Source organism: Raphanus sativus, chromosome 5 (genome assembly GCF_000801105.2).
Source record: "Raphanus sativus cultivar WK10039 chromosome 5, ASM80110v3, whole genome shotgun sequence".
Classification (NCBI taxonomy): domain Eukaryota; kingdom Viridiplantae; phylum Streptophyta; class Magnoliopsida; order Brassicales; family Brassicaceae; genus Raphanus; species Raphanus sativus.
In genome coordinates, this window is record NC_079515.1 from 7,219,137 (window position 1) to 7,286,251 (window position 67,115).

General features: G+C 37.3%; 12 protein-coding genes across 12 annotated transcripts in view; 7 read left to right on the top strand and 5 right to left on the bottom strand.

Moving 5' to 3' along the window:
* Positions 1-2,780: 2,780 nt before the first annotated feature.
* LOC108859876 (uncharacterized) lies at positions 2,781-7,613 on the bottom strand. The gene is made up of 9 exons (XM_018633779.2): positions 7,108-7,613; positions 6,271-7,033; positions 5,460-6,078; positions 4,840-5,369; positions 4,651-4,761; positions 3,894-4,251; positions 3,509-3,734; positions 3,190-3,411; positions 2,781-3,089 (listed from the first exon to the last, which is right to left on the bottom strand). The coding sequence occupies exons 1-9, from the start codon at positions 7,572-7,574 to the stop codon at positions 2,945-2,947; spliced, it is 3,441 nt and encodes a 1,146-aa protein (XP_018489281.2). The 5' UTR covers positions 7,575-7,613; the 3' UTR covers positions 2,781-2,944.
* Positions 7,614-9,977: 2,364 nt separating this feature from the next.
* LOC108859877 (uncharacterized) lies at positions 9,978-14,461 on the top strand. Its single transcript, XM_018633780.2, has 8 exons — positions 9,978-10,134; positions 10,336-11,309; positions 11,446-12,610; positions 12,764-13,043; positions 13,213-13,320; positions 13,418-13,696; positions 13,781-13,924; positions 14,046-14,461. The coding sequence occupies exons 2-8, from the start codon at positions 10,352-10,354 to the stop codon at positions 14,232-14,234; spliced, it is 3,123 nt and encodes a 1,040-aa protein (XP_018489282.2). The 5' UTR covers positions 9,978-10,134; positions 10,336-10,351; the 3' UTR covers positions 14,235-14,461.
* Positions 14,462-14,537: 76 nt separating this feature from the next.
* Positions 14,538-17,230, bottom strand: LOC108862789 (glutamate decarboxylase 5). The gene is made up of 7 exons (XM_057011194.1): positions 17,026-17,230; positions 16,730-16,832; positions 16,370-16,574; positions 16,049-16,249; positions 15,506-15,974; positions 15,184-15,236; positions 14,538-15,089 (listed from the first exon to the last, which is right to left on the bottom strand). Exons 2-7 carry the CDS (start codon positions 16,810-16,812, stop codon positions 14,628-14,630), a joined length of 1,473 nt encoding a protein of 490 aa, XP_056867174.1. The 5' UTR covers positions 16,813-16,832; positions 17,026-17,230; the 3' UTR covers positions 14,538-14,627.
* Positions 17,231-17,376: 146 nt separating this feature from the next.
* LOC108862787 (putative 3,4-dihydroxy-2-butanone kinase) lies at positions 17,377-21,753 on the bottom strand. Its single transcript, XM_018637026.2, has 19 exons — positions 21,528-21,753; positions 21,022-21,159; positions 20,825-20,937; positions 20,704-20,751; positions 20,516-20,587; positions 20,351-20,440; positions 19,941-20,114; positions 19,778-19,861; positions 19,565-19,620; positions 19,278-19,408; positions 19,108-19,200; positions 18,956-19,020; positions 18,706-18,849; positions 18,585-18,628; positions 18,399-18,482; positions 18,218-18,291; positions 18,020-18,132; positions 17,852-17,947; positions 17,377-17,767 (listed from the first exon to the last, which is right to left on the bottom strand). The coding sequence occupies exons 1-19, from the start codon at positions 21,565-21,567 to the stop codon at positions 17,639-17,641; spliced, it is 1,788 nt and encodes a 595-aa protein (XP_018492528.1). The 5' UTR covers positions 21,568-21,753; the 3' UTR covers positions 17,377-17,638.
* A 2,020-nt stretch (positions 21,754-23,773) lies between these two features.
* LOC108859884 (uncharacterized) lies at positions 23,774-30,644 on the top strand. Its single transcript, XM_018633787.2, has 4 exons — positions 23,774-24,038; positions 24,152-24,234; positions 30,258-30,313; positions 30,387-30,644. Exons 1-4 carry the CDS (start codon positions 23,867-23,869, stop codon positions 30,463-30,465), a joined length of 390 nt encoding a protein of 129 aa, XP_018489289.1. The 5' UTR covers positions 23,774-23,866; the 3' UTR covers positions 30,466-30,644.
* Positions 30,645-31,392: 748 nt separating this feature from the next.
* On the top strand, positions 31,393-32,941 carry LOC108863578 (purple acid phosphatase 17). Its single transcript, XM_018638044.2, has 3 exons — positions 31,393-31,915; positions 32,030-32,186; positions 32,274-32,941. Exons 1-3 carry the CDS (start codon positions 31,724-31,726, stop codon positions 32,927-32,929), a joined length of 1,005 nt encoding a protein of 334 aa, XP_018493546.1. The 5' UTR covers positions 31,393-31,723; the 3' UTR covers positions 32,930-32,941.
* Positions 32,942-33,035: 94 nt separating this feature from the next.
* On the bottom strand, positions 33,036-34,751 carry LOC108863577 (UV-B-induced protein At3g17800, chloroplastic). The gene is made up of 3 exons (XM_018638043.2): positions 34,451-34,751; positions 34,055-34,353; positions 33,036-33,931 (listed from the first exon to the last, which is right to left on the bottom strand). The coding sequence occupies exons 1-3, from the start codon at positions 34,592-34,594 to the stop codon at positions 33,115-33,117; spliced, it is 1,260 nt and encodes a 419-aa protein (XP_018493545.1). The 5' UTR covers positions 34,595-34,751; the 3' UTR covers positions 33,036-33,114.
* Positions 34,752-36,459: 1,708 nt separating this feature from the next.
* LOC108835351 (dihydropyrimidine dehydrogenase (NADP(+)), chloroplastic) lies at positions 36,460-38,631 on the top strand. Its single transcript, XM_057010174.1, has 7 exons — positions 36,460-36,866; positions 36,993-37,256; positions 37,345-37,515; positions 37,613-37,725; positions 37,821-38,007; positions 38,094-38,203; positions 38,287-38,631. The coding sequence occupies exons 1-7, from the start codon at positions 36,585-36,587 to the stop codon at positions 38,441-38,443; spliced, it is 1,284 nt and encodes a 427-aa protein (XP_056866154.1). The 5' UTR covers positions 36,460-36,584; the 3' UTR covers positions 38,444-38,631.
* Positions 38,632-49,067: 10,436 nt separating this feature from the next.
* LOC108805220 (glutamine synthetase cytosolic isozyme 1-3) lies at positions 49,068-51,165 on the top strand. The gene is made up of 8 exons (XM_018577203.2): positions 49,068-49,225; positions 49,431-49,470; positions 49,560-49,663; positions 49,767-49,815; positions 49,907-50,013; positions 50,085-50,376; positions 50,458-50,511; positions 50,587-51,165. Exons 1-8 carry the CDS (start codon positions 49,152-49,154, stop codon positions 50,929-50,931), a joined length of 1,065 nt encoding a protein of 354 aa, XP_018432705.1. The 5' UTR covers positions 49,068-49,151; the 3' UTR covers positions 50,932-51,165.
* Positions 51,166-54,104: 2,939 nt separating this feature from the next.
* On the top strand, positions 54,105-56,961 carry LOC108861491 (uncharacterized). The gene is made up of 11 exons (XM_018635366.2): positions 54,105-54,423; positions 54,502-54,570; positions 54,674-54,769; positions 54,844-54,977; positions 55,238-55,433; positions 55,516-55,691; positions 55,771-55,900; positions 55,977-56,137; positions 56,226-56,287; positions 56,361-56,442; positions 56,544-56,961. Exons 1-11 carry the CDS (start codon positions 54,184-54,186, stop codon positions 56,722-56,724), a joined length of 1,527 nt encoding a protein of 508 aa, XP_018490868.2. The 5' UTR covers positions 54,105-54,183; the 3' UTR covers positions 56,725-56,961.
* A 1,140-nt stretch (positions 56,962-58,101) lies between these two features.
* Positions 58,102-60,617, top strand: LOC108861493 (probable inactive receptor kinase RLK902). Its single transcript, XM_018635368.2, has 2 exons — positions 58,102-59,650; positions 59,749-60,617. Exons 1-2 carry the CDS (start codon positions 58,339-58,341, stop codon positions 60,336-60,338), a joined length of 1,902 nt encoding a protein of 633 aa, XP_018490870.2. The 5' UTR covers positions 58,102-58,338; the 3' UTR covers positions 60,339-60,617.
* A 171-nt stretch (positions 60,618-60,788) lies between these two features.
* Positions 60,789-67,115, bottom strand: part of LOC108861492 (probable serine/threonine protein kinase IREH1) — a 6,535-nt gene continuing 208 nt past the window's right edge. Inside the window, exons 1-17 of the mRNA XM_018635367.2 lie at positions 66,311-67,115; positions 66,044-66,087; positions 65,765-65,947; positions 64,331-65,683; positions 64,075-64,247; positions 63,686-63,929; positions 63,464-63,556; positions 63,248-63,388; positions 63,078-63,170; positions 62,703-62,898; positions 62,409-62,494; positions 62,112-62,200; positions 61,784-61,835; positions 61,641-61,697; positions 61,377-61,553; positions 61,207-61,284; positions 60,789-61,034 (exon numbers count right to left, since the gene is read on the bottom strand). The exon at positions 66,311-67,115 is cut by the window's right edge and continues 208 nt beyond it. Coding sequence (XP_018490869.1) covers positions 60,948-61,034; positions 61,207-61,284; positions 61,377-61,553; positions 61,641-61,697; positions 61,784-61,835; positions 62,112-62,200; positions 62,409-62,494; positions 62,703-62,898; positions 63,078-63,170; positions 63,248-63,388; positions 63,464-63,556; positions 63,686-63,929; positions 64,075-64,247; positions 64,331-65,683; positions 65,765-65,947; positions 66,044-66,087; positions 66,311-67,070 — 3,906 coding nt within the window. The 5' untranslated portion in view covers positions 67,071-67,115 and the 3' untranslated portion in view covers positions 60,789-60,947. The remainder of the gene's footprint in view (positions 61,035-61,206; positions 61,285-61,376; positions 61,554-61,640; positions 61,698-61,783; positions 61,836-62,111; positions 62,201-62,408; positions 62,495-62,702; positions 62,899-63,077; positions 63,171-63,247; positions 63,389-63,463; positions 63,557-63,685; positions 63,930-64,074; positions 64,248-64,330; positions 65,684-65,764; positions 65,948-66,043; positions 66,088-66,310) is intronic.

Here is a 67,115-nt window from a genome sequence, read left to right on the forward strand (position 1 = left end):
TGGTAATTCACCCAAGAAAAATTCATGATAAAATATTAAACTAGGAAACATTCCTATATAAATCAAAATTGTGATAGTTAAAAGATAATCGGTGAATTAAAAGAATGTTTACATTTTTATATTTTTCAAAAAAAAAGGTTTACGATGAGGGTGAGAGAAATTTAGTGTTTTGGGTATACCCAAGGATTTACAGTTTAGTGTTTAGGATTTATCCAAGGGTTTAGGGTATATCCAAGAATTTAGGGTTTAGTGTTTGGATTTTTACCCAAGGGTTTAAGCTTTGTCCAAGGGTTTAGGGTATAGTGCTTAGTGTTTACGATTTACTATTGAGATTCAAATTATGCAACCAGTGTAATTTATTATAAAAAACTAATTAATTGAAAATATTTAAAAGATGGACTATATGGACTAATAATAGTGATCTTACAACATTAAGATACCTATTAATTTAAATAAATTGGTCTGTAGTAAATATAATATCAACATGCCCAAGTAATCAGTGTTCAATATAAGGTAAGTTATTAAACCAAATTAACTAAAGACAAATTATTTTAACAAAGTAATAAATATGATACCAAGTTGCGTAAGTAATCCGCAATGAAAATAAGGTAAGTTATAAATAAAAAAATTAACAAATTACAAACATGGTAAATTACATTTAAAGTCGTGAAGTAAATACTCTTGGGATTCAAATTATGCAACCAGTGTAATTTATTATAAAAAATTAACTAATTGAAAATATTTAAAAGATTGGCTATATGGGCTAATAATAGTGATCTTACAACATTAATATACCTATTATATTGTCATAAATTGTTCTGAAGTAATTATGATATCAACTTGCCCAAGTAATCCATATTCAATATAAGGTAAGTTATTAAAACTGAATTAACTAAATGTAAATTATTTAAACACAACAATAATACTAGATTTTGACCCGCGCTTCGAAAGCGCGGGTATTATTTTTCAGTTTTATGAAATATATTATTTGTTTGTAGTTATTGAATGTATTTATCATAGTGAAATTTTCTTTATAATAAATTCGACACATAGAGTGTCTCTGGTAAACTATATGTTTCTCTGGCTTTGTTTTATTCTCTCTCCAATCAACATATTTATTTGACTTGTTGTTAAAAATAAATGATTTTAAGACGAAACTATACAATACTTTTACATTGATATTTTGTTTAAACAATGTGACATATTTTATATTAATTAAATATTTACATTGTAATTTAAACTAAATTTTGACCCGCACGCCCGTGCGGGTGTATAATTCAAACCGATTTATATGTTAAGTTTAGGTATTCTGACATATGTTATTCAGATTTATATACAATATATTATTTTATTTATAGATTTTAAGAAATTCAAAATATATAATGAATTTTAAAAAATAATTTAAATGAGTTATCCGTACCCGAAGTAAACCCCCAAAGATCCGAATATAATTCGAAATAAAATTTAGAAATATCTGAATGGAGCTGAAATCTTTGACCTCCGAAACCCAAACCCAAGCAGATCTGATACCTATGAGATTTTTATCACATTTTTTAATACATCACTATTTCCTGTATATTTTTCTTACATTTGTTTTTTTTATTAGTTAACTTATATTCAAAACATACTAATGATGTTGATTTTTTTTACTTTAGTTAACATTCATTTGTTTTATTCTTATATACTTTTTGTGACTTTTTTAGTTTTTGTTTCAGTTTTATATTGAATTTAGTTCACATAGTTTATGTGTACATAATTTAAGTTTTTAAAACATAATTTTTCTTTTAGAAAATTAAGCGACATAGAGCCTAATTAAACTGATCCAAAAAAACAAACCGAACCGAATATAAACTAAAATGGACATAAACCACCGAACCAGACTAAATATGGTTTACTTCATTTTAAAAAAATATTAAAATCGAACTAAACAAACCAACCGAACCGAAAAAATAAAGAATTCCACCCCTACTGCATCTTGGAGATTTGCGCAAATCATGTCTCAGCATTGAAACTCTCACTTGATCCACCTTCTCCTACATTTGAACTCAATCGATATTATACAATATTTTTATATCCGCACAGGGTGCGGGTCGGTCACCTAGTTTAATTTATATGCAAGCAATTTTGGATTTAAAGGGTTTGGAAGATAAGGTTAAATTTTGTAATTCATTGTCAAATGTCAACTTTTACTCCTTCTACTTATGAATAAGTGTCATTTTGACATTTTTACAAAGATTAAGAAAATAATGAAAATATATAAATTGTTATTAATTACATATTTCTAGCTAATAATATTTGAGATAAATAAAATTATTTATAAAATCAATGTAGTTTGCAATTAATTTTCAGTTAAAGTAAATATAATTTACATTAAGTGACATTTTTGTGTAATAAAAAAAAAAGTTAGAAAGACACTTAATACGAAACCGAAGAGAGGGAGTATAATCCATGAACCGTATTTATATGTGATAGGGAAACTAATCAATCAATCTGTCGGTGGCACATTAATTAATCAAAAACTCAAAACGAAGCTAACGTACTTGTTATTAGTTCACCAAGTTATCCGTGCCGCACATCTTCCCATCCCCAGTTCCCGCTCACAAGTATAAACGTGATTCCAGTTTATTAAACATTTTGTCACTTTGTATTTATATGATCCAATTTATTTTACTAGATTCATAGAAACTTGGTGAAAAGAGACACAAAGCCCCCATAATAGGCCTGTCAAAGAGTTTGAACTCGTTTGACAAATGGATGGTAGCAGAATTAACATCGGCAAGTTAATGGCATGTAAGGAGAGTCGATAGGATTAAAGATTTAAAGGGGCTGTTGAACGAGGATACAAATATTTCTTCTCTTATCTCTGTTTCATTAGATCAAAAGAGAGAACCCACATAGAAACATCCCACGTAGAACTAGGAAAATTTTATTTGTATCTCAGGTCTCAACCCTGCAACAGAAGAATCTCGTAGATATCTGTCCTAATGTTGAGTTCCTTGTCCCGCATCACTTCTTGTAGATCCGACATCTCTTTCGCCGTCAGGACTGAGCTCAGCTTCCCAAACCCATCCAGCCATAGTTTTTTCGACCTGCCACACCCTTATGTTAGGAATGTGCTTTTGAGTTTTGATAATAATAATAATAATAATAATAATATGAAAAGTCTGAATTAGATGCACTAAGTCTTACCATGGGCAAGCATTTATAGCTCGGAAGTAAATCCTTCTAGCTGCTGATGGATTGTGTGCGATGTCGATTTCATACGCAATGTAGCAACGCCATAGAATCACCGAGCTGTTTAGTGTATCTTGTGCCAATGCCCTTTCAAACAGTCCACGGATTCTGTGTAGAGAGCCTCCTCTGCTCAACTCATAAGAAAGCGCAAATAGCCAAACAACTACGGATGGGTTTCTGCATAAATAACATATTATACATATTCATATATATATTCATTAGAAAGTTCCCGTGAGATGGAGAGTTCATAAAAAAAGTTTGTCAAGAAGCTTACTTGCGGGAGTAGTCATCAAACATCATTCTCAATTTATGGGATGTCATACGGTGATTACAGATGTCTATCAAAGCTCGATAAAGCTCGGGACTGAGAGGATACAGTTGCATTCCCTCTGATATGGGCTTCCACAGTTTTGACAAAGTCAGATCGTCCTGATGTCTCTGAAGCATTCTCACGTAATAATTGAACAGGATTTCAAGTTGATGACTTTGACTTCTTCTTCCTGAAAAGTTGACAATAGCCCAACAAAGTCTTACGTTAGGATATATACAAATCCAGTGCATGCATGATCCTTGTCTATAAGAGAAATTGTTTGTATAACGATAACATTTAGCATGGAAAATCAGTAAGAGAATCCAAGAATGAAGATCATGGAAATAACCTGGAAGAACGGAACTGAACATGTGCTCCAGGATCTCAACCGCACCAGAAAGGTCATTTGTTAACTCCTCAAATAGCGCTGCAGAACAAACAAGCGCTGCTGATTGATCATCTGTGACACCATGAGACCATATTGACTGTATCTTCTTAAGCTTCTCTCTGAATCCCTGGCGTGCTCTAAGGATTTGCATGCTTGAAGGCTGGGAATTATAAGGAACATAAGCTAAACCACTTCCCAGATAGCACAGAATGTGCATAGCACGAGACGACGATTCTGTTTCCAGACCGCTGCCACTACTGTTGGCTACTTCTGATTCGGCATACCATAAATATAACAGCGGAGCGTTATCCTGTAATTCCTGTAATCAAAGGGGAAATCAACTACTTATCATGGGTATTTTTAGTGTCACATAAAATCAAACCCAACTGCAGAAATTGGGATTGTGATCTCCTTACAAGTGCACCGAAAATCAAATCAAGCAAGGAAGAAAACATAATCTGGCTATATCCATTAGATCATATCAATACTTCCATGTACATTACCCAGAACAAAATACTTTTTAACAAATATATACTAATCAGTCCAAGAGAAATATATCATGTTCAAGCTTAAGTGACAAGGCACCAGTTTTTCAGACCGGGAAAGCATAAATTTGAATCGGCAACAAACACACAGCTAGGGTTTCTTTGAGGTTAAGAACGTAGGTGGTAACATGTTAACCTAGTGTCATATGCTAACAACATAACGGAAATCTAACCTTAGGGAGGCCACAGATAGAAGTCAGTGCCATGTCAAAGATTCGTCTTGCATGTTTCATATTTCCAGAAGCAGCTTCTCGCTGAGCATAAACTCCACAAAGTAGTAGATCCTGTTAATGGAGAAGGAATCGGTTTAGTTAAACTGAACAGAAGAGCAGACCACGCCTAAATATTGGAACGGAGCTCACCTGCCGGTCGCTTTTCAGAAGACGTTTGGCCAAAGCTTGGCATGGGGTAGTTGCGACTTCACATGTTTTCATGTTTGTTACAAATAGCTCTTCTGCAACAAGCACAGCTTCTTCCAAAATGTAGTTTCGCGGAAAGACATTCAGACAAAGCAAGATGGCATTGCGGAGAAACTTCATCATCTCGGTCCGCATGGATATGTCACTGCTTCCACCTAAAAGAGATCCCAAGCTGAAACCGTTGGCACTATCTGATTTCGACAGAGACTCATGAACATTTCTCAAATTTTCTAGCATGGAGTCTGACAATGTTTCAAGACTATTTAATCTCTCACTCCACCACAAACTGTTGCTTGAAGTCCATGGGGAGATATGTGCACCGAAGAAATCAATGAACTGGTACACCAGAGATAAGCGGGCCTCGTTTGAACGTAATGAAAATAGATATCCATTTATATCTTCATATAGGACAAGACTTGAGAGTTGCTCTTCATCTTCTCTCTCGCCCATTTCATCGACACTTGAGAATTCACCTGTAAAAGGATGATGCAAAATGGTCATGCATGTTGCGAAATTTTTAGATAAGCTTGAAAGTTAATATCGGTAAAGGTAGAGATAGCTACCGGCTTTCCGAGTGGGCATCCATTGATTTTGATCTCGAGAAACCTCTTCTTCAAACCATTTGACCCATGTTGACGTATCTTTAACCTCATCACTGGCTGCAGCGTTGACATCAATGCCTAATAGCTTTAACATAGCTTCAGTGTCATCTTCAGGCCTGCTATCCTCGTCTTCCATTTCTTCGTCCAGTCCCTCACCATTAACATCACCTTCTCCAGTGTTAGCTGAAGCAATACTACTGTCTTCTTTCCTATCTGACAATTGCTCGGTCCAACCTGTCCAACCGCCTACGTCATTGTCATCAGAAGATTCCTCTTTCAACATTTTCTGTCTGTGTTCCTCCTCTTTCTCCAACCACAACGACCATCCAAAAGCTCCTTCTTCTCCAACTCTAGCACCATTACTGCTCCAAAAGTGCTCAAACAGTCTTAATTTACTCTGTTCACTAAGCAACAAAGATGGAGAAAAGATGCTATATTCCATTTCAGCTTGAAATAACGCGGTGGCCAGCTCCCGATAACCAGCCTGCCATTCAAACCTGCAGAGGCTAACTAGCATATCGACTAGAACGAGTTCCTGCTGGATGAGAGCAGAATCCAGTGGTTCAGATGTTGCATCCATCTGCATAATCCAACAAAAAAAAATCAGACCTTACAAAGTCGAACTGCTAGGAAGAAAATCTCAATGATGTCAGCGACTGAAGCTAACGGGAAACACTAGAAAAAACTAAGTTCGAAGAATTAACAGATAGACTCCATGACTTGCGACAGTGTACAAACAAGTTAAGGGATTCATCAACCATAAAATAAGAACCTGCCTATGTCGCTTGCTGCAAGCAGAAAAGAGAGCCTGGATTGCATAAGAATACATCTTCCTCACTTCTGATACTTTAAATCTGGAGAACTCCCCTTGAACAACACGTAGAAACTCCCTCCAAATCTTGTAGCTCGCGGAATTCTGCATAAGTGCCTTTTCCCACCTACTGATAAGCACATCTGCGCTATCTCTGCTTCTGTACGCCTTGAGAAGCGCAAGCAACAGTTCTTCGCTATCTGGGTTCAGTTCAAAAGCCTTCTCGAGTATACTAATCTTCTTCTCCAGAGTCTGCAAGCGAACACCTTTCTGAGACTGCACACTCGAAACCTTGTCTTGAAAATCAGCAAACGCCAGCCACGCCTTCTCATCATGGGGACGCTCCCTCGTCTGTCTGTTGAACTCCCGGGTTTTATTCAGCACCTCATCCTCCCATGACGTTCCTACCACCGACTCTTCCTCTTCCTCTTCACTTTCTTGAACAGCTTCACCTTCTTCCTCCAGAGGAATGAAGGACGAATCAACAACAGCCTCTCTAGAAGTAGCAGACAAACGAATACGCCTGAAATTCTTGTTCCGTTCCATGGCTGCTTGCTTTGCATACCAGTACCGGTGATCAGACTTTGCTTTCCCGTCCAAAGAACTAACATCAATCTCTCCATCAAGAATAGAACCACCACGCCTATTCCTTAAATAAAGCTTCATAGAACCTGACTCAGAACCTCTCTGAGAATAGTCAAGTTTATAACGAGGAACATTCATCCTGCAAATACAAACACACACACTTAAAAAATAGAATCACACTTAGTATAACATGTAGAGAGCGTAAAAGTACACCTGTAGATGGAACCATAAGCAAGATTATCAGGATCAGGACGAGTATCCAAGTAATAATCCTTGGCAGGCTTCGTATAGTATTCATCAGAATCCCTCTTCCTCTTCTTCTTCTTCTTTTTATCCCTCTTTCTCTTCCCCTTGTCGTCGTCCTCTTCAGACTCCGATCCTTCTTCTTCCTCTTCTTCTTCAATCAAATCGTAAACCCTAGGCTGATTAGATTCACTATTGTTTCTACGAGCATCGCCTTCTTCATCTTCTTCGCTAGCCTCGACATCGGATAGGGAAGGAGCCATAGAAGCTGCTGCGGCGTCGATGACGGAGAGATCCGTCGTGAAGCTGGCGTTGCGAAGCCATTGGGGAGCATTTGAAATAGCTGAGACGGAGTTCGAAGGAGTAGGGAAGAGGGGGAACAAGCCTGTGGTAATCGATTTTTCTCCGCACTCGCCGTTCTCTGGTGTTTTCGACATTTTTGTCTACCGGCAAAAAAAAACGATCGTCGTCTTGTGATTTTTCTAGCCGCTGTGTAATTAATTTCTATCAAGGGCTCGTTAACGAGCCTCTGTTTATTGGGCCCATAAAATAGTCGTTAGTAGGCTCTTGAATCGGTTTATTTATTATTATTCGCGTCATATTTGTTTTTTTTCCTTAGTTTCTTTCGTTACTATTTTACTCTGTCAGAAGGGTCCGGCAAAAAAATCTGAGAAAAAAATGAAATGCACGTGGAGACTGGTTTTTCTTTCTCTTCCATTATTAATTACTACAGTTATGTGTATGTAAAATTTCTTATGTAAAATACAATGGTTTTTTTTTCTGGCATCAAATACAATGGTTCTTTATGAAAAGTAAAATACAATGGTGTTTTCGAGTAAAAAAGTTGTAATTAAAAAAATGAATTTAATGGATACGGGGATGAGGAGTGGATGGGTTATCGCATCAGTGGATCCAAATGTTAAAGGAATGACACACAGCAACGAAGGAGTTCAAACAATAAAGAGTCCTACTATGTTTCTACAACAAAATAAGGTGAAGAAGATATGGCTTTACGGATTTCAAAGCAAGATAATTCCAGTAACATGGACAGTTTCAACAAAACATGTTATCTCCTGCAGCGGGAGTGTTAGGGCCGGATTGCGATGTAACAGATGGATCGCATCCAAAGATCTTGACGTTAATAAACGGCGTTTGACCACAATCGATGGCAGCCAAAATCAAGATCATTTTAGACCGAAGATGAAGTTGGATAAAGTTAGCGTATCAAGACCATGCTTGCTGTTGTTGCAAGTTGGCATCGTGTTAATACTTTTTCTAGTTTCAAGTTTTTAAAAATGTATTTGTTGAAATGTAATTTCATATACTATGTAAAACATGTATCTATTTTATTAAAACAGAAACATTCTGTTGGACCTAACATTTATTTTGTAAGTTTTTAAATTAAATACACCTTTATACTTTATAGTTAAACCTACATTAAATCACTAATGTTCCTTTCTTTATACTACTATCCATGTTTCCAAACAATATACTTATTTCTTTATACTACTATCAATGTTTCCAAACAATATATTTTTATACTACTATCAATGTTTCCAAACAATACAATAATTAATTTTAGTTATTTTATATCTATCATTTTCTCTTTAAAATTTTGTAGAAACGTATTATTTCATAAATTGCAAAATAATGAAATTTAAATTTTGGATTATAAGATTACAAATTATGAAAAATATTACAATTTAAATCAAATTAGATTACATATCGGTCATCCATCAGTTCAATCGGTTAGTCTCGAGTTTTAGTGATTTTTTTGATATGAATTTTTTAAAAACTTAAATTGAATTATCAGATCTCCGGATTAACTGGTATAATCACAATCGGGTTGAATTTAAAAACACTGATTTAAATACAAAAATATTTTAAATACACACTCTTTAAAAATTACCAAAATATTTGGTAAGTTATTAGTGAATTTTTTCATCGTAAAATATTCCGCGCTTCCAAAGCGCGGGTCAAGATCTAGTATCTTATTAAAACAGAAACATTATGTTGGACCTAACATTTATTTTGTAAGTTTTTAAATTAAATACACAATTATACTTTATAGTTAAACTTACATTAAATCACTAATATTCCTTTTTAATACTACTATCCATGTTTCCAAACAATATACTTATTTCTTTATACTACTATCAATGTTTCCAAACAATATATTTTATATACTACTATCAATGTTTCCAAACAATACAATAATTAATCTTAGTTATTTTATATCCATCATTTTCTCTTTAAAATTTTGTAGAAACATCATCATTTCATAAATTGCAAAATAATAAACTATAAAATTTGGATTATAAGATTACAAATTATGAAACTATTACAATTTAAATCAAATTAGATTACATATCGGTCATCCATCAGTTCAATCGCTTAGTCTCGGGTTTTAGTAATTTTTTAATATGAATATTTTAAAAACCTAAATTAAATTGTTAGATCTCCGGATTAACCGGTATAATAACAATCGGGTTGAATTTAAAAACACTGATTTAAATGCAAAAATATTTTAAATACACACTCTTTAAAAGTTACAAAAATATTTGTTAAGTTATTAGTGAAATTTTTTATCGTAAAATATTCCGCGCTTCCAAAGCGCGGGCAAGATCTAGTTTGCTATTAATAAAGATGATCTTTAGCCGAAAAAAAAAATGAATTTAATGCTGTAGTAAAAGTTTTAGGGACATGGTTAAGTAATAGGTAAATGTGTCATTTCGTGCTTTTCTTTTCCCACCAAAACTAATGATTTTCATTTAATGGATCCAAAGCAAAAATATACTACAACAACAGTAAATAAAAATTTAATAAAACAAAAATAAAAATAAATAAAAAAATTGGCTGGCGTTGATAATAGGATGTCCAAGGAAGGAGGGAGGAGGGAAGCGCCGTGATTGAAGAATAAGGAAACCGAACTAAGACGCAGACGAGGAAGAAGAAGCTGTATTAGATTTGAAGACAGCTCGGCTTTTCATTGGATCTGTAAGTGAAATGTTTGTTCGAATTTGAATCCTTGCTTTGGTTCTGGGATTGTTTGATATATTTATTTTTCTCATAAAAATGCTTCCTTTTTGATGTTACTGTTATTGTTAGGGTTTCGTCTCACTCCTCTCTGCTTCAAAGTTTTCTTCTTTTTTATAAACTACTCAGTGAGTTGTTTGGACTGATTAAATGTTGTTTCAGGAGGATTTGTTCAAAAATGGAGGAGGAAGGTAGCTCCTCTATAGAGTCGATTTTGGAGTTTCTGAGGAAGAATCGTTTCATGAGAGCTGAAGCTGCGTTGATTAGTGAGCTCTCCAATAACAAGAACTCAAGCTCAAATGGTGTCTTTGATAAGAAGAAGCAAGTTTCTGATGAATTTGTTGTCAAAGAGATACAATGCGGAGGAGCAGCTGCTGGTGCCACTGAGAAGAGTCATCATCATCATCACACCATGAATGATGTTTCTGTTCAGACGACACAAAGTCCCTCTGCTGCTGCTGCTGCTAATAATAATAACAACTCATTCTGGGAGGACAGGTTCACGTTTTCTGACAGTTTAGTAGATACAGAGCTTGATTTATTACCCCCATGGAATCATACCGACGCTGAGGTTTACAGTATTGATCCAACAACTACTATAAGGAGCTTTGTGAATCCATTGAGTCATCATGAAAAGGTTAATAAAAGCAATAAAGTGGCTGTGGAAGAAGACATCTTCTCTCACTATGACCATGCCAAAGCATCTCAATCCTTGGGAGTTGATAGTATACAAGAAGGATTTATCACCACCACCTCATCAGACCAGTGGAAGGACTGTTCCGTTACAACTGTTTATTCACTGTCCAAAGGAGGAAGCACGTCAAGTAAGGATATCGGTGTACCCGTTTTAGACAAAAGGCAAGGGAAGAAAAAGGTCGCCGCCGCGAGTGAGCAGGAGGATGATGTGGAAACAGCTCTATACCTTGGAAAGTCACATTCTGGATATGATGAAGTAAAGAATCTTAGCGGGTTTGCGTTTTCGCTGCCACATGTAAGAATCAAGTCAGAGGATAAATCAATGAACTATACTTCGGAAGAGCGAGACGTTTTGGACGAGAAGCTAATCAGTACTGAGAATGGTTTCCTTATTGGCTCTTATCTAGATGTTCCTATTGGACAAGAAATCCATTCATCAGGTTAGTTGACACCGTGATGGTTACTATTCAAAAACTAAGTGTTCTAACATTAATTCGTTCTATAAAAAAATTGTTTTGTTTAGCTAGCTTTTGTAAACACCAAGTTAACTCTCATTCTTCTGGTGTGGTGTCATAGGTGGTGGCAGAATAGCTGGTGGAGGAAACTGGTTGTCTGTAAGTCAGGGACTAGCAGAAGATGCATCTGACTTGATTTTTGGCTTTGGCAATGGACTAGGTGATGTCGCTGAGCATTCAAATGAGTATTGGGACTCTGATGAATATGATGACGATGATGATGTTGGTTACATTAGGCAACCAATCGAGGATGAGGCATGGTTTTTGGGACATGAAGTCGACTATCCTAGCGAAAATGAGCCTCCGGATACACAGGATAAAAGCCAGACCAAGAACGAGGATGAGCATTCATTTGCTGAGGAGGAGGATTCTTATTTCTCCGGTGAACAATATGTGCTAGCAAAAGGGGTTGAGCCAGTTACAGCTTCAGATGATCCGATGGGTCTCTCTGTGACTGAAACATACAGCAGGAGCAAGGGACCTGATTTACTTGCTCGTTATGACGGGCAATTGATGGATGCAACGGAGGTGAGTTTGATGCGAGCTGAACCTGTATGGCAGGGACTTGTCACACATGAAAATGATCTAGTTTTGTTGAGCAAAGGGAGAGTTGAGGATAACGGTGGTAGGTTCTGTTCAAAGGATATCCGCGCAGAAGATGATCGAAATGGTGCAGTTAGGTCAATTGGTGTAGGGATCAGTGATGATGTTGATGACAATGGGAGTAGTATAGCACCTGATTACTTTCCTGGAGAAGGAAGTGAATGGGACCTGGAGCTTCTTCCTCATCGCCAAGTTGGAGCTGCTGGTGTTAAGCCTCCACCTGGTAGTAAAGGTGCAACAAGTATGCAGCTAAAAAGTTTTACAAATGGTGGTTTCTCCTTTCCTTCTCCAGTACCTGATGGACAAATCTCTCATGATGATGCTACAAACCCTGTATGGTCTAACCATGGTAATGCTGTTGCTTCTACCTCTATCTCTGAAAAAAGAGATAGGGATGGCGAGAAGGTTGAAAGTTCAAGAAATTCTTCCCCATCTGCACTCTCCCACAGTTCTTATACAGGGAGAGAGCATTGCAAGGAAGAAGATCAGGAAGAAGAAGAAGATCCTGGGACCTCGTTTGAGGATGAAGATGCAATCGTGGTACAAGAGCAAGTAAGACAGATTAAAGCCCAAGAGCAGGATTTTGAGACCTTCAACCTGAAGATTGTTCACAGGAAAAACAGGTCTTTTCTCTTACATTGATCTTAGGTTGTCTGTGTATTATGCATTTAATTATGTTTGCTACACATTTTAAAAAGTGGGATGCAGTATATCTTAGTTCTTATAAACACTCAGGATATTTATTTGTTTCTCATATCTTTTCTTTTGTTGCCCAGGACCGGTTTTGAGGAGGATAAGAACTTCCATGTGGTTTTGAATTCCGTCTTAGCTGGTCGTTATCATGTCACTGAGCATCTTGGATCAGCAGCTTTTAGCAAAGCAATACAAGCACATGACCTCCACACAGGCATTGATGTCTGTGTAAAGATCATAAAGAACAACAAAGACTTTTTTGACCAGAGCCTTGATGAGATCAAACTTCTCAAGTATGTCAATCAGCATGACCCCGCTGACAAATACCATCTCCTTAGACTGTATGACTACTTCTACTTTCGGGTAAGTGGAGGATTATGTCTTTAGTACTTTCAATCATCTTAGTTATGATGTTTCTAGAAGCAGTTGCTGATTTGGTGCTATTTTCAAATTTTTATTAGATTCAGTGTAGAATGTGTGACCTGGGCCTGTGTCTTGATGACTGCAATTGATTTGAATCTCTGTTTTGCAGGAGCACTTGTTAATAGTATGTGAACTTCTCAAGGCAAACTTGTATGAGTTCCAAAAGTTTAATAGAGAATCAGGTGGAGAAGTTTATTTCACAATGCCAAGATTGCAGGTTAGCTAAAAAAATCATTACCACTCTTCAAGGTTTATGTATGTTTTTTTTCTTGTTGCTGGTCTCTCATTTTCTTCTGAATCAAAATCTTGTGCAGTCAATTACTATCCAGTGCTTGGAAGCATTAAACTTTCTCCACGGTCTAGGCCTTATACACTGCGACTTGAAACCTGAAAACATACTTATCAAAAGCTACAGCAGGTGCGAAATCAAAGTTATTGATCTAGGAAGTAGCTGTTTCGAGACGGATCATCTTTGCTCCTATGTCCAGTCTAGATCCTACCGTGCTCCAGAAGTCATCCTTGGGCTTCCATATGATAAAAAGATCGACATTTGGTCACTTGGCTGCATTTTGGCAGAACTGTGTTCCGGAAACGTAAGTTCTAGCATCAATGAAACCTGTCAAAACTTTAAGCTAGCTAGAACCACATGTTAATGTAACTTGGGTCTTGTTTTGCAGGTTCTTTTTCAAAATGATTCTCCAGCTACTTTGCTTGCAAGGGTCATTGGTATAATCGGATCCATTGACCAACAAATGCTTGCAAAAGGACCTGATACATCCAAATACTTCACCAAAAACCATTTGCTATACGAGAGGAACCAGGTGCATATTAAACTTTACTATAGTGCAAACTCCCTGCTATTATTGCTGAACCAACTTTTTTTTTATAATTGTATTGGATTTAGAAACGGTGTAATGAGTTTGTGTTCAAAATATATTTCAGGAGAGTAACAATTTGGAATACTTGATACCTAAAAAGTCATCGCTAAGGCGTAGACTGCCAATGGGCGACCAAGGCTTCATAGACTTTGTGGCACACTTGCTCCAAGTTGATCCAAAGAAACGCCCTTCTGCGTCCGAAGCTCTTAAGCATCCATGGTTGACTCATCCCTACGAACCCATATCTCCATGATTATGTGGTTATTAGACATCTTCATGACACCAAAAAGTCCAGAATGGATGAGAGCTAGTCAAGTGAGATGATGAATGGTTTGTTTCTTTTCCCCTTTTGTTTTCTGTTGAAACTCTTCTGAAAGGGAAAAATGTCTTTCAGACCTTGTTGTATATTAAATTCTTGTATGACTATTTGCTCATTTTGTTGTACTGGTAGTTTGTGAAATATAGTCTCTTTGAATTTGATTCTTTATAGGGTAACCAGAGTGAACAAATCTTTTGGTTTAATATTACCATCAATATTAATATAATGCCAAGGAAGAAAAGTTTAACAGAATGGTCTTAAAATAAAAACCTTATTACCAAGAGAACATAACTGGTCCAAAAAGAAGAAGCATAAAGACATAACCACCTAACAGACAATATTTCTCTTGTGTTCCACAAGGCGTTTCCAATACTTAGTGATATCCTCCAGCGACATCTTAGCAGTCTTCACTTCACCACCACTAACCGCTGCAGCGGCAGCTATATGAGCAACCCGGCTAGGAAGGCCATCGATCTCTTTCAGTACCTGAATGATATGTGTGATGAGTCTGTCCGCTAGTCCTCGGCTAAAATCTTCCCTGATCACAACTCTGAGCACAGCAATGTGCTGTGCATCTGCAGGCATAGTGTAAGCCGGTATGATCCATCCAAATTTCCTAAGAGACTCTGCGATCTCGAACACGGTGTGTTTGCTACTGTCTTTGAGAGAGAATGCCACTAGGGGCACGCCTATGTCTTTAGAGACAATGTCGAACTTCCCTGTCATCTCTATTCCTTCTCTTAGCCTCCTCGCGTTGTCCATGCAGTTTTCCATTATGTTCTTGTATCCCTTTTTCAATTTCAAAAAATAAGATCACTAGACAGTTGCTTAGATGTTTACCAAAATGAAACTGTATTTAGGTAGTATACAAAGGATCAAGTACCTCAAAGCCTAGTCGAATAAACTGATAGTACTGAGCAATGATTTGGCTTGAGCCTGCAAAAAAATAACAAATAAAGAGTCATGATGAATAGTGTAATAGCAGATGCAACTGGAACAGTTGAACAGGGTCCGAGTATAAAAATAAAGTAAGTATGAAGCTAAAACTACAGCTTAAAGTTTCAAAAAAGAATATATATATATATATGTATATATAATTATTAAATTTAAAATTATTTCATTACATAGTTAAATATTCGTCAGTATTTTTTTGAACAGAATTTGAGACGGCAAGATTGGATAACCTAGTTGTAACACAAACAAACCTTTAGAGAAGTTAAGAGTGAAAGTAGGTTGATCAGCTCCCAAGTAGTTGATGTGAAAGACAAGGTCCTCAGGCAAATCATCTTTGGTTCTCCAGACAATCCAACCAACTCCTGCATAGACAAGTCCATACTTATGACCACTGACATTAATGCTCTTAACCCAAGGAAGCCTGAAGTCCCATTCAAGATCAGGGTAGAGGAAAGGAGCAATGAATCCTCCACTGGCTGCATCAACGTGAATAGCAACATCCCAACCAGTCTCTGCGTTTTTCTCAGCCAAGAGATCGTTCAGCAGCTTCACATCCTCGAACTCTCCGGTAAGCGTGGAACCTAGAATGGCTGCAACGCAGATTGTGTTCTCATCCACCATCTCTACAGCTTTAGCGGGGTCCATCACGTAATAGCCTTCACTAAGTTTCACCTCTTTGAGCTCTACCTCAAAGTACCTTGCAAATTTCTCCCAGCACACCTGCACACAAGTATTTTGAAGAGTCAATATAATTTCATGGTTGGAGGATGAGAAGTAAGTGTATATATATATACCTGAACATTGGCTCCAGTAACAATGTTAGGATTATCAGTAGGTAGACCTTGAGCTCTTCTCCTCTGTTGCCATTTTCTTTTGAAAGCTAAACCAGCAAGCATTATAGCCTCTGATGAACCAACAGTTCCACATCCAATAGCAGCTTCATCTTCTCCCATGGGAGCATGGAATAAATTGGCTATCATGTTTACACATCGGTTCTGAAGAGGAGAGAATCACGCCAACCGAAAAAAAACAGATGTGTATACAATTTAGAGGAAAGTGTTGAAATAGATATTTAGAATGGAAAGCAGATGAGGGGAGAGAGTGTGAAGAGGAACCTGGAGCTCGGTAGTGACAGGATATTCGTCCATGTCAACATAATTCTTGTTCACAGATTCCATGATGAGTTTGTCACACTCAGGTTCCATCCAAGTGGTTACAAAGGAAGCTAGGTTAAGCCTGGGATTGCCATCAAGCATCAATTCATCACTAATCACTTGATAAGCAGCGTCCTTGGGCATGGAATTGTCAGGCATCTTGAACCTGTTTCAAGATATACAAACAGAATAAATACATAACCATATGCATCATAAGTCAACATAAAAAGAAAGAAAGAAAAAACACTAAATGAGGAAACAGTTATGATAAAGGACAGAGAGAGAGAGAGAGAGAGAGAGAGAGAGAGAGAGAGAGGAGACCTGGGAACAACAGCACGGACATATCTGGAAGCGAAAGTGGAATGCAAATGCTCTTCGGAGTCAGAGTTTGTGGCTAGTACCATTGTCTTTTTTTTAACTTGTGCTGAAAATGTTTGAACAAAAAAGGAAGCTATATTCACAAGTTTTATTTGACAGATATAAAGAATGCAAAACTCTCTCTCACTAATTTAAGACATCCATTTTTTATCCCCTTGACTCTCTCTTCCCTTTGAATTAGGTTTTCTACACCACTTATAATTCATTCAACACAATAATAGAAAGAACTGGGGTAGTACAGTTGATCTTATGAATAGCCTACAGAGCCTTGTGAGCCGGATCAGGAACTAAAGAGCACCCGCCCTTGCTACTTGCTACTACTTCCTTAAAAAGCTTCAAGTTTGTATAGAACGCAAACGTAGGGAGTTAAAAATCAAAGTATATAATATGTTGCCCTGAGAGATAAACATGACCTAAGAAGATATACACAGACTATTGCCTAGAACAACTTATTTACGGGATATATACTAGTCATATCGTAATAAAATCCTCCGCGGGATTCTTCATGTGGATAGAAACAGCTAAAAAAATTACAACGTACCAACAAAATAAATTATAAATTTTCAAATATGTATGCATTGTATGCAAGATGAAGAAGTAGCATGTTTTCAAAGTTGTTTAATAATCCAAAGTACCCAATATAGTCTCGTCTCTCCGGAAGCTTATAAACTCTCTCAGTATTACGCACCACGCAAAAAAAAATGGCATAAACGGAGAGCCCTCACAGAGTCAGTAAAAATCTTAAACATACACACATACAGAAAGCCAATAGTTTGCGATAAAGAGCCTCTCTCACCAGAACCCAGTTTATATATCCAGAGAAACAAAATAAGAAAAGCCACTCCAAGGGGATCATGATGAGCCCTGATACTGCTCCTTCACGGCTCTTGCTGCTGCACTGAACCATCCTGCTGCAGCCATTGCACCCGGATCTGGAACTGTTGCCAGCATCTCTGCAGACACGTAGCTGGATCTCCCAGCCTAAGTTTCACAGTCTCACAGTCAGATCAAAATGAAAAAAAAAAAGCGCACAGTATAGCAAAAGCAGAGACCGAAATGGCTAACCTGAGCTTGCATCTGTATGGTTGATTCCGCTCCTTTAGTTGCTGCTTCAGCTGACAGAATGAAAGCAGATATTGGGTCCTCTCCAGCGCTCAGCTTCTATTCTTACCAAAACCAAAAACACATTAGTACTTGCAACATCTCAAGTATGACCAAAAAAAAAGTTGTCACCTCTTCAAGAACTTGTGAAGCTGGGATAAGGGCATCTAGCATCGTCCTGTATCCCGCAGTTGCTCCACCATATTTGCTGACAGATGCTATTGATGACTTGAGTGCTTCGGACCCTGATGATTGATACAAGAGAAGCCTGAGTTAAAACAAGTATGTGACCATTGCAATACTAACCACATTCAAGAAGCATTATCTCACAGTATTTGGGAGTGACTTCTGACTCAGTGTTAGCTTTTAGCTCCGCGTACGCTGCCTTGCAGAGGAGATTGTATCTATTTTCATATAACAAAGCGTAATAGTTTTTATCAATGAAAGCCAAACGTAGGGGATGACCCAGACTAATATATGGAAGAATGTTCAAATAATTTCATGAGCTTACATAATTCCACTTGTTCCCCCCATGGCTCTGCTGATTGATGCACCAATCTCATTCACTGTTTCCGCAGCATCGTTGAGCGGATAACTAGAAACAATAAGAGATACAAAATGTTCAGATTTTTGTCAGGAATCTAAACTCAACACAAAGAGCTGCATGTGAGGAAGTAAGATTAACAAATAGACTCACTAGTGTTTCATGTCTTCCAGTATAGCTGTTGCACCTCTGTGCATCTACAAAATTAATGCAAGCCCATGTAAGATACAATAAAATGCGCAAGATAAAAGCATGTTCCAAAATTGAGACTTACTGTTGATCCACAATCACCATCGCCTACTTTTCCATCCCAATCGTTCAAGCTATCCTTTAGACCAATGATCACAGTTGCTGCTGCTTGAATAGCTGCCTCAAGAACTCGACCTTGTTGACTCAGCTCTTGAGGTCGAGCGTGAGACTGGTATTGCCAATGTCACAGAACGTAATTTAGCAAAAGAAAAATTATTGCCAAACCCTGGGACCCTTCTAAACAGCCCAAATGTATCAAATTTTGCAATGCATACCTCAGTGCTTTTTGTTGATCGAGAAGGGGGAATAGGAACAGGGATCTTTGCAGGTGGCCGGTTGCCTGCAATGCAACAATGATTTTGTATCAAAGACTACGTAGTGAAAAAAATTCAGGGAAATATAGAACATGTAACAACATTTCACGGACCATCAGTGCCAACAGGCCAATTTGGAGCCTTAGTTGGAGCATCTAATCGGTCTAAGATTGACTGGTCAGCCTTCATGATTGAAATCGAGAATCCTAAAAATGAAAGACCGTCAGCATGACAACAGGAGTATGTAACACTTAACTAAATCAAGGAGACCGCTCAAACTCACCTGCCATATCGAGAGAAGTCATAAAAAGCCCTGTATACACCCTATCAACAGCAAGTCCAAATTCCAACTGCAATTTAGGGACAGCTTTTCCAGCAGCAATCATAAGTTCCATCAAAGGAGTGCCTCCTAAGCTGCAAAGAATGAAAAGACAACCTAAGCTCTCACCTTAAAACCAAGAAATCACTAACTCTCTGAACCAAAAGTTGATATCATAATGGTAACATTTTGCTGCAGTTGAAATAATGGGAGCAAAACACGGATATCTATTCAAATAAGAATGGGCTTACCCATTAACCATGAGAACCACTCTGTTACCGCGTGTAATTGGAACATAATTGGTCTCCTGCAGAAATCGAAGAAAATTGTACATAATGCATAGGTTGATAAAGGATATGTCTAGAAGACTTCTAATCAAAGATAAAGTTAATAATCAACATGGGTAACTTGTATTTGACTATCCCGACAAAAGCACAATAGAGAAAATGAAAATTAGCACATACAGGACTCAGTATCTGCTGAAGAACATGTGAAACCACCACATCCACAGGTTGAACGTCAACCACAGCAGCACCAGGTTCTCCATGCTGAGAGAAAAAGTATCAAGTCAAGGTACGAACCACAGAGTGAATTCATGCAGATTTGGGAGAAATGAAGAGAACATACGATTCCAAGACCGAGTTCCATCTTCTCTTGGCCCAGGCGGTCTGATGTAACCTGGCCAGGAAGCGTACAAACAGATAGTGCAACACCCATGGTACCAACCATCTCCGATGCACATTTTGCCTCGGCCGCAACTTTTTCTAGAGAAAGACCAGCAGCAGCTGCTGCGCCAGCAACCTGTAACCAAGCAGAAACGAATTATAAAACTGATGCTTGAAGGTTTCTGCTCAGAACTTTGTAGTGTTCCTAGGCTTGTTAAACTAAGCTATGCTAAACTACTAAACAAATCACAGTGCCCACAGCAGACCAAGGTTTAAGAATCACAATTTAAGAAGATATAGTACCAGAAATGAGATCAACCAAAAGGGGAGACATTAGTTTAAATCGCAATTAGAGAAAGAAGGTGAGAGAACCTTATGTACGAGAACAGTTCCCGCTAACCCTCTCCGTCCAGCAATACCACGAGGCGGTGGTAAAGCGCAGTCCTCTCCAACAATCACAGTCTAAAAAGAAGAATCTGTCATTGTGTACTTCAACGCTCTTAACTGTGAAAAAAAAAAAATAACAACGAGCAGTACCTCTACTTTGTAACCTTCAGATTTCGCTTGCTCAGCAGCCAAACCAAAGTTCAAGCGGTCACCAGTATAGTTCTGTAAACAGAATCGATAGAGAAACTACATTACGCAACAACATAAAAAGACAAGAGTCCATAGTTTCAAATATATTGACACTGCACGGATGGGTCTCTCTTTCCCAGTCTGATTACCTTGACGATCAAAAGACATCCCTGAGAACCAGTTACAGCACGAATTCCCTGGAATTGAGAAAGCATATATATCATTAACTCAAAAAAGAAAGAAGGAAACCCCAAAAAAGGGAAGACTTACAGCCAAGATGGAATCAACTGGTGGGGAGGCAAAAACATCTCCACAGATAGCAGCTGTAAGCATTCCTTCTCCAACGTAACCAGCATGTGCTGGCTCATGCCCACTGCCTCCACCTACAATTAAACCAAAAGGCATAAGTTCATAAAAAAGGTTCAAGAACCCTAATCAACCCACATAAGTCACAAACTATGTCACACCTGATATAACGGCAACCTTGTCATACTTCTCAGCAGAGACATCAGCTCGTAGCACCACCTTAACCTCAGGAAATCCATCCAAATACTGGAGTCCAGGATAAGTTTCCACAAGTCCCTCGATGAACTCAGTCACCACATCTGCAAATACAAACAAAAAAAAACAGTACTATGTATTACTTCGAAACTCCCAAGCCGCTAGTTCAATTTCAAGAAAATGTAACCCTAAAACCATGTAAAAATCAATCATGTTCGATTCGTCATCAGGATTGACCATGCAATGCAACGAAACAACACAGTCACAAAGCAGCATTTCGAGGATCGCGAGCACAAAGACGGATTTCATCAGCAAGATACACGCAACGCAAAGAAGATATCGCAAACAGTAACACACAATCGGGGATTTTAACATAGGTCAAACAGTTCGCGATAGCATTCACAATCCTCAATCTACGACCTAATCTAAGAACAAATAAAGAAGAGAGAGAACGAATACGAAGAGGACGAACCGTTGGGGTTGTTGATGAATTTCTTCGCCGCGTAAACCATTTTTGTGAGTAATGAGGCAATCAGAACCTGAGAATCGGAGAAGCTCGCATGAACGGGAGAGGATTCTAGAAGAAGGTTTAAGGCAACCTAAAACGAGATGAGAGTCAACAACAGCAACGCCGAGAGAGAGAGAAGAAGCAACAAGAAAGAAGAAGAGCCAGCGAGAGAGAAAGTGATTGTTCCGTACGAGAAACCTCAGAGTTGAATTAAATGGCAGTTGCGGACGTGTAATGGGCCAGGCCCAATCCTCATCTGGATAAGATATTTTATGCCGAATCTGTAAATTACTTTATCCGCATCGATTAATTTCCTAATAAGATTGTAAGTGGTGATTGTGCGATAAACACGTGATTCTTTACGTTTTCGTGTGCCGTTCTTGCGCCTGTGTCGTGTCGCCGCGTGTTTGTATTTTTATTTTTTATGAATGTATTTAATATGTTAAATTGGAAATTATATTTTTGCATTTTAATATTGTTCTATTCAGATATAATCTTACAAGATTATGTTATTTCCTTTTTCAAAAAAAAAACTTTTTTATGTTCAAACCCAGAAGTCAACATCAGGATTCGGTGGATTTTCTTAAATTGCTTTTGGTTTCCGATATTTTCAACGGATTCGTCTTTCTATATATTTATTTTGTAGTACTCTTCTCTACTTTATACTGATCAAAGCTTATCCAAAACTAACTTTCCATGTCAGCTCATTCTTTGTGAACTCTATTAAGTACCATTTTAATGTATGTTTATGCTTATCTATATTTTTTCAATGGATTGGTCTTATCTATATATTTATAAATTCTTCTTTAATTACTATGTTTGTTACCACATCAAAACCTTTTTTCTAGAGAGAAGAGAGAGAAGAGAGAGAAAGTGAATCCAGTTTGGATTCCGGCGGTCGGCCGGCGCGTTAGCGTCCGTGCCGCCGCCGGTGTCCGTTTTCTTTTAGCAAAATCAACGGTCTGGTGTCTCCCTCCTGTCTCTACCGGTCCCTACTTTGTCTGAGCTCTGGTCAGCCATCATCTCCGGTGGTCTGTTTTTGGAGCAACGACGCGGTGCGGGTTTTGATGGCGCGGTGGAGATGCGTCTAGCTCGATTGTCTTCCGGGAGATGGAGGCTCCGTTAGCTCCGTCGACGCTGGTTCCTGTTTCTGCGACGGGGATGTTCTTTCAGATCCGCCGCCGTCGGCTCCTGTTTCCGGGGTGTGAAGGTTGTCTTTGCCTTGCGCCGCCGGCTTTCGGCTCCTAGGTTATTAGGGTTTAGATTTGTGGCTTTGTTTTTCTCTTTTTTTTTGCGGTTCTTGTTTCGGTTGTTCGAGGTCTCGGTGGAGGCGGAGGAAGGTCCTCGGTGGTAAAGTGGAGGTTGCATGTGAAGCTTTCTCCTGGGTGTGTGCTCTCAACGGTGGTAGACGAAATCTCGCCGCGGTGCTTGAGTTTCTCTCCGATCATAGCCACCCGGGACTTCAAAGCGTGTGCGATGAAGATGTTTGGAGCTGGTGAGCTCCGGTTTGATTCCGGCGAACCGAAGTGTGGTTCCCCGGTGGTAGCGAGTAGAGGTGGTGGTGCGGCGGCCAGCGAGACGCGTGTCCCCCGGTGTGGAGGTGTGAACACGTGTCCGGTCCTTTCTCTCAGATCAGATCTTCGCGGCGGCCACACCTTGGATTCCTGATCGCTAGGGTTTCGAGGGTTCTGGGCTGGAGGCCCGTTTCGAGTTTGTTGGACTGTAGGCCCGTTTGTTTTCTAAGGTTGGGCCTGATGTGTTCGGACCTTGTAATTTGTTTTCTTTGGGCTTCGGCCTTTTTAATATTAAAAACTTGATGGCAAAAAAAAAAATTACTATGTTTGTTATTAGGTCCTAAAAAGATTAGTTTAAGCTCAGGCTTAAAGCCTCTATCTATTCTCGAATTGTGTGACATAATTGCATAACACATGTCAGCCCAAAAAAAAAAATTGCATAACACATTAACACTAGCATGTATGATTACTTCGTTTTTAATAGAAAACATTTTTGTAAGAAATAAAGAGACTAGGAAGATTATGTGAATGAAATCCAAAAGAAAACAAAAACTGAAACTTCAACAAGAAGTTTAACTTGAAAAGAAAATTCAAATTAGCGAGTAGTTAGCAATAGAATCCATAAATGCTGGGCTATTGGGCTAGATAAAGGCCCATTGACTAAAACAATTTTTTTTTAAAAAGTCAAAGTCCGACGCGGCGACGGCACTCGCACACGGCGTAAATAACGTGTCGATCGCGCACAGAAGAGGACCGAGAGAGAGAGAGAGAGAGAGAGGAAGAAGAGAAATGGCATTGCAATGGCTGATTCTATCGTACGTGGTTGCTGCCGAGGTAGCGATCGCAGTCATTTTGACTCTACCTTACCCTATGCTCGTGAAGAAACGCATCGTGTCACTTGTCTCGCTCATACTCCAGCCTGCCGCCTCCATCGTCGCCTTCGCTGGATTTCAACTCCTCGGTGACCGACTTCTCTCTCTCTGTCAATTCATTTATAGTTAGGGTTTCTATAACCGGGAGTGATTTTTTTGGTACTTTTCTTTTAATTATGAATTTTGTTACTTTTGTTTCCAGATCTTTACTGGAAGAGTGAGCATAGACTAATGTGCTCATCTGAGGTTTGCACTGCCACCGAGCGTGATCGCTACGAGAAATCAGTAAGTGTATCATCTTTAATACTTTCTGTTTAAGAATGTTCCCTCGTATTTGACTTGTTTGTGTTCCTGTCTATCTTCTTTACTTGATCTGAGGATCGAGTTATTTGCTATAATTTTAGTTCAGCACATATAGAGATGTCTGAGTAACGAAACAGAAAATGAGTTCACAGTAGTTCAACCAATTGCATATTTTGTCACAAACCCTGTGGTTACTAACTTACTATTAGTATCTTCTGAGTTCACTTCTGTTGCATAACCTAGCCTGCGGTTAAGAAGCTTGGAATCTTACATTAGTGCAGTCATCTGGATGACTGGATCTATAGATTTTATTATAATGGAACTGGTTTCATTTTCTATTTATGCCCTGTTCTTGTGAGAATATGTTGGCGGTTGATTGTTGATGAAATTTAACTAGGTAACCAAATCCGATTGCCCAAAACACTGATCTTGTTGAAGCTTTTGCTTTCTTGTGATTCAAGTTCAGAGAGGTTTCGGTTTGAAGCTAATTTTGGTTTGAATTAAGAAGAAGGTTGGTTCAGTTGAAGCTGGTTATTGCAGAGACTAAACCGGGATCGATAAAGGAGAGAAGGAGGAAAGTGAAACTTCTGGTCGCGACAGAGTATTCACTTTACGTAGGGTTTTGCTATAAAACCTTACTTTCATGTCTTCTTTACGTCGTGTGTGAGAGTTAAGACATTTGAGAGCTTGAGAGAGTTTGTTGCTCTGTTCTTGAGCTGTAAGAAACACCATCTCCTGATTAATATACTGCCTGGATTGAATCCGGCCCCAGAGTAGACGTCATCACACCGATGCGTTGATACTGGGTTACCAAATCTTGTGTCTCTGTTCTATTTCTTTTCTTGTTTGACAAACACACGAGTGAAAGAGAGAGAGATACAGAGTTGAGAAACAGAACTATTATCTTCTGAGTTTTATAACAAGTGGTATCAGAGCTCAGGTTCTTGAGGAAAGCTTAAACCTTTGAAGAAAAATCATAAAGTTTCAAGCTTTGTCGAAGAGAAGAGTAAAGGTTGAAGCTTTGAGAAGAAAGGTGTAACCTTTGGTGGAAATACATCAAGTTTCATCATAAAGGTTACAACTTTCGGTGTTCTTAGCATCAGGTTGAGAAAGATTGAAGCTTTGTCATAAAAAACACAAGCTTTGTCTTAAAGGCGTGACCTTTACGTAAGGAGGAGTGGTAGTTTGCTGGTTACAAGATGTCTGAAGATCTTGTGGGGGTTTCAAGGCTGAAGATCGACAGGTTCGATGGTACTGGAGATTTCAGTATGTGGAAGACGAGAATGATGGCTCATTTTCGTGTATTGGGTCTGAAATACATTGTCACAGACCACAAGTTGGAGATGGAGGTTCCTCTCACCAGAAGCGAAGAGAAGAGCCCTGTTGAAGGAGAAGAAACAGACTCTTCTGCGCCGCTGACAAAGACAGTTCGCGATCCCATAAAGGAAGAAAAATCTGAGAAAGCTATGGGATTGATGATAACAGGTCTTGGTGACCATGTGGTGAGAAAGATTGAGCATTGCGTTACTGCTGCAGAGATGTGGTCAATGCTGAACAGGTTGTATATGGAAAGGTCTCTACCTAACCGTATACATCTGCAGCTGAAGTTCTACACGTTCAAGATGGATGAGTCATTGAGTGTAGACAGGAATGTGGATGATTTTCTCAAGATTGTTGCTGAACTTGGAAGTTTGGAGGTGAAGGTTTCAGATGAAGTTCAAGCGATCTTGTTCTTGACGTCTCTGTCGTCGAGCTATGATCAGCTCAAGCATACTCTGAAGTATGGAAGAAACTCTCTAACTCTGGAGGAAGTCGTGTCAGCTGTACGATCCATAGAAAGAGAGATTCAAGAAGCTGCTAAGGATAATAAAAATTCTGGAGCAAGCTTGTATACAAGAGAGAGAGGAAGGTCTTCTTCTAAAGGCCCTAGGGAATCAAATGGGAAGGGAAGAGGAAGATCTAACTCAAGATCAAGGGTTACTTGCTGGTTTTGCAAGAAAGAAGGTCACACAAAGAAAGACTGTTATGCAAGGAAGAAGAAGTTCGGAGCTGAGGGACAGGGAGAGGCAGGAGTTATCACTGAGAAGTTAATTGACGCTGAGTCATTGAGCATGAGTGATCAAGCAAAAGATGTTTGGGTGTTGGATTCAGGTTGTACGTTTCACATGACCTCGCGTAGAGACTGGTTCGTTGACCTACATGACAATGGAGGAACAACTATCTTGTTGGGTGATGATCACACAGTTCAGTCACAGGGACAAGGGACCATTAGAATCAACACACACGGGGGTACGATCACGATGCTGAAGAACGTCAGATATGTTCCTAATCTGAGAAGAAATCTCATCTCCACTGGAACCCTTGATAAGCTTGGCTTTGAGCATGAAGGTAAAGATGGCAAAGTCAGGTACTTTAAGCAGAAGAAGACAGCACTTCGTGGTAACCTGGTGAATGGCCTGTATATTCTGGATGGAGAAACGGTTGTGCAAGAGACCTGCAATGCGGAGTTGAACAAGTCAGATAAAACTGCTTTGTGGCATAGCAGGCTCGGGCACATGAGCATCAACAACATGAAGATCTTGACTGGAAAAGGGCTGATAAACAGAAACGAGGTTAAGGAGCTCAAGTTCTGTGAACATTGCGTAATGGGGAAGTCTAAGAAACTGAGTTTTAACCTTGGAAGGCATGACACTGAAGACGCTCTTGGTTATGTGCATGCTGATCTGTGGGGGTCTCCAAACACTACACCATCATTGTCTGGAAAACAATACTTCTTATCCATCATCGATGATAAGACAAGGAAGGTGTGGTTGATGTTCTTGAAGACTAAAGATGAGACATTTGACAAGTTCTGCGAGTGGAAAACCTTGGTAGAGAATCAGATGAACAAGAATGTGAAGGTTCTGAGAACAGACAAAGGGTTGGAGTTTTGCAACACGAAGTTTGATGATCATTGCAGAGAACATGGCATAGAGAGACATCGCACATGTACGTACACACCACAACAAAATGGTGTTGCAGAAAGGATGAATCGTACACTGATGGAGAAGGTGAGATGTATGCTAAATGAATCAGGTCTTGGAGAAGAGTTCTGGGCAGAAGCTGCTGCTACAGCCGCTTATGTGATCAACCGTTCTCCAAGCTCTGCAATCGATCACAACGTACCAGAAGAGTTGTGGCTGAACAGAAAACCAGGATATAAACATATGAGAAAGTTTGGTTCAGTTTGCTTTGTTCATCATGATCAAGGGAAACTGAAACCAAGAGCATTGAAAGGGGTTTTCTTGGGATATCCTCCAGGGACAAAAGGTTACAAGGTGTGGCTCCTGGACGAACTGAAGAGTGTGATTAGCAGAAACGTCGTGTTTCAAGAAGAGTTGATGTATAAAGATGTGAAGTCAGAGAAGAAGAAGAACATGAAAGAGAGACCTGAGACAGGAGAGTCGAGTGGTTCAAGCAGAGTTGAGGTTTGTGTTGATGTCAGGCCAGAGAACGAGACTGAACAACATCAGTCAAATACAGAGCATTCAGCTGGAGGTGGAGCTGATGTTGAGAGTTCTAGCGAGTCTGATGAAGAGTTCATCGATGCAACAGAAGATCAAAACGACGAAGAAGTTGAACTTGCTGGTTATCAGCTAGCCAGAGACAGAGCTAGACGTGTTACTGCTCCACCAACGAGATTCACTGATTACAGCATGGTAGCATTTGCACTTCTTGCAGCAGAAGATGTTGAAATTGAGGAACCAAGATGCTATCATGAGGCTAAGTTATCAAAGGAGTGGGTTAAGTGGAACGGATCAATGGGGGAAGAAATGGATTCTCTACAGAGAAACCATACCTGGGATGTTGTTGATCGACCAGAAGGAAAGAAGGTCATCAGTTGCAGGTGGTTGTACAAGAAGAAGCCTGGTATTCCCGGAGTTGAACCTGAGAGGCACAAATCAAGATTGGTTGCTCGTGGGTGTACGCAGAGAGAGGGCATAGACTATCAAGAAGTCTTTGCACCTGTTGTTAAACATGTCTCCATAAGGATATTGATGTCTGCAGTTGTGAATGAAGATATGGAGCTTGAACAAATGGACGTAAAAACTGCATTTCTGCATGGAACTCTTGATCAGGAGCTGTACATGGAACAACCTGAGGGATTTGAGGTGAATCAAGGAAAGGATCAGGTCTGTCTACTGAAGAAATCTCTTTATGGTTTAAAACAGTCACCAAGGCTTTGGAACAAGCGATTTCATCAGTTCATGAAGAAGCAGAATTTTCTGAGAAGTGAACAAGATTCCTGTGTTTATGTAAAGAGAGTTAAGAGCGGCTGGGTGTATTTGCTACTTTATGTGGACGATATGCTTCTAGCTGCAAAGGAAATGGCAGAAATCACTAAGATCAAGGAAGTGCTGAGTTCAGAGTTTGAAATGAAGGACATGGGCGCTGCAAGTCGGATCTTGGGTATTGACATCAAGAGAGACAGAAAGAAAGGTGTTCTGTATTTGTCTCAGTCGGACTACTTGTCCAAGGTGGTTCGGAGGTTTAACATGCATGAGGCTAAGACAGTGAACACACCGATTGGAGGACACTTTAAGTTATCTGCAGTCAAGGATGCTTCAGAATGCATTGATACAGAAAGATTTCCATACTCAAGTGCCGTAGGAAGTCTTATGTATGCAATGGTGGGAACAAGACCAGATTTGTCTTATGCTATTGGGTTGATCAGTAGGTTCATGAGCAAGCCTGGAGAGTTACATTGGGAAGCAGTGAAATGGTTGCTCAGATATGTTAAAGGTTCATCCGACCTGAACTTGGTGTTTACGAAGAGTAAAGAATTCAGGATACAAGGGTATTGTGATTCAGATTTTGCTGGAGATTTGGACAAGAGTAGATCAACCAGTGGATACGTGTTTACAGTGGGAGGTAATGCTGTGAGTTGGAGATCATGTCTTCAGTCTGTTGTAGCACTATCAACTACAGAGGCTGAATATATTGCGTTATCAGAAGCTGTGAAAGAGGCGATCTGGATAAAGGGTTTGATCAATGATATGGGGTTCAAACAAGAGAAAGCAACGGTCTGGTGTGATTCACAATCTGCTATATGTTTGTCTAAGAACAACACGTTTCATGAAAGGACAAAACATGTAGCAAGGAAGTATCATTTCATCAGAGATATTATCGAAGATGGTGAGGTTGAAGTGAGCAAGATACACACTTCAAGGAATCCAGCGGACATTCTAACCAAGTCTGTTCCTGTGAACAAGTTTGTTGCAGCTTTGGATCTTCTAAAGCTGACCAACTGAGACGAAAAAGTCGTCACTGCCGGAGGTTAAGTCGTAAGTTTGTGTAGTATATTGAGAAGGAGATGAAACTTGAATCAAGGTGGAGAATGTTGAAGCTTTTGCTTTCTTGTGATTCAAGTTCAGAGAGGTTTCGGTTTGAAGCTAATTTTGGTTTGAATTAAGAAGAAGGTTGGTTCAGTTGAAGCTGGTTATTGCAGAGACTAAACCGGGATCGATAAAGGAGAGAAGGAGGAAAGTGAAACTTCTGGTCGCGACAGAGTATTCACTTTACGTAGGGTTTTGCTATAAAACCTTACTTTCATGTCTTCTTTACGTCGTGTGTGAGAGTTAAGACATTTGAGAGCTTGAGAGAGTTTGTTGCTCTGTTCTTGAGCTGTAAGAAACACCATCTCCTGATTAATATACTGCCTGGATTGAATCCGGCCCCAGAGTAGACGTCATCACACCGATGCGTTGATACTGGGTTACCAAATCTTGTGTCTCTGTTCTATTTCTTTTCTTGTTTGACAAACACACGAGTGAAAGAGAGAGAGATACAGAGTTGAGAAACAGAACTATTATCTTCTGAGTTTTATAACAGATCTGAGCATTTATTTTCTTTTTTATTTGATTTTATGATCGGTTGAATCTATTGCTACACATTATTTGTGTCCTCTGCTCTGCTTCCCTAAAATGTCTTAGCTCAGTAAACGTACAAATTACTTGTGTGTTCAGATATACAAGGCTCAGCGGAATGTGGTTCTGTGTATGGCTGGGATCCTTCTCTACTGGTAACATCATCACTATTACACAACTCACACCACTTATGTAATTTGACTAATGTTCTCTCATATTCGCTGGCAGGTGTATTTTCCGCATCTGCAAGTACAATAAAGACCTTGAGCATTTGGAGGAGCTAGAGAAGAGTTACAAGGCAGAGTAGTAGTCTCCCCCCCAAAGTCTGGTTCTTCTGTTATAAATATAACATCGTCTTGTGATTAGTTTCAAAACTGGTGGAAGACGATGATTTATCTCGACAACATCATTTCACAGACCTTATATGTATTTATTCATCTTGCATCTTTGTTTTACTTTTTGAGAAATAGAAGGCTCTGTTTTATTTATGTCCGGAAACTTGACATATACAAGAAACCTAGATCACTTTTTACCATAAACCCCCCGAGACAAGTCAGTTAAAATTGAAACAAACTCGAAAGGATTTGATGTCTAGGACCAACAGAGAAGCGGCCACTTACGTATTGGACTAGACCAAAACAACCGTCACCGATCACTAGGCCTACGATTCTTACAACCCGACCCCTTTTTAACATTTTTTTAATCTTGAATAAACAATGGATGTAAACATTAGCCTTAAACCCTTAACGAAAGAACAGTAGTGGGAGTGGATATTCTACATTGAGAATAAACTATTACACTACGTGTTAACATACAATTGGTAAAAAAGCGGCTTTGTCTGCTGTTAGAGCTTGTCTGAAAGTGAAGTATGTGGTCCAATAGCAATACCATCTCGTGACACAATCTTATTTCTGCGACAATTAAAAACTCAATCCTAAGTTCCTAACTCAATCGTATGATTGATCACATAATGCTGCCCCTAATGTTCTCTAAATAAATAATAGATGAACTGATCATCTATAATAATCAAAATCCTTTAAAAGGAAACCAAGTAGGCAGCGAGTCGTTTTTGAATTTTCCTCTATATCTTCTTTTGTTATGTTTACTGAGAACTCAAAACCAGCAAAATTTATTAATTAATATTTACTAAAAGATTGTCTATATGTTTATTAATAGAATTTGAATATTTTTCCAAACAAAGCCAAATCCCTGAGATTCAGAACAAAAAAAAAATTGAGAGGTGGTGGATGTCAGAATCTGAGAGAGCAGAGGAGGAGAAAATAAAAATAAAAGATGCGGCCACTGGTTGGAATATCCTTCAGCATCTTCTGACCGCACCTTTTTTCAATTAACCTTTAATATATTTTTTCGGTTTTAAAAAGCATTTCTTCTCCCTCCCTCCCTCCCTCCTTCCTCATCAATCATCACCATTCTCCCTTCTCTTCATTGCTTCGCATCTCAACCAAACTCCTCTCTATTTCTCCGCACAATAACAATATATTAGAGATAGAGAAAGACAGATTTGTATAACATACACCGTAAGCGTTACAAACGAACAACTAAACATGAATTCTCGTCGTTCGTTAACATCCGCTACGGTGGCGACTCTGTATTCTCTATTGTATATCTGCACCACCACGAACGGTGAGCTTCCGAGATTTATCGAGCCGGCGAAGAGCGACGGTTCCGTTAATTTTATAACCATCGGAGACTGGGGTCGCCGTGGCGACTTCAACCAGTCTAAAGTAGCTTATCAGGTACGGGGCCCATTTCATTACCGTAACTGAAACTTCTTTGTAACTTCCGTCCTCGTACATTAATAACAATTGCTTTTTTCTAACTAAACATTTTTAAATTAATTTTTATTACAGATGGGAAGAGTAGGAGAAAAGATAGGTTTAGATTTCGTGGTATCTACGGGAGATAACTTCTACGACAATGGATTGTTTAGTGAATACGATCCCAACTTCAAAGAATCTTTCTCTGATATCTACACTGCTCCAAGTCTCCAGAAACAGTGGTACAGTGGTATATATATTCACAAACCTTTTGTTACATTCTTGTTTTCTAACCAAAAATCTTTGTATTAAACTGAAAAAACAATATCGATTGCAGTCTTGGGGAACCATGATTACAGAGGTGATTCAGAAGCTCAGCTAAGCTCTGTTCTCAGAGAAATCGACAGCCGTTGGATCTGTCTCCGATCATTCGTCGTGGACGCAGAGTTAGTCGAGATCTTCTTCGTCGACACCACTCCTTTCGTTAAAGAATACTACACAGAAGAAGACGGTCACACGTACGACTGGCGCGCGGTCCCATCTCGCAACTCTTACGTCAAGTCTCTCCTCCGTGACCTCCAGGCTTCCTTAAAGAGATCCAAGGCCACGTGGAAGATCGCCGTTGGTCATCATGCGATGAGAAGCATCGGTCACCATGGAGACACTAAAGAGCTCGTCGAGGAGCTTCTTCCGATAATGAAAGAGAACGGTGTCGATCTTTATATGAACGGACACGACCATTGTCTCGAACATATCAGCGACGAAGACAGCCCTATTCAGTTTCTAACGAGCGGTGCTGGTTCCAAGGCTTGGAGAGGAGATCTTGACCCGACGACCAACGATCCCAAGTCTGTGAGATTCTATTACGATGGTCAAGGGTTCATGTCTGCTAGATTCACTCCCTCAGATGCAGAGATTGTCTTCTACAATGTCTTTGGTGAGGTTTTGCACAGATGGGTTACTTCTAAACAGCTTCTTCATTCCTCTGTTTGAATCCAAATCTGGTTCGTTTATAATTTTTTGTAACATAACATTTAAGATCTTAAAGTTTTAGCATCCCCTATCACTCCTTAGCTAATAGCTTGTTACAATCAAAACATTATTATAAAAAAGTAATGATTCCCTTAATAGTTAAAGTCATTTGTATTACAAGAGTACATGCACCATTATTTTTTTTCTTAGTTCAGTACAAAGTGGTACCTTGCATCTACATGGCTCTCAACATCCCAAAGAAACGAACCGAAAGTCACAGCCTCCAAAACAAGCCTCTTCATTCCACCGAAGCTGATCTTAATCTGCTCGTCCTTAGACGAATCAACCGTGCCGTCAGGAGCTATCACAATCTCAGGCTTACCAAACAAGGCCTCGGTGTGCTTCTCAATGATCCCAACCGCTTCTCTCGTTCTAATGGTAGCGTATCTCTGAAGCGTCTCGCTATCGAACGACATCACGTACGTCCTCAACCTTGACGGTTTAATCTCGCTACCAAACCCTTTAGCACTAACCCCACCCGCAAACGAGCCCACCTCGGGGTGAGACGACACAGCCTGAAACGTCATGTTCTCCGGCTGCTCGACGCTTGTTTCACCATCGTCCAACCCACCACCGCCGCCTGGGAGAATCTTCATGGACTTCTCGAGCTGGAACCTCTGGTCCACCCGCTTCAAGAAGTATCCGTACATGACGGAGGCCGCGTAGACTTGACCGACTCTGAGCTTGCTTATCTGCGCGACGGAAGCAAGGTCGCCCATCCTGGGGCCGAGGATTAAGGCTAGATGGTTGTGGATCATCTCGTACATCTCGGGGGAGTGAAGTTTCTCGAGTTTTTCTACTTTGGTCGGCCAAGTATCGACACGACCAGATGGATCTGATGACGATGGGGTTACTGAAGGTACGAGTGAGACGTTAGCTTCCATGAACTTTTGAACCACCAATGCGTATAGAATCTCTTCCAGTGTCCTTCGTCTCTCGTTCTCTTTCAACTCAGCGATTCTCCTACACAACAAAAAAAGAAAAAAAATGGTCATGATGTTATCATTATTAAACATACACAAAGCCTCAACATCACGTCTCTATCACTTATTGGTTAGATAAAGATCGAGAGTGAAGGGTGTAAACCTGTAGAGAACTATGTCGGTTCCGGGTAGGGACGATGCATCTTTGTTCTGTCCCTCCTCGGAGTCACGATCAGTCTGGAGCTGATCGAGCTGCTGTTCAACAGCGGCGGGGACGAGATGAGGATGGGTGAGCAGAATCTGAGACAGGAACTGACCAGCAGGAGACTTCAGCTGAAGCGGGGCGATGGGTTTAGCAGCAGAGGAGGAGGCGTCATCATTAGATGCCGAAGCTCTAACCGCAAAACTTCTCCGAGTTGTTGAGCTTTGCAACGGTCTTGAGAATCTAGCAAACGCGTTTTGCTGCAAGCAGATGCAAAAATAAAAAAAAACTAATTAAAACGAATTTTGATTATTTAATTAAGTGAATCGAATCAAGAGTAAGAGATTCGAGACATGCCTTGAAACGAAGTTGACGTCCAGGACCAGAACTCGTGATCCCAAGGCCACTGGCTGTGAGGAACATAGATCCAGCACCGTTGTCGGGAGTTTGACGCGGTAAGACGGAAGATCGGATCAAACTCGCGGTCGCGGCGGCGTCCATGTTTTACCACTGGAACGTTTGGTCGGAGAGAAGAGATAAGAATAAAACTCTGGAAAGAGAGCAACGATGGAGCAGGTAGAGAAAGTTCGAGAATGGCGAGCTGATCTAATATTCTTAGTTGGAAATTAGACTTTTTTGGTTTGGTTCTTTGACAATAATGCGAGTCTGATCCGATTATTTATATTATTATAAAAATTAAATAACTCGGGAAAATCTATTATTTTAAAAAATTTACAATTTTTGTGACCATCAAAATTATACGATGCCGTGGTTATTGTACAACCGTGGATGTACAATACAGATATTCTCATACAGCAGTTATCGTCATTCATATCAATTTTTTAAAAAATCTCGATAGTTTAAAAAAATGTTTAAGTTTCATAATTAAGTGGAGAGCTTGTTCTAAAATTATGGGGTGATTCGGTTTACTAATTTGGTGTCTAAGCTTGGACAATGTTCTCACGTTTGCTAGACAATACTAGAGGAGTCTATGGTTTTCTAATGTATACTTTTAGACCTGTTTACTAATCTTTTTAGCATCTCTAGTCCATCTAGGCAAACTAAACGAGAAGAGTCAAATACTGCAAGGGGAATTGAAAACGATGAGAACCACCAGCAGGCTTCTGTGTCCATTTCCACTTACGTGTTGGAATACTCCTCACGTTTTGTCTGATTATTACTACTCTCTTTATGCAAAACTTAACGAGAAAAAATACAGAGACAAATTTAAGCAAAAAAAAAAAAAAAAGAGTCAAATTAACAAAGGAGTGGAAACGTCTGAGAGCCACCAACTAGCTTCTGTGTCAATTCCCACTTACACGTGTTGGATCACTCCTCAGTTTTTGTCGAATTGTGACGTATGGGCTACTGGGTCCACTAGTCCATTAGATATTCTCTCTGGGCCCATAAGCTTTGCCCAGAGCCTTTAGCCTCACGTTGGTTCGATTCCGTTACGTGTTCGCAACTTACACAGATCTTTATTCGGCGCATATCCATATCCATCTTTCTTTCAAAGTTTTATCCACTCGGTTGATGAGAAAAAAGTTGAATAAGAGCATGCCCATTAGGGGTTCATGGGTGGGGTTCACACCCTTCCCAAAAAAAAAAATAATAAAATATATGAATAGTGATGAACCCCTCTCTCCTAAAGTTCTTTGGGATGAACCCCTCTCTCATGAAGTTCGTCACTGTAGCGCGGGCCCCACGTGTCGTGGTGGCCCGCGATTGGTCTATCTCTTTTTTTTTTTTTTTTTTTTTTTTTAAAGAAAATCAAAAGAAAAATGGAAAAAGTTTAATAATAAAAAACTAAAAGGATGAACCCCAAGAGGGGTTCATTGATGGGGGTGCTCTAAGATACGGAAATGATTCGTTACGTTAATTTTGAATAATTAAACTACGATTAGGCCTTGATTGGTAGAGCATTAGCATTAGCATTATACTCCTTATTATCCAATCAACATTGATAATAAAAGCATTTAGAAAAGCATTTACATGATGCTAATGCTCTCCAAATGCTCTTTGCTCAATGCTCTCATATAAAGCTTTTGGAAGAGCATTTGCATTTAGAATATATATAAATTCAAAAATAATTTTATATAATTAATTTATATATGTTTAATAATATAAAAGTTATGTTTATAATAAAAAATGATATTTTCAAAAGAACTAAAAGTTGTGATTAATTATTATTATTTTTTAAATAACAATATTTCACATTTAAAATATAATAAAATTTATATAATTACACATATCATTCATTATTTTTAATAAAAAAATAACATAATATATATTTATATCTTAAGGAACATGGGATTACTACATTATCTGTCTCAATTAATTAATTAATCTACTTCAGTTATTTCCACATGGGCAAGACAAGTCGGAACCGACCAATTACAATTAGAACATTTGATCTTACACTTTCTCCCTCTTGTCAGCTTCTTCTTCTACCTCTATTGAATTCGTTCGTAGCTTCCGTCAGAACTCACCAATGGCATCCATGAGTTTCGCCTTGACTCGCTTCTCTGGGCTCTCTTCTAAAACCACCTTATCACCCGACTTCGATCACTCCTCTCGCCGCCGGAACATTCTACCTCCGAACAGAGTTGGACTTAAGATCTCTTCCTCTTCCTCTGAGCCTGATCTAAGTGTCACCGTAAACGGTCTAAAAATGCCGAATCCTTTCGTGATCGGGTCGGGTCCACCCGGTACCAACTACACCGTCATGAAGAGAGCCTTCGACGAAGGCTGGGGTGGCGTCATCGCCAAAACCGTAAGCTTACTATTGAACCTGTTTCTGTCTCACGTGATCGTTGACTAGAGATTGCAATTGAATTTTAGTTTCAGAAGTAATCATTTCACCAGAGTGTTGTGATTTGGATGTTTTTTTTTTTAAAAGGTGTCACTAGATGCATCCAAAGTAATCAACGTAACGCCTCGATACGCTCGGCTAAAAACCGGATCCAACGGGTCAGCCAAAGCAGATGTGATCGGGTGGCAGAACATAGAACTCATCAGTGACCGACCTCTCGAAACCATGCTCAAAGAGTTCAAACAGCTCAAGCAAGAGTACCCTGATCGTATCCTCATCGCTTCCATCATGGAGGAATACAGCAAAACCGGCTGGGAAGAGCTTATCGACCGCGTTGAGCAAACCGGTGTTGTGAGTTTTTTTTTTGAGTTTCCCTCCCCCGCCAAACACAACAGATTCTTAGTTAATATGTTTAATGAGAGTGATTGTGTTTGTATAGGATGCTTTGGAGATCAACTTCTCGTGTCCTCATGGTATGCCAGAGCGCAGAATGGGAGCTGCTGTGGGACAAGACTGTGCGCTTCTTGAAGAGGTTTGCGGTTGGATTAATGCTAAAGCTACTGTTCCTGTTTGGGCTAAGATGACTCCTAATATCACTGACATAACTGAGGTGTGTGTGTCACTATTCAAATTAGTGTTATTATTGCTACCATTTTAGCTGTTTTTTTGTAAATGTCTTATTCTTTTTCATTTTTTTTTTTAAATAGCCGGCTAGGGTATCTTTAAAATCCGGATGTGAGGGCATTTCAGCGATCAATACAATCATGAGTGTGATGGGAATTGATCTGAAGACACTGCATCCGGAGCCATGCGTTGAAGGGTTAGTGAATAGCATACTTATGATGTCAATAGTTTAGCAGCAACTCTTGTATTGGGATAAATGAGGATTTTGCTAATGTTGTTACTGTTTTGCAGTTACTCAACTCCGGGAGGCTACTCTTATAAGGCTGTTCGACCAATCGCGCTTGCGAAAGTGATGAACATTGCGCAAATGATCAAGTCTGAGTTCGGTGAGAAAGATTGCTCGCTTTCTGGTATTGGAGGTGTTGAAACTGGCTATGACGCAGCTGAGTTCATTCTGCTAGGATCAAATACTGTTCAGGTGACTAAACTCAAACACTACCATCACTTTTTTTTTTTCTTTTAGACTGCTCCTATAGAAACTCAGTAATTGCTTTGGGTGTGAAGGTATGCACTGGTGTGATGGTGCATGGCTATGGTCATGTGAAAACCCTATGCGCCGAGCTTCAAGATTTCATGAAACAACACAACTTCTCGACAATAGAAGACTTCAGAGGGTATGTGGCAACTTATTTTTTCATATCTTTTATTCATCATTCTTGATGTTGCTTACTTGTTTGCTTGCTCGCTCTTGGCACAGGCATTCGCTTCAGTACTTTACAACACACACGGATTTAGTCAGGAGACAGAAAGAAGCTATTGAGCAGAGAAAAGCCGAGAGGAGAGGCTTGAAATCTGATAAAGATTGGACCGGAGACGGGTTCGTGAAGGAGACTGAAAGTATGGTTTCTAACTAACTTTCTCAAGTTGCAACAACCATATCGCAAAGGCTTCTTCTTTACTTTCGTTTTACATCGCTTTCTTAAGGTTGACTTGAAAAGAAAAAAAAACTTTCATTGTATCTTATTTTCTTCTCGTTTGGTATCATTTGTATATTATGTACTATGTGATCAATGTCTGATGTATGATCTATTCGCTGCCACCACTTCTTTGTTCTTTCACATCATCGCTTAATGTTTAGCCGATAGTAAATGGATTGTTAAAAACAAAAGGATCTGATTGGCAAAATATCTAAAGTTTTAATCTTTCGAAAATCTAGCCAAATAGTAAAACTGAAGTAGGACATTGACCTTTTATCTTAGATGTGTTGGAAGTAGGACATTGACCTTTTATCTTAGATGTGTTTTAATCCAGGTAATCAACAATGCATAGCATTTGGAAATTGGCAAATTGCTACTCATTATTTCCGTGTTTCATTTCTGATACAAAGTTTTCATGGAAGAAGACCTTTAAAAATAATACTAGCATCATTTAACATTTTCCATAAGTTAATATTACTACTTGAAAAAGTATTATGTGATTTTAGTTTTTTCTGTTATTGAACAACTTTGTTATATTCTATATTCTTAATTCTATAAAATTGTGTTAATTTGAAATCTCAATTGTGTATTCAAAATTTTAAATGTTACAAGATTTGGTACTTTTAACGATTTTAATTATCTCATAATTTATGTTCTCTTAGTAGGTTTCGGCATTCGGATAAATAAAATAAAACAATACATATTGTCGTTATATCGATACTTGTTAAATATCAAACGAGAACCATCACGACAACTAGGGTGTTCTAACAATCTTGATGAAAACAAAACTGAACAGTAACTGTTTGTTTTGTGCTCTCGCTAATTCTTTCTATGAGGATATTTCTTTGTGATATTGGATGTCCATCTTCAGTAATTGCCTTTATTTTTGACTTTAAAAAAGAGTACTCTAAAAATAGAAAATAGTTTTGCTATTTCAAGTATATTTTTCGATTGGTTTATGAATTTATTATACAACTAGATTTTGACCCGCGCTTCGAAAGCGCGGGTATTATTTTTCACTTTTATGAAATATATTATTTGTTTGTAATTATTGAATTTATTTATTTTAATAAAATTTTCTTTATAATAATTTCGACACATAGAGTGTCTCTAATAAACTATATATTTCTCTAGTTTTGTTTTATTCGCTCTTCAATCAACATATTTATTTGGCTTGTTGTTAAAATAAATGATTATAGACTTTGATCTCTACACCTCCGCGGATGTATATTTTAAAAAATATGATGATATTTGTTTTTCATGTAATTATAAGGGTTTGGCAAAATGAATCCGAGGAACAGAACTGATACCAATCAGTAAATATAGTACCAAACCTGAACATAAATTGATTAAATATTCAAATTATTCAAAACTGTTAGTTAGAGAACCGAATCGGATCCGAACCGAAGTATTCGTGTACCTGAATTTATCTAAAAATAGATTTATATATTTATATATTAATTATTTTTATATTTAACGTATATAAAACATCAAGAATGATACCTTTAAATTGGTTTAAAATACTTAAAAATATATATAAATAGTCAAAAACAAATATCTGAAATAGTTAAAGTATATTCAAATCACCAAAAATACTTAAAATAATTATTGATTTCGTATCCAAATTTTTAAATCAAACCAATTGATATGTTAAGCTTAGGTATTCTGACATATGTTACTTAAATTTATAGGTAACATATTACTTTATTTATAGATTTTGAGAAATTTTAAATATATAGTGATTTAAAACTTTAAAAATAATTTAAATATGTTATCCAAACCCAAACCAAACCCGTAAAGATCCGAATCAAACTCAAACAAAAATTTAGAAACATCCTAATAGGACTGAAATCTTTGACCTCGAAAACTCGAAACGCAAACTGATCAGAATCAAACCCGTATGGATGTCTGAAAACCCATCCTTAGTCATTATTATATATCGTATAATTTCATCATATAATTAATCGTATTTTATATGTACCATCATATAACTAATCATATAATTAATAGTATTTAATATGTATCATCATATAAATAATTACATATATTATATTTTAAAAATTTAATATGAAATATAAAAACCATAATTTGAGTTGGTATTTCAAATTGGGCTTTGTATTGTATTTTTCTTATATATATTGACAATATTATTTTATAATGGACTTAATAACTTAAGCCCATTACTTTTTCTATTTAATACTACTATCTTTGTTTCCAAACAAATTTTTTTTTAAAAGACTACAATCCATGTTTCCAAACACACCAATTTTTTTTAATACTCTTATCCAAGTATCCAAACACACCGAATTTGTACTTCAGCTTTAATAAGATAGATGGTGTTTTAAATAGTACATTGATATTTTTATTTTTTAATAAATACTTCATTTTTATTATTTTTCAAAATAATATTAGCTATAGTTAATTGAAATATATAGAACTATGAACTCTCTATATTGTTTATATTGTGTAAGACAAACTAAAAGCGACACAATTAAAAATATTAATATTGCATAACACCAGTCAATATGTTTTATCGATAGTCAGCTAAATATTGAATATATTTCTAGATAAAACATCAAATTTATTTACTTTAACATTCATGGTGTGACTTTAACATCTTTTTCTATATATAATATTTTATAAAACACTATTGTCGTTATGTTTTAAAAATTTGAAGTTTTCCAGTTGTAGTGACTCTTGATAGTGCGACATATAATTGTAAGACTGGACTTGACAAATAGACAAACTTTTTAAGCTTTGACCTTCACTCTGGTTGATAGTCATTTCATAGAACACTCTTATAGAAAATTGAAGTCTTTTCATTTTGAAAGGTCATCTTGCATACGTCGGTATGAGACTTATTCTAGGAATACAAATCTGTTTTTCCACATAACTTCCGGTTAGGATTTCGGCTTCAATATTCATGTTGTATAGGCGAGTTATTCATAACATTATTCTATTGGAAAGTCTTCCTTTTTTATTTAAATTTCTTAATAGCATGACCTACAACAATCCATTGGAAAGTCGTTCTCTTTAATTTAAATTTCATAGTAGTATGATCTACAACAACATAACCAATTTTTATATGTTGATAAGAATAAACACACAGAATAATAATCACATATAAGCATAATAGTCACATTAACTTAGTCACAATAGCATAACAGCTGGACAAAATATCCGTAAATTTTGATTTTATCTGCTTCGATTTGAACCGAAATTCCAAATATATGTAATTCTACGAAGCAAAGAAAATACTTATATGCAATATCTGTAAGAAACGAAGCAAATCACAAAATACTAATATTATTAAGAATGAATATCTGATCTGATCTATTATATGAATACATATACATGTATGTAAAGACGTATATATATATATAATTTATATAAATATTATATTGTATATAAGTTTTATAGTACTTTTTAATAAATTTATTAAGTTATTTATTAGAATTTTAAAAGTAATAAATTTTGTTTTTGTAATAAAATGTTATTATTATTTTATATTATTTTTGGAATTTATGATTTATTTACTAATTTTAATTTATTTTTGCGGATCAAATCGGATATCCTGTCGAAAATCTAAAATTATCTGAATATCCAGAGTACCGAATATCCGTGTGGCTACAGATCAAATTGGATCAAATAATTGATTATTATAACAAAATGGATCGGATCAGAATATCTCCAGAAATCCGGATATCCGATTCATGTTCACCACTACATCTATATGTACAAACGGCTAAGTATAATTGTAACAATAACTAATGTATAACAGCATAATAATTATATTCTTTTTAGAAAAAGTTCAACATCAGTTTAATGTGAAGATCAGGATATCTAGTTATTTCCTCATGTGACACAAAAAAAAAAGATAACACGCGAAGATGTGAAAGAACATGCAAGAAAACTCACCGGATATTTTGTTTGCTCAATCGTGCAAAAAATTACTTTTTAAAACACAAATTATTTTATTATCTTCCTATATATTTTATTAATCATAAGATATTTTAACAAATGTCAAAATTTATAAGGAAAATTAATATCAAATAATATTTTACAATTATCTTTTTTGGATTTTGGAAAAGGAAAATTAGTATTAAATAAGTTATTTTACAAACTTCTCTTCTTTAAGATTTGTAAAAAGGAAATTTTCTAAATATTACTATTAAATAATTTTTAAAATTAAATTTTACAATTAAATATTTTTAAAATTAAATTTTACTATTAAATTAACAAAAATTATTTCTTCAATTTCTTTTAATTTTATTAGTATATATATTTTTAATCATGAGATATTATAAGAATATTATTAAGTATCTAAAAGAATATTTCTATAAGAATATCATTAAGTATTTTTTAAATTTTCTTTTTACTCTTAAATAATTTTAAAATTCGTTTTTGTTTTTATTCTTAGTATATATTGTTTTAATCATGATATATTCTAAAACATGTCGCATTATTAAAAAAGGAAATTACTATTAAATAATATTTTGTTTAAGATTTTTAAAATGGAAATTTACTATATAATTAATTTCACCAAAAATTGTTTTTATTATCTTATATATTTATTTTAAATGATGAAGTAGTTTAACACATATCACAATTTTAAATATATAAATGTCATGTGTCACAATCATGTTAATTAACAACTTTGAAGAACCAAGTTTCCTATTAAGTAATTTTAGAATATTATTAAGTATTTTTAAAATTTTCATTTTTACTATTAAATCAATTTTAAAATTAATTTATTTCAAAATTCGTTTTTTGTTATCTTAGTATATATATTTTATATCATTATAAATTTTAACCTCTTTAAAAATATTAAAAAAAAATTACTATCAAATAATTATTTGCAGCTATGTTTTGTTTAAGATTTTAAAATGGAAAATTACTATTAGATATACTTACAATTACTTTTTTAACAAAATTTGTTTTTGTTATTATCTTAATATATATTTTTAATTATAATATAGATTAACACATGTCGCAATCTTAAAAAAATTAATGACACGTGTCGCGATCATATTAATTAGTAACTTTGAAGAACCAAGCTTTATATAATAAGATCTTTAACTTTCAAAATATTAAAATTTTACCTATTCATTCTATTTTATAAAAATATACTACTGTATTATACTATTTATATAACTAAATCATTATTTTAATATTAAATTTATTAATATACATAATTATAAACTCGTAGTATTTAAATGTGTATAATTAGAATGCATAATTTTATTTTGGTGGAAAATTAAGACATAAAAAATGAGAGGTTATTTTGTAATGAAAAAGTTCCACTAAAAAAAGAGAGTGAAAATAGAGTTTTCCATGTTTTTTTTTTCATTTTTCTCCAAAAACCATATACAGTTAGTTACAAAAAAAAAACCATATACAGTTGCTTAAAAATAATCGTTTTCATCCGATATATCTTAAATTTCTGAAAGGTTTTAGAACTTTTCATTTCAAAAGTACAAAAAAAATATTATCTTCATTTTTATATGCAGATAGTTTACAAACCAATATTTTTTTGTTGTCAAGTGAGTCATGTCACATGCAAACGCAAGTGATACGGCATGTGATGTATACTCAGATATCAATACTCCGTAAATCAATGCACCACTCATATAATCTATCAAATTTTAGAAATAATAAATATATATTTTTATATAGATGTACATACTATCATATATGACTAGGGTGAGATCCGCGCCCTGCACGGGACGAGATAAACTTTTTTAAAAAAATTAAAGTTTGAAATGTTATTTTCCAACATTATGTATTTATAAAATTAAAAGAATACAATGTAGAAGTATTAAATTCTAATAAATATATTAAAATCGGGCAGTACATAAGATATTGAATTTTTTTTTTTGGAAATATGAAATGTTGTTTTCCTATTCTGAATAGATTATAGGGAATTATCTAGAATTTAGAAATACATATTTTTATAAAATGAAATATACTCTATATACATGATATATTTGGCGTTATTGCCATTATTATCATTCTTGAAGAATTTGGTCTATATGATAATTATGTTTTGTTGTGCCTTAATTCACAATTGTCTAAAATTATGAATAAATATTTTTTTAAATGTAAAAAAAATCATGTTACACTTAATTGGATAATGGCCTCTAATATATATATATATATGTATACTTCCACTGTTTTTATGTTTAATGTTAATACTTGTTCAGTCAATTATAAATGTTATTTACTTATATATATATATAATTTCAGGTTTATTTGAATTAAAAAGTAATTATGGGGAAAAGATATTATAAATTAAAGTTTAAAATTAAAAGATAACAGAATGAAAAACACCAAAATAAGAAAGTCTGAACTCATAATGGAAAACAACAAAACAAATTTAAACCATAGAATAAAATCCAAGATCGTAAGCAGCACATCCATACCAAATTCCTTAATAGTTATAGAAGGGAATCCTATTAAAACAATATAATTTAAGTTAGTATATTATGTAATGTCTATCTCACTATCAAATGGTATTACCTCTTTCTGAAAGACTGGATCTCTCGAACATCGTCGGGCTCGAATAAAATTCGAGCCAAATCCATCAATCGTTCTCACTTGGTTGAGCCCACCTGATCATGATAAAAAAAAGTGAACATCATAATAAATGTTTAAGATATTTGGACAACTATTTGAAAACATATATACTCGTAATCTCTAATGACTGATCTTATAACAAAATATATAGAAAGTGAAAATAATGCAGTAAATTTCGTATGCAAATCATGGAAAAACAAATCTAATTAGTTCTTAACTCACTCACTATTTAATATTTGTCAAAATTCAATTTCCATACGAGAAACAAATTTGGAAAATCTTCGTAAAAATTGATTAGAAATATGGAAAGTGGAAAGGCAGAGAATAATCAAAATTCGATTTCGAAATAAATATGGTCCCGAAATTAACTTCTTCCCTTTTATACATATGCGGACATGAAACTATGTATAAGAGACATACGAATATGCATGTCTGTCCAATGGCAATAGCCGTAATATCCTAAGGTGATTAAGCCTTCTTTCATAAAGGGTCTGAGAAGGAACCTCGTGCCGACACGTCGTCAAAATGGCAAACTCGAAAATATAGTACTCTTTAAAGGTTACTCTCTATTTTTGCTTCCATTTTAATACTAAGAGGATTATTTATGTGTCTTTTATTCCCAATACCAATAATGTAATATAAAATTGAACTTCACATTATATATGTTTTGGAAAACTAGCTTATTACATGTATGTCTTTAGTGAGTTCACTAATTTGTTTATGCATTGTATATTGAAAGTATGTTATGTCGATCAAAAATGTCAAATTTTAATAGTAAAAACCTTTTGATAGGTTAAAAAGTGGCAAATGTTGGATTACGTTTACATAGGTTTGTGAAATTAATGTCCATCCAATCATACTACACATGATGCAAGTGTGTTTTATCGTATTTGCAAATATCAGATACTTTAATTCACGAATACAATTTTTTCTCAAAATGTTGAGTTGAGTGTACAGTATTTGATCAATAATTTAATCTTTCTCAAACATTAAGTACATTTTTATTTCTCTTTTACAAATCCATCGTATGTATAGTTAGAAATTAGTTTCTATAATTTGATAAGAGAGGAATATGTATCAATCTGATTTCTGCCATCTGGCTGAAGTTGAGTCTGCGTATCAGTTCTATCGAAATAAGTTGGAATGAGAAAGAGCAGAGTCGATTTAACAATTCTTGACACCATTCGTGGAAATGACTAATCTGATTTCTAGTTCTTCTTATCCAACAGTGGGGTGTGTGTCTGGTATCATCACCCTTTACATTCCTGCAACCATGCATATTGAGGAGGAGGTTCGTCGAAATCTATCATTTGCAAGGGTAAAAATAAAAAGATTTGTCTTGAGAAAGTTAATTTGTCATAATTGTCGTGATCGTCAAAATGAGTTCGATCAACAGCGTGATCGGTTTAAAGAGATCTCATCAATGGCATGTGACGTATTGAGCATATACATCACCACAGTTGCTTCAGAATCATCCTTCCATATTGGAAACTGTGTGTTGAACAAGTATAGAAGTTCCCTTCTCTCTTCGAATGTTCGAGCATTGATTTGCGCAAGGAATTGGCTAAGGAGATTTGAGTCTTTAGACAGTAAATTCATTGAACATTTGAATTTGGTTATCTTTATACTTGAAATTTATAATCGAATTTGCTTAGGTGACGGAGTGGATTTTGAACCCTTGGAAGAAGTTGGAAAAGAAGTGAGGAAACAGGTCAAGTCTGAGTTCATGTGTGAGTCATTTGTTTCTAATCTCTATTGATACCTTATACATGGATTATTGCTCTGTAATTTAGTCTGAAGTGGAGTCTGACCTTTGTTGTAGAAAAGTATACTTTGTTGTAGAAACTGTATAGAAAGGTTAGAGATTTAACCATATGTATTAGGTTTGATGGTTAGTATCTGATGCTAAAGCTGGGGTTTTGGGTGCACTTTACTGGAGAATGATAAACTGATGGTGCCTTTAGTGTACTTTCATGTAGCCACTAGATGAATGATAATCACACATTATAATAAATCACTTGTTTTGTAGGGTTTATGGACTTGGAGGAAGATGGAGTAGAAGATAATTAGATAAGGAAGGAGCTTAGACTTATGTGTATTGCTTTTTATGAACTTATGTATGCAATTATTTATGGAGTTATGAACTTATGTAGGCAATTTTGCTATTTATGTGGTCTTTTGAACTTATATATTGTTCAATTATGAACTTATTTATGCAATTATAGATGGATTTTAATCTTATTAACTTGTATTTGTATTTATAGATCTATATATTGAAATTCAATTTTTTTTAAATGGTCTTTAATAGATTGAAGACAGCCCATATAAAAATGAGTGTTAATAGACATGGTCTTTAATGGATATAATCACTTTCTATCTATAAACTATAAATGGACAAACGGATATCAGCTAATGAACATGGACTTTCCCATCTGACAGTTCTACGTCTCCTCATGGTAGTTGAGTTTAGGAAAATCTATAAGTTATGAATGAATTATGTTGATCTATTTAAGGAACTTTATGGGAAATGAATTCATCGTTTCGAATAGATAATACTCATGTTAGTTGATAAAAAAAGAGGTTTCTATTTCTGAATGTTTCTACACAATTTGACATGATTTTTTTCTTTTGTTTTTAAATTATTTTCATTTTTATGCGCAAACTAAACTAATGAGGTTGAATCTACCATCAATTGTTGTTAAACTAGAGAGTTGTAGTTAATTTTATGGTTTTCATAATTCGAATGGATTGTATATTTTTCTGGTATGTGTTTAGATTTTATTGATCACATCTTAGATATAATTTTTAGTCAATTATGATTCATACTCTGCAACTAACGGAACACTTTGACTTATACAGTTAGTGGGTTGCTTCTGAATTTCAATTTATCTGTGTATGTGTATGTTTGTCGTTAAACATGTTTTTGTCATCACATTAGAGTATAGACTTTGAGGTTTTATGGAAGTCCTATTGATATTTTCGGTTTTGTAAGCTAGGACATTGATTGCAAGTACAACCACTTATGAACCTTGGAAAAGTTTTTGAACAATTAAGAAGCATGATGTTTTGACATGACGAATGGAACCAAAAATATTCTTCCATGTGTTTGAATTCCATCAGCTTGAGTTTATTTGTAAATGCTTATGTATAAAAATGACAAAAATTGTTAACACTACTTAAAAAGAAAGGTTTCTAGTTGTATACGTAATACAGTATATATCAATCTTCTAGTTTCTCTGTACGATTCAATTATTAAGATGCATGATTGATTCCATGCAAGTTGGTTGGTTACAAGGTCATGTCTATTTAAACACATCAGGTTAATCCGAAGAGCAAAACAGGGCAACGAGAATGGGCTTTATGTCAAATCGAACGAGAAAGAAAACTTAACATACGCTAAAGACAAAAGTGTCCACAACTTGATTCATCAGATTAATTGATTATACTTTTATAGCCATATTTATACAAAACTCATGTCATTTCGTATCTAACTAAACTACGTTTACGTGTTCATCAACAATTATATTTTTTTCTGATTTACTCATCTTCGAAGTATATCATAATCAGGTTTGTACTAAAAGACAAATGATACGAAGATCAAGAAACTTCTTAGTTTATGCGAATTGCACTCGTTTCATCTTCCTTATGAAAAGATCGTTCATGAATTAACTCAGTAGTACAAACACTTTTTCCTTCCAGTTCACCGTATTGCACAAGTTGTAACGCATAGAAGAGAACTAGTTTACGTATGGTAAACTCCTTTCGCCTGTTCATAACAGAGAAACGCTTAAAACAATAATTGTAATTAATGCTGCCTGTAATCTCTATGTAAATGTCAGGAGAATCCTAACTGAATCGTTTACTAATATAATTAATCATTAAAAAATAAAAAGATAATGTTGGCAGGCAACAGTAAATAAATTACCAATTTACTAAAATCATGTAACTATTTGAAAATAAAAATAAATAAATAAATAAAAAAGCTCTATAAAAACACTCGTCAGGGAGAGATATAAGCTTTGCATTGATCGTCTTCACCTAAACAAACACTGATTCTCGTAACGCCGCCATGTCTCTCCTCTCAGATCTCGTCAACCTCAACCTCTCTGACTCCACCGAGAAAATCATCGCTGAATACATATGGTTCGATCTCACTTCTCTCTGTTTCTCTCTTTCACTGTTTTGTTTCTTTCTATTAATAATACGATCATAAAGTTTTCACCTTTCTCTGTTCCTCTTGATCTGTTATCGTACCGAGAGTTCACTGAGATTGACGTGATACAATCGTAAAGCATGTCTCTTTGTGATCTCGTTTGTGATCTTTTTCGTATGAACTTTGAATGAATAGGATCGGTGGATCTGGAATGGACATCAGAAGCAAAGCCAGAGTAATATAATCGATACTCTGTTTCTTGATCGTCTGTTTTTTCATACTCTGTTTTTTATGGGCTGATATGATTTGTTTTGGATGATACAGACGCTCCCAGGACCAGTGAGCGATCCATCAAAGCTTCCCAAGTGGAACTACGACGGATCCAGCACCGGTCAGGCCGCTGGAGATGATAGTGAAGTCATTATATAGTATGTGTTTCGATCAGCTATAACTAATTAGGCAGACGCCATTAAGTAAATATGAAGTAAAAAGTGTTGATCTTGTTTTTGTTTTTGTTTAATGAATCGATAGCCCTCAGGCGATCTTCCGTGATCCGTTCAGGAGAGGCAACAACATTCTGGTCGGTCGATTTTTTTTTTAATATGATTAGTGTAACAATATTTCAATTTTTGGATAAAGAAATGATTGGTTATTTGTTATTATCTATGCAGGTGATGTGTGATGCTTACACACCGGCCGGGAATCCAATTCCTACCAACAAGAGACACAACGCTGCTAAGATCTTTAGCACCTCCAAAGTTGCCTCCGAGGAGCCTTGGTAAGCTCTTCTTCTTTGCATATTAATCAATTATTTATACTTAAAATACTCTTTTGGGTGTGGTTCATTAGGTATGGGATTGAGCAAGAGTACACATTGATGCAGAAGGGTGTGAACTGGCCTATTGGTTGGCCTGTTGGTGGCTTCCCTGGCCCACAGGGACCATACTACTGTGGTGTGGGAGCTGACAAAGCCATTGGTCGTGACATTGTGGATGCACACTACAAGGCCTGTCTCTACGCAGGTATCAGCATCTCTGGTGTCAATGGAGAAGTCATGCCTGGCCAGTGGGAGTTCCAAGTCGGTCCAGTTGAAGGTATTAGCGCTGGTGATCAAGTCTGGGTCGCTAGATTCCTTCTCGAGGTATAGACTAATCTTTACTTTAACCAGTTCCTTTAAGATACGTACAAGCTTTGCTAATGATCATCTCTCTCTTTTTGACAGAGGATCACTGAGATCTCTGGTGTAAATGTCAGCTTCGACCCAAAACCAGTCCCGGTTAGTGTCTCTTTACCACACTCTCTCTAATGCTCTCCTCTCTTCATGTTGTAACATATTGTTGTTTTGGTTCAGGGTGACTGGAACGGGGCTGGAGCTCACTGCAACTACAGTACGAAGTCGATGAGGAACGACGGAGGATTAGCGGTGATCAAGAAAGCCATAGAGAAGCTTCAGGTGAAGCACAAGGAGCACATTGCTGCTTACGGTGAAGGCAACGAGCGTCGTCTCACGGGGAAGCACGAGACGGCAGACATCAACACGTTCTCTTGGGGAGTGGCGAACCGTGGAGCTTCGGTTAGAGTGGGACGTGACACTGAGAAAGAAGGCAAAGGTTACTTCGAGGACAGAAGGCCGGCTTCTAACATGGATCCTTATGTCGTTACGTCCATGATTGCTGAAACCACCATCCTCGGTTAAAAGTCATCACATTTTAGTAATGTTTGGTTTTCTCCGGTTTGGTTTTATGATTTGAAGACTTTTCTGCTTGTGATGACATTTTGTGTTTTTTTCTTCTTTTAGTTTCGAATAATTAAAATAAAGTATTCTTGTGGTGAAAATTTGATCAGCGACTTTTGTGTTGTGTTGCTGTTGTTGAAATGATAATAATAACAAGGAAGTACGGCCTGGCATGTTACAGGTTGAACTAATTAATGAGCTTGTCGGGTGTAGTATCTACAAGCTAGATAAGATTTGAATAGAAATTTGAATATGTTGAATATTATTTACACCACCTACCATCAGATCATCTTTCCAATGGCTTCCCTCGTTTTTTTTTTCTCAAAATGAAATAAACTCAAAATAAATTTATGATTTATTTTAATAATTCCCTTCATTTTTTCTCTTAATTATTATTATACTTAATTTTCAAATTTTTATTGCAAACAAAACCTTTTATTTTATAAAATTTTAGATAATACTCACTTATTTTCTGAATTCTACAACTTAACCAAACTTTAACTTATAAAAACAGATATTTATTCTATTAATAAAATTACATAACAACATACAAGATAATAGTCTAAATTTACTTAAACATTAGTATTACTATGTTTTTTTCACAAATGATCAATCGAAGTATTTCAAAAAAAGAAATGAGTTTTTTTTTTTGATTTGTCAAAACCGACTTAATTATTTTTGAAATCGAATAATTTCATGTCAGCTATTTGAATTTCTGGAAGTGAATTTCTCTTTCAAATACAATTGGTTATGTATTCTAATTTTGTATTAGTTATGTATCTCAATGATATTGTTTTCTATCTTATTTTCTTTCAATTATATATTATAATTATAAAACTATAAACTATAAATTATATTTTAATAACTAATTGTTGGTAATTATATTTTAAAAAGTTTAATCAGTAAATACAAATTGGATATAAAGTTATAAAATTAAGTTTAGTGTTAATGTTTTGTTTATACATAAAAAATTATCAAAAAGTAAAAGATCATTGATGTAAATAAAAGCAATTCGACATCAAAATGAAGTTTTGAATAGAATTCTTTTAAATTTGAAAGAATACTGTTTGTATACTAATTTTCTCTTTCAAAATAATATATCATTGGAGCTAAATTTTTCTTATTTATGATGTTCTTCTTCGTTTTGATGCATCATTTAAAAATATCTTTAGAGGTTGAAGGATACCTAATGCAGAATTAAAATTTAAATTGTGCACAAAAAGGACTTACAATTTAAATTTAAAGGGGAATTTTTGGAGGATGATGTTTAAGATTTTTTAAAATAAATATATACTAAAAATCGGAAATATAGTCTTTAGAAAAAGTTTCAAAAATTATTTTTGAATTTCGAAAAGAAATTTTGAAAAATAAAGGAACAAAAGTTTTAAAAGTTTAAAATTCTTTTCTTTTGTTAAAGTTCAAATTTAAAAATGTAAAAAAAATTGTTATTATTTAGTTAATTATATTTATTTTATATTTATAAAGAAAATGTATAAAGCTATTATATCTTTTGAATGGAGAATGAATTTGTAGAAAAATTCTTTAATTAAAAGTTAAATTATGAATAATGGTACAACTAATGTGGTAAATTCAAATTTTTCATATAAATTCCCATTTTAATATATGTTTATTTAACTGATTTGTTAATTAAAATTGGTGAAATACAATTTTATAATTATAAATTAAAATAACATATATTATTTATTGCTAAACTATTTTTATTATATAAACATAGTAAAATTATTCTATTTTTTTAAAAAAATTATTCTATTTTAACTCCCTAAATATAATGGTAGATTGGAGATGTTTTATATTTTACATCCGACCTGCGTAAAATGTTGAATATTCTTCACAGCATTATGCAGTATGTTGCATGTGACTTATGAGGAATTTTAAAACAAATAAAAATATTTAATTCCGAAGACGTAGGGTGGTGGATATTTAGGTGGGAACACACCGTAATGCTCGTCACGTGCACCGTACTGCTAAAGTGTAAAGACCTAATCTAATGCATTGAAATTCGTGACTAGCTACGGAAGAAAAGTCAAATTCAACTTTTATTTATTTATATTTGTGATAATTTATTTTCTGAGTGGGACGTTCGTGACTACTCCACTAATAAAAGTTGTGACGCATTTCTCTGAAGTTGGCATAATGGCCATTAAGTAACCTAAAAAGGATGATGCTGGAAAGTTGTATTAACGTTTTCTTAAGTTTTGCAAGGCATGAAAACACAAGTACATTGTTAGTACTTTGTACCTTAGTACGTTTTTATATCACACTTTGATTAGTGTATCCATTTTGAACACGTTGCTTGTAAAGTTATTAAACTAATAATCATGACATCCAACCCACTTGATTAAGCTTTCTATAAAGTAATATCAAAGTTATGATTTTGTTTATCGACAAAAAAAAACCTACGAGTGGTGAGATATCGATTTACTTACTGACATTTTATTTTTATTTTCCTATAAAATAACATTTTTTCTCATAAATAGTTTCTTTTATTTACAGAAAGTAACATTCGATTAGTTCAACTAGTCTTATAAAGCATATTCCGATTTTAACTTGTACACAGAGAAAAGGCAGTTGTTCAGAAAACTTGTTGGTTTCCTTACTGAATGGAAGTATTAGGTGTAAATGATATCATATAATTCATCATTCATTTAACTTGGACTCCTTTTACATGAGCATATAGAACTCTGAATATTTTATTCAGTTGTCATGTTTTTGGTTGATATCTTTACAGCATTTTATTTTGGTATTCTTTAACAAAGAGGTTGTTCAAAAACATACAATCTATCTATTTATTTTCTGATATAAGTTGGAACATTCTAAATTTCGTTCAGACAATATGATAGCTTGTCCTTTTCTTCTAGGCCGGCCGAATCAGCCAGGCATATTAACAAAGGGTGCAATTCCGCTACTACTTAGCTACTTGGGTTGTATTTTCAGAAACTGTATTCGGTACTATCTTGGATAAACACAAATGAGGCGTTGAAATAATTCAGAGAAGGCCGTCTATTGGGTATTAAAGTTATTCGGCCCAAAATATTAAAAATTCAATTGACGTCGTTTCGATATGAATCTAAGCCCAAGTGTTGCCGTGTAGATGACCACTGAACAAAACAAAACAAAAACCCCCCACACGTTAAAACCCTCTCCCCCTCCTCTCAAATCTCGCAGAGCTCCACGGAGATGAGATGAGATGAAATGGCTCCCTCTACTTCGATTCCATCTCTGAACCCAACTCACAGCTTCCATCACCAGTTCCCCCATTCCAATTCTTCATTCCCTTCACCTCCCAGTTTTCTGCGATGTGGTGGAAATCGCCGTCGTGGGGTCACCATGGCCGCCGCCGCCGCCGGGAAGGATCACTACAAAACATTGAATGTCGGACGCAACGCCACATTGAAGGAGATCAAGAGCGCGTACAGAAATCTCGCTCGCAAGGTTACTTCATTTTACTCTTTTACTTTTGATAGCTTGGAACTATAAGGTTTAGGGAGTTGTGTGATTGGGTGTAAACAGTATCATCCGGACATGAACAAGAACCCTGGTGCTGAAGATAAGTTCAAACAGATCAGTGCTGCTTATGAGGTAAACTTCAAACTCCTCTCTTTTTTTTTTCCTTTTTTTCATTCAGAGTCTTTGCTTCATTGTTTTTGCTTATTACAAGTGGAAATGAAGCGTTTTTTTGTAGGTATTATCTGATGAGGAGAAGAGATCTGCTTATGATCGCTTTGGCGAGGCTGGTTTAGATGGAAGTTTCAATGCATCACAGGATGCTTCTGAAGGAGTAAGTCATTTTTCTGAAGCTCTCAGATATTTTTTGGAATTGAAAAATGACCTCTTTGATTCTCATTTCTTCAGGTGGATCCATTTGATTTGTATAGTGCCTTCTTTGGAGGTGGTTCTGATGGTTTCTTTGGAGAAATGGGTGATTCTGGAGGAGGGATGGGGGGTTTTGATTTCATGAATAAGAGAAGCCTTGACCTTGACATAAGGTAAGATGCATGTTTGTTTGTTTATCACGATTATAGTTACTTACCCATGAATTAGTATTTGATTCCTACATCCCTTCTGTGGTGAATGGGTGACATTTAGCTATAGGAAATTAGATATTCAGCTTATCCCTTTTGCTAATAAGCTCTTGTTGCGGCCTTGTCTGGTTGGTTGCCCATTGTGTTTTATTTCCTTGTCTCCCTGGCCTTTGGGATTTTTTTTTTTTGTTTCTTGACTGATACTAGGGGAACATGTATGTTAGGTATGATATGCGGTTGAGCTTTGAAGAGTCTGTTTTTGGAGTAAAGCGTGAGATCGATGTTTCTTATTTAGCAACGTGTGATGGCTGTGGAGGCACAGGTGCTAAATCTAGTAAGGACGTTAAACAGTGTAGCAATTGTGGTGGTAAAGGCCGTGTCATGGACACTCAGAGAACACCCTTTGGAATCATGTCTCAGGTAGGCCATTACTGTTCTGATCACCTGCTATTCCTGTAATGACTTGTGCTATAGATGACATAATAATGTGTGATATATATAGGTTTCCACTTGCTCCAAATGTGGCGGTGAAGGCAAAATCATAACTGATAAATGTCGAATGTGCAATGGCAACGGGAGACTACGGTCTAGCAAAAAGATGGATGTTGTTGTCCCTCCTGGTGTCAGCGACAGAGCCACAATGCGGATTCAAGGAGAAGGTAACGTGGACAAGAGAAGGTAACACGTTCGACTAATTACGTTTCCTGATATTTAGTTTTTTTTTTCTTTTCAACTATTGGTTTTGTAATTTCTATAGTGGACGAGCTGGAGACCTATTCATAGTGCTTCAAGTTGATGAGAAGCGTGGAATCCGGAGGGAAGGGCTTAATCTATATTCCAAGATCACCATCGATTTCACAGATGCAATACTTGGGACTGTCACTAAGGTGGTTTTAGCTTCTTGTTACTCGGTAATGGGAACCTAGTTGTAGGTAATGACATCTTCCTTTTTTTTTGTGTCAGGTAGAAACAGTTGAGGGAACGATGGATCTTCGGATTCCGCCTGGAACTCAGCCAGGGGACACTGTGAAATTATATAGGAAAGGAGTTCCAGACACGGATAGACCTTCAGTTAGAGGTGATCATTGCTTTGTGGTGAAGGTTTTGATCCCCAAAAACCTAAGGTTTGTGTCAAATCACTTCTTTTGTATCCATCCCTCTATGCCATGCTTTGCTTTGCTAAAATGTTGAAAACAATTTTGAAACCTTCAGCGAGAGGGAGCGCGAGTTGGTACAGGAGTTCTCGTCGCTCGGAAGATCTAGCAGTAGTACTGGTACAATACTTACTTGCACCTAATTAAAATCTATTTTCAAACAAAAAAAGAAACTTATAATCCTCATTTGTAGAAACTCGTCAAGAGGAGCATAGATTTGAGTCGGAGTCCAGAAAAGGACCGTCTTTGTGGCATAAAATGAAGAGTTTCATAAGGTAAAACTCATGGAACTTTTCTCAGCAGTTCATCAAAGACGACACAATATTGTCCATCTTATCCATGAATCCTGGTCTATATGGCACGTTCTTTTTTGTAGACCAGAAGATTCAAGAACGAAGTTTGGGACTATGAGCTTAAACACATCAGTGCCACTACGAAGAATGAAAGAGACAGGGACTTCGACTGTTCTCACGTTCTTGGCTCTGTGCGTTATAACCTCGGCTGTTGCATTGGTTCAGAAAAAGGGTAATCGCTTGAAAGAAAATAAAGAAATATAAATATCTTCAAAACCCTAGACCCAGATGGAGAACTTTGGTTCCAAGTAATAGAGAGCATGACTTTGAAAGTCCATTCGTTGCCTATACAATTCTAGTTTATAGGTTGAACTTGTTTGTTTAACAGAAAGAAAAAGAGATCTTGTATGTATGTTTTATCATTAATTTATGGTTAAACAGTTCTGGTAAAACGAACAATGTGGTTCTCTAAGCAAATGATTGTAGTATTGAGATACCATATGAGCTCGTAGATATTTCATGGTGTATTATGGTGTTGAGGTGAACCCTGCAAAGTGCAAACTTTGATAACAAGTCGGTGCAAGAATTAGATTTTAAGATAATTGTAGCCGTTCTCTTCCAGTGTAACGCTCAACCATTTGTTTTCTACTTTTCTATATCACTGTAACCGTCGTGACTTTTAAGTTTTTTTTTTTGTTTTTTACTTCTTTAAACAAGTTAGCCTATATTTTAATAGAATATATTAATGGGACCCTATTTGATTGGATAATTCAGAGTGGATACAATGACATAAATAGAGAATGTGTTTTGGGAAAAACTATTTAATGCTGTAAATTATTGTTGTTGCCTTTTCTACATGTTATGGTCCTACTTACTATATGCACCCATGTTCTATTTTTCCTTTACAACTATGCAATATATTCTACAGAAAAAATCAATTTTATATAAATATGATTGTTTTGTTTTATTAACGAAGGAAAAACATAGAACTAAGTGTATCTTGAGAAGAGGGCCTTCACTTTACTCAGATGCAAGGAATTTCATGATGTTCTTAGCAGTTAGCACGGTTTTTAATTAACTTTTCTGGATTCCATTTCTCTTGTAGGAGTATTAGTTTAATATCTTCCCCTAACTATACTCATCCACTTGCTAAATTATTCATGTTACACTTCATTTCCCCAAAACATTTTTTAATACGGTTAATAACGATGACTACAATAGTAATAACTCTGTACATTAACCGGAGCTTCTAGCTCAGTTGGTAAAGGGTTCACAGCTGTGAGTTCCGCCACCTGGGTTCGAATCCCGGCTACTGGAGAATTAATATTTCGGCATCGCCAGGGACAGAGGACCGACATGTGGCAACACGTGACTAGTCTGGACCACTTATGTGGGGCCAGGATACCTCTGTATAATTCAAAAAAAAGAAAAATAACTCTGTACATTTTTAGCAGTTTATGTAACTAGAGCATTTTATTTATATAAAAAGAGAGAAACGGATGTGAATTATCTCAATTTTAGACGAAAAAGAACAAAATATTTTGAAAATGGTGTTAGAAGACTAATGCAGCTTAGACAGAGACAAATACTGCTAAACATGTACATAGGATACTCTCCTATAATCTGATCCATTGCAATCACATATTTTTAACCAAGCAGGGAATGACATATGTCACCGCCGTATTAGAAATGTCGTTTTTGTCACATTCCCAAGTTCTTTAAAATTAAATATTATAAAAAAAGCAAACTAATAAAATAATAGAAGAAAAAGAGGAGAAAAAGAGGAGAGATTGACTGATAAGTGTTGACTACTTACTACCTTCACTTCACTTCACTCACAACCTTCCTTCTTCAGAGCTTTTCTAGGGCTTCTCTTCAATGGCGACTCTCTCCCCACTCCTCCTCTCCATCCTCCTCCTCTCTCTCCCCCTTCCCTCTCTCCAAGACCTCTCCGCCGACAAATCCGCCCTCCTCTCCCTCCGCTCCGCCCTCGGCGGCCGCACATTCCTCTGGAACGCCCAACACCCCACGCCATGCAACTGGACCGGCGTCTCCTGTTCCGCCGGCCGCGTAACCGCCCTCCGCCTCCCCGGCGTCGCGCTCTCCGGCCAGATACCCGAGGGTATTTTCGGTAACTTAACCCAGCTCCGCACTCTCAGCCTCCGTCTCAATACCCTGACCGGAACGCTCCCTCTGGATCTAGGCAGCTGCTCCGACCTCCGGAGGCTGTACCTCCAGGGGAACGGATTCTCCGGGGAGATACCGGAGGTCTTGTTCAGCCTCAGCAACCTCGTGAGGCTGAATCTCGGAGGTAACGGTTTTTCAGGAGAGATCTCTTCCGGGTTTAAGAACCTCACGAGGCTCAAGACTCTCTACTTAGAGAACAACAAGCTCTCTGGGCCTTTACTGGATATGGGCCTTGATTTGGATCAGTTTAACGTCTCTAACAACTTGTTGAACGGATCTATACCGAAGAGTCTTCAGAGATTCGACTCTGATTCGTTTGTTGGGACTTCACTCTGTGGGAAACCGCTTGATGTTTGTTCGAATGAAGGAACTGTGCCGAGTCAGCCTATTTCTGTCGGGAACATTCCTGGTACTGATGAGGAGAAGAGAGAGAAGGGGAAGCTTTCCGGTGGAGTGATAGCTGGGATAGTGATTGGTTGCGTGGTTGCGTTCTTCGTGGTTGTTATGGTTCTGATGGCTCTCTTTGGGAAGAAGGGGACGAGGGACGTCGTCGACGACGTTGGAAGAACCATCAAGCAGCTTGATGTAGAAACTCCCGGGGAGAAAGCGGCGGAAGCGGCGACGGAGAGTGGATACGAGGCGGCGGTGGCGGGAAGCAGCGCGGAGGTGAACGGATCGGGGACGACGAGGAAGTTAGTGTTCTTTGGGAACGCGACGAAGGTTTTCGAGCTGGAGGATCTGTTGAGAGCTTCTGCGGAGGTTCTGGGGAAGGGGACGTTCGGGACGGCGTATAAGGCGGTGCTTGACGCGGCGACGCTTGTGGCTGTGAAGAGGCTGAAGGATGTGACGATGTCGGATAGAGAGTTTAAGGAGAAGATTGAGGTTGTTGGGGCGATGGATCATGAGAACTTGGTGCCGTTGAGGGCTTATTATTACAGTGGAGACGAGAAGCTGCTTGTGTATGACTTCATGCCTATGGGAAGCTTGTCTGCTCTCTTACACGGTGAGAGTTTTCTATATGAAGTGGTTTGTGTGTTTTTGTTTCGGAGAATAGGTTTTGTTTGTGTTGTGTGCTTTAATGTCATTTGCTATGTTATATAGGAAACAAAGGCGCAGGACGGAGTCCACTAGACTGGGAAGTCAGGTCACGTATCGCTCTTGGAGCAGCTCGTGGACTAGACTATCTACACTCGCAAGACCCGTTGAGCTCTCATGGGAACGTCAAGTCTTCCAACATCCTCTTAACGAACTCCCACGATGCGCGAGTCTCTGACTTCGGTTTGGCTCAGCTCGTCGGCTCTTCGACCACAACCCCAAACCGTCCTACCACCGGGTACCGTGCCCCGGAAGTAACTGATGCGAGGCGTGTCTCGCAGAAGGCGGACGTGTACAGCTTTGGTGTGGTGCTGCTAGAGCTGCTCACGGGGAAAGCGCCGTCTAACTCGGTGATGAATGAGGAAGGGATGGATTTGGCGAGGTGGGTGCATTCGGTGGGGAGAGAGGCGTGGAGGAGTGAGGTTTTCGACTCGGAGCTGATGAGTTTGGAGACGGTGGTGGAAGGAGAGATGGAGGAGATGCTGCAGCTGGGGATTGAGTGTACGGAGCAGCACCCTGACAAGAGGCCAGTGATGGTGGAGGTGGTGAGGAGGATCCAGGAGTTGCGCCAATCGGGCACGGATCAGGTGGGATAGACCAATGGATGCAGAGAGGCTGGAGAGGTTCACTAGTTGGAATGATGGTTTGAAACGTCGTCGTTTTCGGTGTTTGCTAGTGTATTCTCTCTCCAGTGGTAGTTAAGAATATGGAGGGGGATTAGAGTTGGCGTTAATTAGTGTTTTTTTTTTGTTAATTTTGGTTTTCCATCTTTTCTTTTCATGTGTGTGGACTTGGGCACTGATGATGATGAGTTCGTTGAGGTTGTAATTATTAGTGCTTTTAACTTTAACTTTATTTCAGTATTGTTTCAGCTTTTTGTCTCTCTGATAATTAGTAACTTTTATAATATGAAGTTATGAACCATTTGATGCTGTAAATGTTTTTGAGAAGCTACAAAGTATTATGTTTTCTTTAATGTGTTTGTTTGTTAATAATTTATGTATAGAAACGACTAAAGATTTTTGTCACACTACTAAGAGAAAAAGTAGGCTTTTAATTGTCATCATATATATTGATTTTTTTTTTGTCAAAATAATATTTGATCTTCTCTGTGATAAATATACACCTCAGTTTTGCATTTTCATGCACATTTGGTTTGGATTTAAAAAGGCTTTGGCTTTGGCCAAACTGTAATAAGCATATTATTACTTGGGATGCGAGTTTGGTTGTGGCTCATCTTTCCAGCCTTTAGATAGAAGATCGTAGTTGATTGATGCCAACTGCGACAGGTTCTGCAAAACAACGAAAAGAAGCAAGTTTTACTTAGAGCGTCAAGTAAAGAGGTACTAACATAGAGCTCAATACTAAAAATGAAAAATATGGGTATAAAACAACAGCAACTAAATAGACTTTATATACTCGAACAAAACTGGTTCTTAACAGGGAAGTCATTGATAAGAGTACCTTAAACGAGAAATTACTGAAAGAGTAATCTACAGGTACGCCAGACTCGGACTCTGCTTGTCCGTCGCTTTCTTCGACCTGTGTACCACCCATTTTGATCCATCTTGTTGAAATTATTTACATTCACAGTCTCGCACAACATTAATGAAAAGAGGATCAATGAATGTTACCTCTCCCTCCTCATGACCATTGCTCGAGCAACCACTGCTGCCACTCAAGCTATCAGCATCACTATAATCTTGAACCTCGCCTGATGGGAAAAATTGCTCATCCGATGTGTTCCACGAGTAGCGACTTCTGAAGTAACTAGTGTCGATTGCACTCTCTGAAGCTGGAACAAATGCAGCCTAAAGAAAAATAGCGTTAAAGACATTGTATACAACATGAGGATTTGCTTCTACAAATCATATATCTTCAAAAAAAAAAAAAAGCACCTTTTGCCTCGCTAGTGTATCCCAATTGATGTCTTTAAAGAAGATGTGCTGCTTGACCTGCATCAATGAAAACATTTTCAATAAAAGTTTACAGCAAACTGGAACAACGTCAACACAGAAAAAAAAAAGACATCCATTTTTACCTCAGCAGCCCCTCTAGCTCCAAGTCTCAGATGAGGATCTTCTGTTAAAAATCTAGAAAGAGAAGATGACATGACGTTACAGACAATAACTAGTCTCTGATCTATAGAGCAAAAATTCTATCTTGTATATGGAAACACAGAATTTGAAATCAAACGTCCTTAACATATTCATTTACTTTGGACGTTAGCAAACCAGATAGTTACTCAATATAATGAGTAGAAAAGAGTTGTTCATCAATGTTTTCTATTGCACAACTGCTGATTTTGGAAGCGACCCTAGTGTGAAGCGTATAATTAGAAAGAGAGAAAGAGAGAAAATATGTCTTACCGGTCTATAATATCGTGGGCTTCAGCACTCATTTCTTCCGGGACATGAGGCCATGGTATATTACGATTGAGAATATTGTCAAATATTTGCTAGAACAAACCAAAGAAAATGCAAATAAATGTTAAAAGCCAAAATGAAAATGTAAATAAACCATAGAAACATAACTACTCGTTTCATACATAAGTTACAGGAATATAGAAGCCAGTACAAAATATAACACGCATTCGAAGACCTTGAGAAACGTATGTTCTGCTATCAAAGCATTAACAAGAAACAACACAATGATTAGTCTCTCACCTGAGGTTGCTCAGCATTGAAAGGTGGAATTCCCACAATGAGTTCAAACAGAATGATTCCAACAGACCACCAATCCGCAGTTGCAGCTGAAAAAATATCGCAAGTATATGTTAATATGAACGAAACAGAAATATATGAAACTCGGGAGTCCAGCGTACTAACTACTAAGCATATATGACTATTATGCAGAAACAGTTTTGTAGAGCGTTTTTTTTCCTGGCTCGTTTTAACCAACCCAGAACTCAAAAGCAAATTTTCAATAGAAGATAAATATACACCATGATTAGAACGCACCATGTCCTGTCCCTAAAAGAATTTCTGGCGCTAAGTAGTCAGGAGTACCCACAGCAGACCGTTTCTTGCGCCTTTCAAGCTGATGCTCGGATGTTGGTAATCGTGATTCCTCCTCATCAAGCAGAGATATCCCAGGACCAGACAGATCATCTGTGCTGTTGATGAGACCAACTTTGGAGAGCCCAAAATCTGTCAACTGCTCAATAAAACGGAACAAACCATAAAGTCGCAGTGATCCGAGAATTTATTGCTAAGACCAGGATACAGTCTCCTAATCTTCAAATAGCAAGACAACCAAAGTATTCTGAATAACCATCATGTTAACCATTTATTCTCAAAAGATGGCCGAAGAGAGTTCTAACAATGGAAAAGTACCTTGATATGACCATCATGCGCAATCAACAAATTATCAGGCTTCAAATCACGATGAACAACACCCTCAGAATGCAGATATTCCAAAGCAAGGACCTGAAAAGAAAATTGATCATGGAATCACTTTCTAGAACTTCTATGGCATGACTTCAGAATAAGTATGCAGAACTTACAACTTCGGCAATATACACACGGACAATATCTTCCTCTAAGCAACCCAAATTTCTCAATAACGAATACAGGTCCCCTCCATTCAAATACTCCATCACCAGATATAGGTTGTCACGACATGTGAAAGAATAGAAGAAACGTACCTGCTCCAAAAAAGAGTTACGTTTAAAGATGTAGATCTCTCCAAAGAATGTGCTTTAAAGGTTAGACATGCTCACCACAAAGGGATTGCGGACATTGATCAAAATATCACGTTCGGCTAGTATACTTTCAACAGCATTCTTGCGGATCATATCTGCCTTTTTCAGAACCTGAGGAGTATAACAGACATTACAACACAAGACTAGAGAAAATCCAACTAAAGATTTTGCCATCCACGTCATCCTAACAACAATATTTTTTTAACAAAAGAAAAGAGAGCAAAAGAAATTATATTTTACCTTGATTGCAAATAGATCTCCTGTTGTTCTCTTTTTAGCCAAAAAAACTCTCCCAAATGCTCCCCGACTTATTGGTTTTATGATCTCAAAATCATCTATGGACGTGCGGTCGCGCGGGTGTACTGGACTGGTCCTCAAGCCTCGAACAACATCATCTTCTAAAGGAGCATCTTCATCAATTACAGTGCTTGATAAGTCAACTTTTTCATCATCCAGAAGCTCACAGATCTGCAGATATTTCTCCCTACATAATGAAGAAACCTATAATTTCAACACCTAATATTTCTTGAAATCATAGAACATCTACAAATTATACACAAACGCAAAAAGAAGAGAGAGGGAGGGACTTAAGAAGATATGTCATACCAACAATAACACAAGAAACTCACCGGATTAACTTTTCTATGCGAGTCCCAAAAGTTTCTACGGTAAGTGCATCAAACTTACTGCGGTCTATGACAACCCTCAGATCTCCAAGACAAGAAAGTAAAAATGGAATAGATTGTTCATCCCCCGGAATGGCATCTGCTGCACATTTTGCAATGTCAGCAAGTTCGCTCATCTGCATCAAGAGTTACTATCAGATAAATACTTAATAACGAAAGACAAGACAATTTATGAAGATGGAGCACAACCATCACAAACCTGTGGATATTCATCGTGATCATGGAAAGTACCCTTGCCTCCTAGAATCATTTCAATTGGATCAGGTCTAGGGGTCGGAATTGGAGATCTAGGCGTCATGCTACTGGCAGATGAAGTTGTCATGCCTTGATCAGACTTGGAACCAAAACGTGTTTTACATGACATTAAGGGTAGACCTCTTAGATCATCCATAAAAACTGAATTATCCGTCTCTGGGAGACAGTCAAGCATGTCTTCAGACCCTCTCCGCGACCAATCACTCAACCTTGGCGAGAGAACATCACACTCTTGAGTCAAATTTGAATTGGATACTTTCATACCATCTGGGCTTTCTCCAGCTGCTAGGCTATCCTTATGCCTGAAGGTCTCTGCTATCTTGTCTAGAGTTCCAGCAACTGCCATTAGCCGCTCATCAACACTCAATCCTTTCTGGTCATATTTATCAGCTAATGTACAAATTCTAGAGTGATCTTCAACATGTGTAGTGGGAACCTCCTCCTCACAGATACGGCACATTATTGAACTTTCTTCCGAAACAAGTGGCTGTTCCCCCCAGTAACCCCAAGATACATTGTGCCGATGCTTGGGGGAATGTTCATGAGAATCTTTTGCGGGAGGGCCGCTGAGAGTAGAGACAGCCGCATGTCGATTCTTAACCAGATTTGGAGGTTCAACTTTGTTATGATTCTGCTCTTCCAAGGCTGGCGCTTCTTTCACAGTTTTCAGTACTGGAGATGGAAGCTTCTTCCACGAAGACATTCTATCAATGTTTGCAGGAGAGTCAGATTCTTTAAGAACATCATTTTCAGAAGGAGATAGGGGAGGAACTGAGCGTACAACAACGTCCTCCTTCCACTGCAAACCACGCTGCTCCTGACTATAAGCTTTCTTGGTGGATGGTGGTATCTTTAAGACCTTTGCAGCACTTGCACTCCTTCCCGCTCCACTGGGAGGTATTTTTTCGAGAGAATGCAAAACTCTGGACTGACGTAGCTGCACAACTTGTTCCTCTTCTCCCCAACTTTCCTTGTGAAACTGTAGCAATCTCGTACATCTGGTAAGTATAAAAAGCATCCGTGTATGAAGCTGTTTGAGAACGCCAGGAGGAAGCTCTTGACGTCTATCATCTAAATCTTGAACTATGCCTTCACACTGAAGCCAGAAATCTCCAGGAGTAGTCATAGCACAACTGCGAGCCAAAATTAATAAGTCTTCAAATGTTTCCTCCCACTCAGGATGGCTTTCTGCATTTTTCTCAAGAATTCCCACCAGGTCGGCAGCAAATACTTTAAGGTCAGAGTTTACTTCTTCCTTTGCTTTATCAAATTTTGCCCGAATCAGAACCAGTATTTCCTGGAAAAGACAGACTATTAGATTCTGCATACGGAAAAAAAACTCAAAACGGATTAATAGAGATCGGAGACTTTAGAATACCTCGACATTGTTGGACCTACGAGGCTTCCACAACGGAAAGGGCCGTACACCTTTAGAGTTAAGCTCATGAGAAAAGCTTTTGATGTCACCAGGAAACCTTTTCCGAGGAGCACTTGTCATACGAAGTAAGGCTTGATAACGCGGTGATTCTGACTCTTTTGGATTTTCCCACTCATACGAATTCTTAAAAAAAGATAAACGCCAAGGCAAAAAGATCACTTAAGCATAATACACAGCACAGACTACATAAAAGGTAAATATGATGGAGAATGGGGGTACCTCTGGGGTGCAGAAGTCTGAACTTTTTAAAGGTCCAGAGCGGCCTGCGAAGTACAACCATAAGAAAACGTGAGTAATACTAATAAGAACTGAAAGAAGTAACAAGTGACATACAATATCGAGATTACAATTCAGACTAAGATGTGCCAAAAGCGGTTATAACTATAAGCTCCAGTTATTAACACACACACACGGATGCTCATCCTTAAATTAAATTTAACACTGTTTCTCCTCCCACCAAAAGCATTTCAAGATGTTGGGACATACCAGCTCCAGATGAGGATGCAGAAGCATTCTGCAATCGAGATCCAGAAGTCGGCGGCAACGTAGGGCTGAGGCTCTTCGGCGGTACTCCAGTATCAGGAGACATACTACTATCACGACCACTGTTTTGAGCGCGGCTCATGTTCTCTTCAAACCTCAGCATTACACTCCCAGCTTCCTTCTTCTTATCTCCACTACCAAATCCAGACGAACCTGATCCCGAACCCGAACCAGAACCAGAACCCGAACCACCACCATCAGTAACCATCTTCGACAACTTGCTGGTACACAGCAGAGGCGGAGTCTCTCCATCGTTCCGGAAATTGAAAACACTCTCCCGAGGCAAAGGTCCGGATCTCGTCTTGATCCGGTTCAATCCCAGAGACGACGCCATGATCGGAGAAACAAACGCCGGTCCTCCTCGCTCGCTGCTGCTGCTCTTCTTCGCCTCGGAGCTGGGAGACAAGTTCGATTTGCCGATAGAGTGAGGAGCTTGAGGAGCTTGAGGAGACGGAACTTCTTTTCCTTTATTCTTCTTCAAACCGTCTTTAACCGACGACGAAGCCTGCTTGCAACCGAAACCGCCGAGGGAGCTCGGGCTAGGGATCGGGGATGATGATTCATCCTTGGAGGCGGATTTCGACTTCTTCTTGTCCGATCGGTTGGGGGAGTTGGAGCCGACGGATCTGGGACTGTTGGAGCTATCGGGGCTCGAGGATCCGGATTTTTTTGATGAGAAGAAGAGCTTGTTCTTGAATACCATTTTTCTTTCAGTCGATTTCAAAAAACCTAATCACGAAAACTAACT

Coding starts and splice junctions, on each gene's coding strand:
- LOC108859876 (XM_018633779.2), bottom strand. CDS start 7,574: ATGTCGAAAACACCAGAGAACGGCGAGTGCGGAGAAAAATCGATTACC. Junction 6,079..6,270: donor GCAGCAAGCGACATAGGCAG/GTTCTTATTTTA, acceptor TGGATTATGCAG/ATGGATGCAACATCTGAACC. Junction 3,412..3,508: donor TTTGATGACTACTCCCGCAA/GTAAGCTTCTTG, acceptor TTATTTATGCAG/AAACCCATCCGTAGTTGTTT.
- LOC108859877 (XM_018633780.2), top strand. CDS start 10,352: ATGGAGGAGGAAGGTAGCTCCTCTATAGAGTCGATTTTGGAGTTTCTG. Junction 12,611..12,763: donor ATTGTTCACAGGAAAAACAG/GTCTTTTCTCTT, acceptor TTTGTTGCCCAG/GACCGGTTTTGAGGAGGATA. Junction 13,321..13,417: donor TCACAATGCCAAGATTGCAG/GTTAGCTAAAAA, acceptor AATCTTGTGCAG/TCAATTACTATCCAGTGCTT.
- LOC108862789 (XM_057011194.1), bottom strand. CDS start 16,812: ATGGTACTAGCCACAAACTCTGACTCCGAAGAGCATTTGCATTCCACT. Junction 16,575..16,729: donor GTCCGTGCTGTTGTTCCCAG/GTCTCCTCTCTC, acceptor ATCTTGAAACAG/GTTCAAGATGCCTGACAATT. Junction 16,250..16,369: donor CTGTCACTACCGAGCTCCAG/GTTCCTCTTCAC, acceptor TCTCCTCTTCAG/AACCGATGTGTAAACATGAT.
- LOC108862787 (XM_018637026.2), bottom strand. CDS start 21,567: ATGGTTTACGCGGCGAAGAAATTCATCAACAACCCCAACG. Junction 20,588..20,703: donor GATGTCTTTTGATCGTCAAG/GTAATCAGACTG, acceptor TTCTGTTTACAG/AACTATACTGGTGACCGCTT. Junction 18,629..18,705: donor ATGGTGATTGTGGATCAACA/GTAAGTCTCAAT, acceptor TTAATTTTGTAG/ATGCACAGAGGTGCAACAGC.
- LOC108859884 (XM_018633787.2), top strand. CDS start 23,867: ATGGCATTGCAATGGCTGATTCTATCGTACGTGGTTGCTGCCGAGGTA. Junction 24,235..30,257: donor GTGATCGCTACGAGAAATCA/GTAAGTGTATCA, acceptor TTGTGTGTTCAG/ATATACAAGGCTCAGCGGAA. Junction 30,314..30,386: donor GCTGGGATCCTTCTCTACTG/GTAACATCATCA, acceptor ATTCGCTGGCAG/GTGTATTTTCCGCATCTGCA.
- LOC108863578 (XM_018638044.2), top strand. CDS start 31,724: ATGAATTCTCGTCGTTCGTTAACATCCGCTACGGTGGCGACTCTGTAT. Junction 31,916..32,029: donor AGTCTAAAGTAGCTTATCAG/GTACGGGGCCCA, acceptor TTTTTATTACAG/ATGGGAAGAGTAGGAGAAAA. Junction 32,187..32,273: donor CCAGAAACAGTGGTACAGTG/GTATATATATTC, acceptor TATCGATTGCAG/TCTTGGGGAACCATGATTAC.
- LOC108863577 (XM_018638043.2), bottom strand. CDS start 34,594: ATGGACGCCGCCGCGACCGCGAGTTTGATCCGATCTTCCGTCTTACCG. Junction 34,354..34,450: donor GACGTCAACTTCGTTTCAAG/GCATGTCTCGAA, acceptor ATCTGCTTGCAG/CAAAACGCGTTTGCTAGATT. Junction 33,932..34,054: donor ACCGACATAGTTCTCTACAG/GTTTACACCCTT, acceptor TTTGTTGTGTAG/GAGAATCGCTGAGTTGAAAG.
- LOC108835351 (XM_057010174.1), top strand. CDS start 36,585: ATGGCATCCATGAGTTTCGCCTTGACTCGCTTCTCTGGGCTCTCTTCT. Junction 37,257..37,344: donor GCGTTGAGCAAACCGGTGTT/GTGAGTTTTTTT, acceptor GTGTTTGTATAG/GATGCTTTGGAGATCAACTT. Junction 38,008..38,093: donor TAGGATCAAATACTGTTCAG/GTGACTAAACTC, acceptor TTGGGTGTGAAG/GTATGCACTGGTGTGATGGT.
- LOC108805220 (XM_018577203.2), top strand. CDS start 49,152: ATGTCTCTCCTCTCAGATCTCGTCAACCTCAACCTCTCTGACTCCACC. Junction 49,226..49,430: donor ATCATCGCTGAATACATATG/GTTCGATCTCAC, acceptor TTGAATGAATAG/GATCGGTGGATCTGGAATGG. Junction 49,471..49,559: donor ACATCAGAAGCAAAGCCAGA/GTAATATAATCG, acceptor TGGATGATACAG/ACGCTCCCAGGACCAGTGAG.
- LOC108861491 (XM_018635366.2), top strand. CDS start 54,184: ATGGCTCCCTCTACTTCGATTCCATCTCTGAACCCAACTCACAGCTTC. Junction 54,424..54,501: donor ACAGAAATCTCGCTCGCAAG/GTTACTTCATTT, acceptor GGGTGTAAACAG/TATCATCCGGACATGAACAA. Junction 54,978..55,237: donor AGCCTTGACCTTGACATAAG/GTAAGATGCATG, acceptor CATGTATGTTAG/GTATGATATGCGGTTGAGCT.
- LOC108861493 (XM_018635368.2), top strand. CDS start 58,339: ATGGCGACTCTCTCCCCACTCCTCCTCTCCATCCTCCTCCTCTCTCTC. Junction 59,651..59,748: donor CTTGTCTGCTCTCTTACACG/GTGAGAGTTTTC, acceptor TATGTTATATAG/GAAACAAAGGCGCAGGACGG.